This window comes from Eublepharis macularius, chromosome 9 (genome assembly GCF_028583425.1).
Source record: "Eublepharis macularius isolate TG4126 chromosome 9, MPM_Emac_v1.0, whole genome shotgun sequence".
Lineage (NCBI taxonomy): Eukaryota > Metazoa > Chordata > Lepidosauria > Squamata > Eublepharidae > Eublepharis > Eublepharis macularius.
This window is the reverse complement of record NC_072798.1, coordinates 75,756,643-75,828,731: the sequence shown is the minus strand read 5'-3', so window position 1 is coordinate 75,828,731 and position 72,089 is coordinate 75,756,643. Positions and strand designations below refer to the sequence as shown.

General features: G+C 41.4%; 1 protein-coding gene across 1 annotated transcript; it reads left to right on the top strand.

Moving 5' to 3' along the window:
- Positions 1–26,997: 26,997 nt before the first annotated feature.
- Positions 26,998–58,240, top strand: PPP1R3A (protein phosphatase 1 regulatory subunit 3A). Its single transcript, XM_054989374.1, has 4 exons — positions 26,998–27,804; positions 49,584–49,642; positions 49,759–49,895; positions 53,220–58,240. The coding sequence occupies exons 1-4, from the start codon at positions 27,014–27,016 to the stop codon at positions 56,061–56,063; spliced, it is 3,831 nt and encodes a 1,276-aa protein (XP_054845349.1). The 5' UTR covers positions 26,998–27,013; the 3' UTR covers positions 56,064–58,240.
- Positions 58,241–72,089: the final 13,849 nt, after the last annotated feature.

Sequence of the window (72,089 nt, the reverse complement as noted above, 5' to 3'; positions counted from 1 at the left end):
CTCCATAGCTGCCAGTGGATGCAGCTGAGCCAGATCACTGCTCCGGCTGAGGCTTGAGAAGGCCGTCTTGCTGGTTCAACCAGTCCTCTAGGCGCAAGCCCTGTGTTCCAAAAGGCCGGCCCCAGCATAGGCTGCTGCTGCTGCTCTGAGCTCCTGAACCTAGCCAACTAAACTGGTGGCTCTACTTCAGAGAAGTCTAGACCCAGCCAGACTGCAGAGCGCAGGACAGCAACAGTCATCCTGTTGGCAGGACTACAGTTCCCAGGCAACAGTGCAAGAATGCATAATATTTATGATCCATTTTGGAACACTCAGTAAATACACTTGGTTTTGGGAACGAGGCAGGCAAAATGGACAATGTTTGAACAGCAGAGAAACAAGACTCATAGCTTAACCCCTCAGCACCATCAGGACTACAATAACAAAGGAAAGCACCTCTGTCCTAAATCAGTATTTGTTTACTATCAAGTTGTTTGCCCTTACCTGGCGCAAACTCAGTAGATCTCAGAAGCTAAGCAGGGTCAGCTCTGGTCAGTATTTAGATGGGAGACACCAAAGAAGGCCAGGGTTGCTACATGGAGGCAAGCCATGGCAAACCACCTCTTCAAGGCGCTTACCTTAAAAATCTGAAGGGGCTGCCATAAGTCAGCTGTGACTTGACAGCCCCCCCCCCCCAAATAATCAAGTTGATTGGGCAGATGAAGAAGGAGATCAGGGGAAATAGTGTAAGAATGCACATAGGCAAAATATTTCCAGAGCTGTGACATCTGCTGCTGGTATTCTAGAATTTACTGAAAACATTTTTAGACTGCCTTTCCTTCCGACTTAGGTTCCCTAAGTCTGCAAACAGTTACAATATTAAAATAATTGAAAAACATACATTTATACAAAACACATAAACACATGAATGGCAAGGAGGGCCAATGAGAAACCATGAGGGAATGTCACACAAAACAGCAAAGCCTTCACCCATTGGCAGAAGACAATGATAGAAGGGTACAGTCAAATCTCCCTGGGGAGGGTATTCCATAATTAGAACTCTAAACTTGGTCCTTGATCTTTAAAAAAACAGCTCCAGGGCAGCCCAGTATGGCTCAGGGTTGCACCACTGGGGAAGGGGGATTAACTATTTCCCTCCCCTGCACCTTTCCCCAAGTATTTAGATGGGAGACATCAAGTGGAAAAGGTCCCTGAGGCTACTTTTGTTCCTCCACCCCTTAATCCCCAGAGTCGTTTTGCACATTTTAGTCCCAATTTGGGTTCTACCTGAATCAGTAACTCAGCATCTTTCTCTCTCAAACACACACCCCTCCTAAGAAAGAATAGGAAGAGGACCTTCAGGAGAGAGCCATTTACCTACAGCACCCAAGAAGCCATTTTCTCTGATGACTGAAACGTGACCAAGAATCAGTTGTCAAACTGCTTGCAAACCTTTTATCACTGACTGTCTCTGTATTATCCTAACAATAACTGAGTAGTAGGTTAGACTGAGAGTGTACTGAGAGTGTTCGACGAGATCAAAGTCTCCTAGTAAACTTCCATAGCAGAGTGGTGGTTCAAAGCTGGGTCTCCCATGTCCTACTCTGAAAGTCTAACCACTCCACTACATGGGCTTTGGGGGTGGGGGGGCTGCTGTTCAACAGTTCCAAGCAACCAGGCCTGGGTGTGTTAGGCAAGTCTTGTGACATCAAGTCACCCGGTGGTTGCTGCTGGGCCTGGTCCCAATGTGTGTCAAATCACATCACAACTGACTTATGGCGACCCCTGCTGGGGCTTTAAAGGCAAGCGAGAAGCAGAGGTGGTTTGCCAGTGCCTTCCTCTGCAGAGTCTGCCTTGGGGGTCTCCCACCCAAGTACTGACCCTACTTAGCTTCAGAGAGCTGACAAAATTGGGCTATACCATGCCACCTTCCCTTCCTGGTCCCGGTGAGTTCTCCTCAAAGGACCAAACAGCCCTAGAAATGCCCTTGCCCCTTCCTTCTACCTCCTACTGTCAGAAACGAAGCCAGAAATATTGGCTAAACTGTGATGGTTGCCTAGCAACAGTCACTGAGGGCATCTGGTGAAAGCTACAGGTATTCATTTGTCATTGTGGTTTTTTTTTTTAAAGATTTCAGATTTTTAAAGATTTCAGATTTTTCTGCAAACAGGTGGCATTTTTCAGGTATGTAGGAAGATCTGTCTTGTCCGTTCATGTCTCAAGATTTAAGTATCCTCAGATTAGGGCCACTTGGCTATTAGTATATAAGATCACCATTACGGCCAATTTTTTTGGTACTCTTCTGGTGTTCTGTGCCATTATACAGGTATACTTCTTTCATCTGAGAAACTTTTTTTCTAAACATCCTTCTGTGCTGGGGCACTATCATGGACACAATTTTGAACTGTATAAAAGTCAAAAATTGGTGATAGAAAGATGTGGTCTGGCAAAGTTCTAATAGAACATTTAATATTATTTTGGGTGGACTTGGGACCTATATTTCAATGAAAGAGCAAAGATTGGAGGACATGGACTGAGTACAGTTTCCCAGAGAACAGGCTGTAAATCAACACACCAGCAATAAAGTTAGCTCATTGCCTGCTTGTGTTTTACAGAGGATGTGTGCAGGATCAGACCCTAACACCACAGCCTGAAAAATCTGCCCTCTACCCTTCTGTCTTTTCAGATTTTGTAACATCTAGCCTGATGAAGAGTTCCAATGAGCTCAAAAGCTTGCACAATGTTTTGTCTTTGGTCCTTATAAAAGGTATTACATGGATTTAATTCTACTAGTGTTCACCTATTGTTCTAAAACAATCAATTGCATGAAATATCTTTAGTGCTGTAAGTAATCTTAAAGATTGTTTAACTTAATTAAACAAGACGGTCCAGGGATATTCATATACGGAGGAAATTTGGAAGGTCAGGCATATTTGCGGGGAGGGGGGGTTGCAACAAAAACATCAAAGCACATTTTTAGAGACTGACTAATTTGCTGTGGCATGAGTTTAGTTTGAAAGTATACTATTGACAGACAGTGTACAGAATTTTGATAGACAATACTACATAGGCGCCACTTCTGAGATGGTGTTTAGTTGCTTACATGTTGTGTTAAGCAGAGTTTGATGTTACAGCACTCCTTCACCACTTTTCAATGAGCTTTTCAGGGGTGTGAGATATTCATCCAGCCCAACAATAATGAATGCAGATGGGCACACTCAGTATATATTAAGAAGCACCAGTCTATCCCTACATTAACATGATCATTTCTAAGAGCCACTGGAACTTCAAAAGAAGATAGCAAAAGATGAACAAGGGCAAATAGCTTCTCTGAGGTGGCTCAGCTGTACAGCATCTGCTTTTTGCCTGCAGAAGATCTTGGATATCTCCAGTTAGAAGGACTAGATAGTAGTTTAGTAGATTAGAGAGCCAGTTTGGTGTAGTGGTTAAGAGCAGTGGAACTCTAATCTGGAGAACCGGGTTTGATTCCCCACTCCTCCACTTAAAGCCAGCTGGGTGACCTTGGGTAAGTCACAGCTTCTAGGAGCTCTCTCAGCCCCACCCACATCACGGGGTGATTGTCATGAGGATAATAATAACACATTTTGTAAATTGCTTTGAGTGGGCATTAAGTTGTCCTGAAGGGCAGTATATAAATCAAATATTATTATTATATTATTATAGTTGATACAAGAGACTTCTACCTGAGACCCCAGAAAGCTGCTGCCGGTCAAAGTAGACAGCAGTGACCTGGATGGACCAATCGTCTGATTCAGAATAAGGCAGTGTTATGAATATGTCTTCTCTATCTGAAGGGGGGAAAGGCCCTGTTTCTTCATGAGACAAATGTGTTCTGCCCTCTTGTTGGGGTAACCTCTCTTGAAAGCGAAATTTACCCCTTCTGTTGCTGGATAAGCCCAGTTGTGTGGTGGGAAATCACTTGGATTTCCTTTCTCTATGCTTTTTGTGAACATCCAGGAAAACTCATAATTAGCCCTGCCCAGGGCTTTTTTTCTGGGAAAAGAGGTGGTGGAACTCAGGACTGCACAATGACATCACTTTGGGTCAGCTGGAACAAGGGGGGAGTTTTTTAAAGTTTAAATCGCCCTCAGCGAAAATGGTCACATGGCCAGTGGCCCGCCCCCTGCTCTCCAGACAGAGGGCGGAGCCACTGGCCATGTGACCATTTTCAAGAGGTGCTGGAACTCCATTCCACCGCGTTCCCGCTGAAAAAAATCCCTGGCCTTGTCACATCTTCTGGATATCTCGAATGAGTAACATCCTGGAGTTTGATAGGTTCAAACTGGACACAGAATCACTAAAATGCTTTGGAGTGAAAATGATATGCAAACGGAGAGTATCACAATTAAGAGCTGATCAAAGGAAAAACAACAATCATGAAAGCTTACTAAGATGTCTAAATCAATGCCACTAATTCAATAAATATTGAATTATTTATTGATATATTTATGAATTGTATTTATGAAATGCATTTATTGTATATCAAGCACTAACACTTTATTGTTACGGAGGGATGCATTGTAAAGTGAGTTGCACACTGATTTGGAGGTTGGCTTACAGTGTATTTTCACAAATGTGTATTTTGGACATATGACTTGTACCCATAAAATAGACACACTTCTGTAGTAATTATGTTCTTGAAGGTTAAGTGGCATTGATTTAGACATCTCAGTAAGCTTTCACAATTGTTTTTCCTTTGGGGTGAAAATGAGGCAAGGTTTGTGTGAGGAAGGTAGGAATGTACACCTGAAAAAATATATGTTTTTTTTTAATGAATTTCAGGAAGGGCATAAATACTGGCATTCGATAGTATCCAGGTCTCCAAGTATTGTTTGAGGATCTGAGTTTGGTCTTTTCTAGGAATTTGGAATTATTCAGGTTCCATTATTCCTGAGGGGGGGGGGGTAGAGTGGCTGTTTTTTAACCAAATGACACCAAAATTACAGGGGAGCTAGTACTGTCCACTAAAGACCACCCACGTTTCAAGTGAATTGGCCCAAGGGCTCCAATTCTATGGGCCCCTGACAAAGAAGCCCCCCTGCCTTTCTACTTGCAGGAGTGCATAGTGGGAGGGGGGAAAACAGCCCTGGAAAACGGCTCTGCCCCTACGAAGGAGGGAGGGGAGAAGGAGAAGAAGTTCTGCTGGGCCCTGCCTCTGGCTTGCAGTGGCTGCAAGTCCCCTTCCCTGGGTTGGGTGAAACTTGCACCAGCTGGGAGCCACAAGCCTGAGATCCTTAAAATGCTGGCCCTGGATATTCCCAAATATTGCCAGAAATATGCAGGACCTGGATACCTGTCCTGCTGAGGATCCTGAATATTGCCCCAAATGCCTGAATATACACAGAAATACCAATATGGTATTTGGGGCGGGGGTATCTTCAGACCAGAGGAAGATCCATGAGTAGCTGGAGACGTGCGTTGAATAACTGGGTTGGGTTTTCTTTTCATCTTGCTGATTTTTGGAGACTCTGAGTAAGTTGCTGTAACAGAAACTGAAAAAGAATCAGACAAATGTTAAGCGTCAAACACCTTCCATTTCTGCACCCTTTCTCAGCAGTTTCTACCCTCTTCTACTCTACATGCTTTGGGGCAGTAAGAACCCTCTCTTTGTCCCAACCCAGGCAGAATAAGGCAGACCATCCCACCCAGCCATGAGCTTGCTGACACCGGTACCTTGCTGCAGTGTAAAACTTATCTTTCCATGTAAGCTATCAGCCAGAGCTTCCTCCTCTCTCAGATATAGTGCCCATTTATACGGGAGATTACTTGGTGTTCATAAATTGTGTGTGTGTGTGTGTAAAAACATGCAATACAATAATCATGCTTAATTTGGTTAAAGCCTGTTTTATAATTGTGGGAGATACAATTGCACAGTAAAATAAAATATTAATTTAAAGGGCTGGGGTTACCAGATTTAATATACTTTTACAGCATATGTTTTATTTATTCTATATAACCCCTTAAATCCAAACATCAGAATACTGTAATTACAAGAAGTCATATGTCGAAAGCAACTTCTGCCTGTACAGTACATTCTTTATTAAATGGAAGGTTTAAAATACCACACTTAAGTATTTTCATAGGATTTTGCCTGCAGTGTGTGCCTACAATGTACTATTTATTTGCAATCCATCAACACTTGATGTGATTAAATCAGTCCTTGGCAGCTTGATATATGCATTTCTTAAAAAATAGTAGGCTTTGACTGCAGGTGAAATATGAATGTAAATTAACCCCCCAGTAATGGCACATGTATGTATGTGTAATGTATACTTTAAGCTTTTAAAGGATGTTCTATGAATAATAGCTATTTGGTGCCACCTAGTGGCTAATAAGCAATTGGTTTAATGGTACCAGTTTTAGATCGCTCTCAATCTTTAATTATGACTCTAAAAACGAACAATGCGCTTTCATATGTGTGTAGTTCGACTGTGAGTTTTTCTGGATGTCCTAGAATAAGGGTTGCTTCACACATTACATGACGTCTGGTGTGTGTTTAGTACATGAACATAAAGGAGACCCCTTGGTCAATACCACAGAGAGTCAGCAGTGTGGTTAATATGATTTAGATTAGGATCTGGGAGTCCCAGGTTCAAATCCCCACTCTGCCTTGGAATATCACTGATATAACTTGGGCCAGTCGCACACACTCAGCCATATATACTTCACAAGGCTGCTGGGAAGATAAGATGAAGAAGAGAAGAGAAACCGCTTTGGGTCCCCATTGGGAGAAAGGCAGGGCACAAATGAAGTGAAAAAAGAAATAATGCCGTCTTCCAAGTGCATACATGTAACACATGTGCTTGCAGAAATGTATTTGTTGAAAGTGTGACATCCTCTTTTCATGTGCACATGTAAAAAGTGTATAGGCTATAAAATATGATGTAGTGTTTAGACCCTGCTGTTTCCTGTGGCTAAAGCCAGCCTACAAATATCTATTTAAAACATACAAAATACAACCCCCCCCAATAACCTTCCCTCCATTTCAACTGCTTTAGAATAATCTTTGCATGTGCTGACGCTAGGCTCACAAGATCACAGCCAGACGGTGGCTCCTGACCCTTCTCTCCTTTCCAGCATCTTCTTCCTTTGGACCTCCCTCCTGGCTTTTCGTCTCTGAAAATACAGGATTCACTTGTTTGATACAGTGCTTAAGAGAGTGATGTGTTCACGCATGTGGCTGGGTCATTTTTGGAATCCTTCCTCTTTCCTTTGCGTTCTCAAGGACTATGGCTGATTCTGCACATGTTGGATAATGCACTTTCAATGCACTTTATCAATCGTTTGAGGTGGATTTTTTGTTCCACACACAAAAAAATCCATTCCAAATGATCTATAGAGAGGATTGGAAGCGCATTATCCAGCGTGTGTGGAATCACTCAACGCCTCATCACATTTTCCCCATAGAATGTGGCTATAGGAAGGACGGAGTCAGCCCTAGTCTGTGGGCCTCATTGATGGGATTCAGTGGGTTGGAGTCTTTCCAGGATCAGCTCTGGAAAGATGTCCAGCCAGCAGCAGATCTCCCAGAAAAACTAGAGGCATCCAGATACTGATACTCAGGAACCGAGTCACACTTAAGGAAACACTAGCAATAAAGCAGGTAAATGGTTATCCCAGAGCCAAAGAGCTGCATTTTTGCATATCAAAGCTGGTATCAGAACTAGAGGTAATCGTTACCTCTGATGTACTGTGATGAAATTTGCACAGTGTAGATATACATTTGCCATCGAGAGAACCTCCCCTCTCCATTTACTTTCCTTTTCAAATTTGCCTAAGTTCCTTCATTTTGGATAACTAGAGGAAGTTCATATGGCATTCATCACTGGATGAAGGCAACAAAGAAGTGATGAATTGCATGTTGCAAACCACGACTTGCTCTGCTTCTGAGCACCACAAGGAAAAGGCAAGAAAAGACAGTGGGTTGGATCCAGACTAATTTGGCAATTTCCACGAATCCGCCTTCATCTTCCAGACCCCCCCCCTTTGTGTTGTTCTTTGGGGTCCCCCCATGCCCCAGGAGTAGCAGTTCATGGAGATCAGTGGACTGTGGTGGGAGCAGGGAGGCAGGACAGTTCCATCCTGCCATTGGGAAATGTAATCAGGATCCAACCCCACCGAGTGCTGAAGCCCCTTCTTCTCATCAGTGACAGCTCTCTTGCTCTAGTTTCTGAGATTTTTTGGAGCAATCCTAAGCGGGTATATGCAGAAGTAAATCCCATTGAGCTCAAGAAGCCCTACTCTCAGCTGAGACTGGCCTTTTCTAGACACCATATTTTGAAGAACCAGAAGGCAATATTCACTGGTCTTTTAACAATTTCCCTTTGCATCTCTGGCACCTAAAATATGCCCCCCAAATACTCACCCCATTCCTGATCCTCCAGTGTACTCAGTCACAAACACCCTGCGAAGGGATGCAAGCATAGAACTCCCCCCCCCTCCAGTGAAATATTGAAAGGGGAACACTTGGCAGGTGGGGAGATCTATGCGGGCATGAGAGCTTCAGGCAGCAAATCACTGAAACTGAGTTATTTTGCAGAAGTTGATCAACAGAAATCCACAGGAGTCGTATCAAGATAACATCTTAAGGACTGTGCTTTATAGGCTATAATCAGAGTTATTCAAATCTGCTGTGGGTGCCCCCATCTCCTGAGCTTAGACAGGGCCTTCTCTCTTGTGGCACCAATATTGTGGAATGTCAACTGCAGGAATATTCATCTGTCTCCTTCTATCACTGTCTTCAACCAGCAGAGGAAGAGTTTTTGTTCATTTGTCTTGTTTGGCATTCCCTCAATGACCACTCCTTTTAACCCTGTGTTTTAATCACAAAGCCTTCTGACCTGGATATAAGGGCTGATGGAACTTTGTTCTTATTTGTATCTAATTAAATATGCTTTCATTCTCAAAATAATATAACCTAGAAAATTTTATTGGTCTTTATGGCATTACCGGACTCAAATTTTGTTCTTATTTATTTATTTAAACATTTATATTCCGCTTTTCCACATGATTCAAGGTGGCTTACAGTAATGGTTAAAAACGTTTCCAAATTAAAACCAAGATAAAATAACAGATACCAATTCTCTCCCTCCTCTAGTATTACTGACTAATGCGGCTACTCGCCTGAATGTATTTAAACCTGTTGATCTCAGTGGACTTAAAATGGAGTAACTGCCTAGGATTGCACTGTAAGCTACTCAATTCTATTCAGTGAGTGCCTGTTCCCAGAGAAGGTGTATTTTAAAAAATCACTAGAGAAATCAATACATCTTACCCAGGTTATCACAAGTGCTCAAGATGCTTAAGTTACTAAATAGCATTCATTTCAAATAAGGTGTCTTTCACATCTTTTGTTTTCAAACTGAAAGGCAGTTGAGGGTTTTTTTTTCTTACAAAAATGATTGATTAGCAATTTGTTCTGAGGCACCAGTTTATTTCATTTTCCCTCAAGCTTTAATTGATTTGCTTTTATTATTTTTTAAAAAACCTAATCAATGACCCCCAACTCCACAATCATGGGAAATCGAGCCATCGAGAACCACTTTTTAGTTTTATTTCTGAACTAAAGTGGCATAAAAACTCCAGCATAATGAAGGGCTCTGTGAGAGAAGCTCTTTGAAAAGGCAGAAGTCAACCGACTGGAAAAACGAGGGAACAAAGACAGAATTTCACAATAAACTGTTTCCATTGGATTTCATCTCTCAGCCGTACATTGATATTGCATGTGCATACAAATTATATTTTGTAGAAAATCCAAGGGGAAAATCATCAGCTTATTTCATTGACAGACATTCAAATTAACGATACCATCCTAAGCAAAGCTGCACCCTTCTAAGTCCATTGAAGTCCATGAGCTTAGAAGGGAACTACTTCCTTAGGAAAGCAGTGTAAGGCAGCTATAATCTTTTGCAGGTCTTGAATTTTCAACAGAAATGCATGTTTCTGTACATACACCCATATTCAGGTATGCATTTTCAACTCACATTTACAAACGTTGCATTAGATTCACTGAATTTGTTTCAGTTCTGGTCAAGGAGGGTTATTATTCTGAGAAGTAACAAGCACAAACAGTCTGCAAATACTCTGGAATAATCTGGAACAGAAGCAGAGAACATGCCATCTGAGGCACCAAGACATCTTTTTACATTATCAGTGTGGGTGAGAATGAAAATGGGACAGAAGGGTTGCAGTAGCAAGGTGTGTCAGAATGCACTTTAAAGAAGGTTTCCTAAGTATAGCGATCGGTGAGCTGGAAGGGAAGGAGTTAAAAATTGCCTAGAATCAGAGCTTGATTGACAGGCTGATCCCTCCTCTCTGTTTGGCCATTCAGAACCAGCCTTCAGGATGATAGTTGGTTGCTGAATCTGATAGGATTCTGAGAAGAGTTTGTGAGTGACTCTAACAGGTAAGGTTCCCCTCTGGAGTGAGGGAAATGAAATCTTTTGCCCTAACTGTAACATCATTGTCTTGAAGGAGAATTCTACTATTCCAAGTATATAAGCCAGCACAAGCTGAAACCTGTTTTCACAGGCACGATAGAATGGGGGGGTGTTTTTGTCAAGAGTGAATGGGTAGTAAGTAGGTGCTCCTATTCAAGCCAAGTGAAAAAGGGTTAATTCTTTTTAGGTGAAGATTAATTCTTGCCAGTATCTAAAGGGGGTTTGGTTCTGAGGAGGAACCTGGGTCTGTTGCAAAGGAAAAACAGTTGTGAATTAATATCAAGAAACCTGAGTTGTAAAAGGCGACTGTGAAGAAACATTGTTGCTGTAATCAAAGTCTTAAAGAAAACACCTCTCACTATTAAGGATTAAGAACATAGAAACTAAGCTTCAAGAAAACTATTTTGCCTATGACTTAAAGAGTATTCTGTTCTACCAACAAATTTGATCTCAGCTCTTCCATTCCCTGACTGCCCTTATTCCATCTATGTCTGTCCAATAAAGTTGTTGTTGCCTTTGAACATTATACAGTCTCCAGTGCCATTTCCAACACAAAGGAAGAGGGCTCCTACTTTCCCCCCATCATGTTTCTGGGCTAGGCTAAAAAGCCAAAATTATAACTGCTTATCAGGTTTGGACAAAAGAATTTTAAAGCCACAAATAGAGGCACGCTATTTGGGGCTGCTCTGCTAAAGCAGGCAAACTTGGATTTTGGCGGGAAAATCTGCCTCAGATTGGAGGAATAAATGAGGGTGGGGGGTCTATCATACAAGGTTCATCCTTGAACTATACATGTTCATTGGAGCGTATATATAGAGCTTATGCAAGTGCACTTGTGGATGTGTAGGATTCTTTCTGTATAATGAAGAACTCTGGGGGGAAACTCCTGGGTTCCCAATCACATGGACAGAGCATAAGCAGGTGTACACTCAGAGCGGGACCACAAGTGACGCCTGACACAGGTTGGACACTTGCCAGCTTCTGTCAAGTTTTGATGGGAAATGTAGGCAACTTGGCGGAATGTTGGACAAGTGACAGTTGAAAAGTCCATTGGACAGCAGTCAGAGAGTCAAGCTGCAAGACCAGGATGCCTACACTTCCCATCAAAACTTGAGGGAAGCTGACTAGTGTCCAACCTGTGTCAGGCGTCACTTGTGGTCCCGCTCTCACATAATGCATTCCAATGAACAGGCACAGGCCAGGAGTGGAGATTGCTGCTGTCATCCCTTCCCCTTTTCTTGTGCCAGGAATGTCTGAATGTTCTCTACGTTTTTTATATATATTGGCTTTCCTAGCAGTTTAGGTTCCCCACATTCCACTACTAGTTTTTTGCACTGTGTATGTATGTTGTAGTGTTTTTAATGTTCTGTTTGGCAAAGGCTAGATGGCCATCTCTCAACAATGGTGATTCTGTGACTCAGTATGAATTTTGAAAGATCTTTGATTCTGTGATTTATTTACTTTATTTATAGTCCACCTTTCTGATTGAGACGAGACTGATTATGTAGTGGAAGTCAACATAATCCATAGGAAGAGATATCTAATAAATAATATAATAGGGCTAGGATTATAGAAATCTGGGACAAAGTATTAGGCGTGATAAGTTATACAATGCAAAAAACAGTGTTACATAAGTATAGAACAGTCAGTGTACATCATTTATACATATAGTATACATGGACTGTATAAGGTTAATCTATTGCTGCACAGGTAATGTTGCAAATGTGCATACTATGTGGGAAATAGTCTGTGTGAAGAAAGAGAAAATTGTGCCAAAATGAAGAATCACAGGTTCAATTCACACAAAGGAGAAATTCAGTAAGTCGAGTCTCAATGGGAAAGGCCAATATAATTAGTTGAGGGCAGAAAAAGTGTGTTTTTTTTAAATTTTATTTGAGGTTTTAGATTTGTGGAGGACATCCACTGGAGGATTAACCCAACAGAGGCTGCATTCTAAAAATACTTTTCTGAGAGCAAGTCCTGCTGAAAAAAATGGGTCTTACTTACAAGTAGAGCTGCTTAGGACTGTTCCCCAAGTTGCTCCATTTACAGGAAAATAAAATGCAAATATCTGAATCAATGTCTTCATGGTATTGATTTTTGGTTAAATGAAAAAGATTCTGGACAACAGATATATAACTGAAGAGGTAGTTTTATATGTCGTTGCAGTAGAAAGCAAATACCAAAATAGGTACCGTATCGGTGGCTGTTTTAATGATTAATGAGTGTATAAAATGTTCATATTTTGTACATCTTATATCACATCGTGGTTTCTGTTCAAGCCTAATAATACACTACACTGTTTAATCTATCAGCTATCTAAATCAACTCCTATAGGACAACCATCGGATAGCCTCAAGAAACAAGCTCCCATTGTATTAAAAAAGTCTAAAATCTAAAGTCTAAAAAACCTTTAGAGCCACTTTTTCTTGTAACCCATGACTAGGGGCATGACCAAGAAAATTTCCGTTTCCATTTTGATTCCGGCGGTTCTGTACTAATTCATTTCCATTATTGGTTTGTTCTGAGTGGGCTGGTGCTGGCTTAAATCTGATCCCATTTGGGTTTTTTTTTCTTTTTTCATTTTCAAGCGTTTCAGCCCATCATGTGAGAGCGAGGCAGGCATTAGCAGCGCATGTGCAGATGCACGCTGTTCTTTTCAAAGAAAACGAGGGCTGGGACAGATGTTTTTGCTCTTAGCATCAAAATTGCTTGGAATGCACTCCTCCCTCCAAATCATTGATTGACCAACTGAGTTTGAGCACACACATGGCAACAATGGGGTTCAGCGACAGACCCCTGAAGAACGCTCAGGGACGGGAAAGGCACACCAGTCTTTTAAAGTGGGGGTTGGAAAAGTGAGGCTTTATTCATGTTTGTAAAAGTTCTTGGCAAGCCTTCCTGGATCCCCGGGGGGTCGCCAGTCATCTAAGAGGGTGTCAAAAGGCAAAATACCAAAAAAACTGGCATGAGGAGCCTCCCTAGCCAGGTTAGTGAGCTGCCACCAGCCTCTCTTAACCCACAGCTTGAGACTGAGAGGCAAGCCTCAAACCTTCTTGGTGCTAACAGGAAAACCCCTGCAGGGTAGCCAGGTTGCAAGCTTGCTTCAAAGAACAAACAATTAGGTAGCTTACAGCAAATTGGCCAAGGCACTGGATTCAGATTGAACCTGCAACATTTAATAACTCCCCACCAATATAGGTAAAGGAAATGTATTAAAGAAAATGCAAAAGGCAAATGAAGAAGCATAAATTTTGTGTAGGAGAAGTAAAACAACAGGCTATGTAAGTAGGAAAACATACACTTGCAAACCTATTCTATGTTATCTTTCAGCAAGTTCAGACTACTGTAACGCGCTTTATGAAGGGTTACCCTTGAGCCTGCCTCGGAAATTGCAACTGGTCCAGAATGCAGTGGCGCATGTCCTTACGTGGCCCCTGTTTAGGAACCGTATACAACCAATGTTGCGCCAGCTGCACCGGCTTCCGATTGAATTCTGGATCAGATTCAAGGTCTTGGTTTAAACCTTGAAAGCCCTTAACAGACTGGGGCCTACATATCTGCAGGACCACCTCTCCCCTTCTGTCCCTTGATGGGCATTACTCTCAGCTGACCAACATCTGCGGGTGATTCCCGGCCCCAAGTTGGGGCTGGGAATCACCAGGCCTGGCCTCAACCAGGGATAGAGCCTTTTCGGCTCTAGCCCTAGCCTGGTAAAATTCCCTTTTAGTGGAGACTTGGTTCCTGTTGGACTTGTTACAGTTCCTCTGGGCCTGTAAAACAGAGATGTTCCACCAGGCCTATGGTTAGGGTTGAGGAGCTGGCCAATCTCTTTGCTTGGATGTTTTGGTGTGCTGTGCCTTGTCCTCATCTTGGCGGATCTGCCATGCCTGACCTCACAATTATCTAGGTGATTGCTGTTTTCTGAAAGCCACAACTCGGAACTGCTGTTTTTATATTTATTATTTTATATTGTATTTTATATCTGATTTAAGGTTGTTATGTATTAGTTTTGTTTTCACCAGGACTCATTTTGAGGGGGAACGCACAGGAACGCAGTTCTAGCAGTTCCCCAAAGAGGTCACATGTCAGGTAGCCCCGCCCACCTGACTCTTGGCCATTTTGGGCCCGTTTTGGCCTGGTTTGGGGCTGAAACGGCCCAGATCGGGCTTCTGATGGGTGGTGAATCACTCTCCTGCTCATCAGCAGCCTGATCTTGACGATTTTGGGGCCCTTTTCAGCCATTTTCAGCCCCTTTTTGCCATTTTGGCCTCAATTTTGGCTCTGAATGGCCAGGATTGGGTCCAAAACAGCCAGAATAGGTGATATCAGGGGTGTGTGGCATATCCAAATCAGCTATACTAATGACACACTTCCGGTGATGGCAAGAGGCATGGCATATGCTAATGAGGTATGCTAATGAGTTATGCTAATGAGTTCCTCCAGCTCTTTTTCTACGAAATGACCCCTGGTTTTTACTAATGTTTAGATGTTCTGACCCACCGTGAGCCTGCTTGCAGGGAAGGCGAGATACAATAAACAAACAAACAAATAAAATAAAGTTTCAGAATCCAAATGGAAGCTGTAGCTCTTAGTTCCAGAAGTCCAGAGAACAAAAGCACAAAGGTTGCTAGCAACAGGAATCCACCAGTGACATAGCATACAGAAGCAGGAGCAAAAGGTTCTATTAGCAGTTAGAACCCTCTTCTGGGTGAACGGCAGTTTATGGATATGAAATCATAAACTCCCTTCCTCATAGAGAATAAGTGCAAGGCACTGCCAGGCCTGACGTAAAACAAAATGGATGCTAGCAGGGCAAGAGCCTGGAAATTTTTTGTAGAAGGGAGTCAAAGCAGCTGACTGATTAATGGCCTTCTCCAGAGAGATGCATAACTTAGGGCAATGAGGCACCCAGGAAAACACACACATAACAACGGACCCCCAAAGAGCATACGCAATGGTGGGAAACTGGCTGGAAAAGCAGGGGCCACAGTTTGGCGCCTAAGCAGGAGAGTGCTCCATTGCCAACTAATGCAGCCAAATGTTTAAAAATCTTGCTTTATGATAGTGGCAATAATATACCTTTGCATCCTGCTGTTGCTTGTTGATGCAATGTTTCCCTGCATTTTGTAGTTGCATTCTCATGGTAAGGGACACCCCCCCCCCAAAGATGCACAGCAGCTCCCCCTTCCCCTCCAATGGAGTTAAATTAAACAGACATGTCCAAAGCCTACGGGCGATGAGAAGGGATCAGTACTCCTCCCCTTTCAATGACCCAATTGGCAGGAAGACTGCCCAGGAAAAATGCACTCATGTACCACACACATTCCCCTTTTCGCCAACAGCATTAATGCTAAGGGTGGCTCAATCTCTTCTCTTGGGATGGTTGCATGCAGACTTACCGTTAAGGAAAACAAGATGCTGTGTGCAGCTGCCCACAATGGCTGACTGCCTTGTCTGCCTGCACCACTGCTATGCAGGTATGAACCGAACTGAAACACATGCACTTTTTGGCGGGGGGGGGGGGGCGGAGAATCATCACAGACACATTTCCTAATTTTGTTCTGCCATTCCAGAAGCCACTTTAATGGACCAAACCAGTGATTTCTCAGTGTATTTTTGGCTCGTTTATTTTGTTATGTGCACCCCTACCCATGACTTCTCTTCTACTAAAAAGAGAGCAGATTATAGTTCCTTTGAAAGAGGACAATTCTGCATTAGATTAAAACATCAGTCACATCAGCCAAACATTAAAACACATTAAAGGCACGCTTCCAAGGCTTCCCAGGCAACAGGAGAAGTAAATATTTACCACACAATCCTGTTAAGTATCTTATATACTAATAGCTGATGACCCTGAAATGAAAATACTTAAATCTAGTGACTGGAGCCATGAATGGACAAGACATCTTCTTACACACATGAAGAATGCTCTAGAAAAAAACAAAAAAGGAGCACTTGTGGCTTTTACCTGATACCCTCAGTAGCTATTGCTAGGCAACTATAATAGTTTAGCTGGTATTCCAACCTTGGTTTCTGCCAGTAAAAGGTAGGGGAAGGGGCCTTTCCAGGACTGTTTTGGACTTTGAGGGAGCACTCACTGGTGGTAGTCCCAGAAGCAACCACTAGACAACTTGATACCACATGACTTGCATGATTCATCCAGGCATAGCTGCCTGCTGCTGTTCAGCAGCAGCTCCCCCTTCCCCCCAAGCCCCTGTGGTGTAGACATTAAAGTTTCAGAGTATGATCTGGGAGACCCATGATCAAATCACCACTCTTCTGTGGAAGCTCACTCGGTGACCAGGCCAGTCACACACTTCCAGCCTAGCCTACCTCTCGTGGGTGTTGTGAGGATAATATAGAGGCAAGGAGCATGATGAAAGCAGCTTTGAGTCCCCATTGCACTACATTAATTAAGTAAATTAAGAAATATATGTGAAGATGGGGGGGGGCAGATAAAAGATAAGGCAAGGCAACAACAAAGTTTATTAGCCAGAGGCCATCACATTCTTGAAATCAATTCAAAATTACATGATTGCACATCAGCGAGACACACACCATTTTAAAATAAATATTAAAAAGGCACATATTTCAACAAATTACTACCTTTAGAAATTTACTTAATAAACCAATCTTTAAATAAAATGAAATAAAATTGATCAGTCCTAAAGGCATAATTATTTGATAAAAGATAAGTTGTTTAGTGTATATGAAGGAGACGAGTTAGGGAAAGGAGAACGTATGGAGCCTGCCAGGAAAGAGAAAATCATGTGAGGGAAGGGAATACAGGGGAAAGTGAAGTTCTCCCAGTTCTTGCTGGTCCCTCACCATGCAACTGGACCTGGCTCAGTTGGCACCATACAACTTGTCCATAGCAGAGAGCCTGCTGGAGGAGGAATGGAGAAAGGTGAAGACGGGGGGCAGGCAAAGGTAGGTGGGAAAGAGAAGGAATCAGGAAAAGGGGAACAGGCTATGGGGGGCAGAGAAAGGAAAGAGGGCATGGTGGGAAAGGAGGAACAGAGATGTCCTCCACAAGTCCTTGTGGGTCCCCACTTGTATTTTTTTCTTACATGGAAAAGTTAAGATCAGACATAACATATATTCTTATTCTCTCTGTATGTAGACAAGAGAAAACAGACAAGATGACAAAATGAGTTGTGACATACTCTGAAATGTTTTATATTGCAATAAAAGACTTGCACTGTATAGTTCAAATTTCACATTATTTAATTATGTAAAGAAAAAAAATGCAGTGAATGATACAGATTTTCAGTTTAGAACTTTGCTATGAAATTTGTAGTTCTAAAATTTCTGCAGTTATTTTGGGAACTGTTTATGAATATGAATGTAACATTTCCAGCTTCAGTGCTCAATTTCATAAATAAAGAAAAGGGTCTTTGAATCAGAATTTGCCATTAGATCCATTAGATTTGTTGGCAACTATGTTTGCTTCTCAGTCATCGTAAAATGTCTTCTTTAGAATTCTTAATTTTTTGTAGTAATCATGGTATTTAACACATAGCTGCAAAACTGTTTCCTGATACAATCATTTAACTAAAAAATCTGATACTATATCACTTACATATTCTGATGATATTCAGAAGGGAATTGTCACTTCCAGGCAAGTAAAATCTATCATTCTTCTATCTATATTTGGCTTGTAGGCTTAGGGAAGTAAGATGGCAGTTATTAGCTTAGCTGCTCAAAGACAATCCAGTAGTAAAATGGATTGATTAATGGAAGAGATTATTCACATATTAATTCCACTTTTGTTTAATTTCACAAACTTGATGGCTAATATTCTTGTTCCATCCACCCTTAAAATTACTATGACTACTGTAATTGTTAAAAAGCTATTATTTGATTATAATTTATGGATAGAGTGATTATCAGCCAATAGAACATCTGCTGTCTCTTACTACATTTTGGAATGTACAGTTGCATCTCAATTAAAAAAAAAATCTTCAAGTGAAGCACAGCCGAGTGAATCATATGCTTTCGAGCATAACCACATTTTGGTCTTGATTGATTGTGATTTGTGAAGCGTGCCATATAATTTATTGGGTTGCACTTCAGAATTGCTCTATGAATCAGAATTTGAGGGTCTTATGCCTTGTGCAATGTTTTCCCTAGTATGCAACAGTGAGAGTCGCATTAGCGTTTATTAGGGCTTGCACATTGTTCCCAATATTATATCTTGACGCTTTGGGAAGAATTATAGTCATGATCAATTCTGACTCTTCATTTTTGTCAAAACACCTACATTGATGTAATCTTCAAGAGGATACTGCTCAGTTACTGGGCGCACATACAACCTCATACTTCCACGATCAAGTGAAGAAATGAAAAAGTGGAACACCATAGCAATTAATACTAGGGGCATTTCCCCCCCCCCCCGCACCCCCATCGAGCAGTGTTCTTTTACTACATCACTACCAAATATAGGACCCTATTATTAACCTTGCAATTGAAGCCCAAAATATTAAATACAGCACGACTTCTGAAGCTTGTTGATGGTCACAATGCCATGCTCTTATATGCATCATTTTTGACTGTTTAAAATATTTAATCTGCAAAGCTATGTTCCAAAATCATTGCTGAATGTGAAGCTGTGCGTGCTTTCTTGCCAAAGAGGATGTTGGATTTCTTAAACAGATTAGATGATGACCAAAGTGGTGCTTAACTAACTTCTAGTGCAATCCTATGAAAAGTTACCCCAGTCTAAGCCTATTGAAATCAATGGGATTAAACTGGAGTAAGTCCGCATAAGAGTTCCCTTTTTGACACACATGTTTTTTCCTGAGTGTATAGGTCAGCCCTTAGTTCCAAATAACATGCTTAGGATTAGACTGCCAGTGTAAGAAGAACTGAGCCTCTGGATGGGCTTATTTATAGGAGTCATCATGACCTCAGTGCTCGCTATTTATGTCAGACACTTGGCATTTCATCTGGGCAGTGCAAAAGTAGCTCTGCAGGAGGAAAAAAAAGAATGACCTCCTGTCTTGTTTACGAGCAAGAAGAAGAGAGACATCATGTGTTCATGCCAGCAAAATAATAAGGCCTTCTAATACAGGATTTCAGCAGATTTCATAAGCCAAACGCAGTGGGGCTTTGGATTTACTGCTCCATTCTGAGGCATTCTGCTTGTAAAATCTGTAAGATCTGTTTGTATGGAGGTGTTTTTGTTAACCACTGAGCCATTGGAGTGAAATTTGGTACCCATATTTAGGGTGCAATTCTAAATTTTAAAGCTAAATATAATCTGAACCATTGGTCTTCCTTTTAAGATGGAAGATACAAATGCAAAATACAACAAAGGTTAGCAGATACTTTGAGTTAGAGGAATGGATTGATTAAACATTTCTCCATGCAGAACCTGTAAAAGGCAAACTTTCTTTCTTTCTTTCTTTCTTTCTTTCTTTCTTTCTTTCTTTCTTTCTTTCTTTCTTTCTTTCTTTCTTTCTTTTTCTTTCTTTCTTTCTTTCTTTCTTTCTTTCTTTCTTTCTTTCTTTCTTTCTTTCTTTCTCTTCAATCAAAGCAATTTAAAGTTCAAAAGACGTGTCCATAATATCATGCAATACAAAGGGGAAAGGAGACAGAAGGGAAGGAGGAAAGAGGTATAAACTCTTGGGTCATTTATAAAACCATTTCATGATGACCTGATAAAATGGACACTGCAGGAGAAAGTTCTGGGTGGGGAGAAGCAAATGAAGGCAATCATGATGCTTAAGGGGGCTGGACCACCTTTCCTTTGAGGAAAGGCTGGGAGTTTTCATTCTGGAAAAGAGATAACTAAGGGGGGATATGATAGAGGTTTAAAAACGGTGCCCTTTCCCTCCCTTTCCCCAAATACTAGAGCATCTAATGAAGTTGATGGGCAGTAGATTCAGGATATCCGAAAGGAAATAATTCTTTACACAAAGTGTGATTAAAAGTGGAATTTGCAGCCACAGGGTGTAGTGGCGGCTGCAGGTATAGACAACTTTAAAGGGGATTTGACAGATTTATGGAGGTCTATCAGTGGTTACTAGTCATGGTGACTAAAGGGAGCCTCCATATTCAGAGGCAGTAAACATCTGAATACTGATGTCAGGAGGCAGCATCAGGGAAAGGCCTTGGTCTCCATGTCCTGTTGTTGGTCCTTCAGAGTAACTGGTTGGCCAATATGTGAGACAGAATGGCAGACTAGATGGACAACTAGTCTGACCTAGCAGGAACTCTTCTCAAGTTCTTATGTAATGATGGTTGGTTCCAGGCAGGCTGGTGGAAGGGGAACTCATGAATAGAGATGGGCACGAACAGAAAAAAAAAACCAAACATGATGTTCGTTGTTCGTTGCCATCCATGAACAGAGACTCACGAACAACCATGAACATGGCCCTGTTCACGAACATGTTCGTGGTTGGCTGTTTGTGGGGGCCAGCCGACTCTCCTCCAGCCATTATCCAAGTCAAGATCCCTACTGCACCACTCCCAGAAACCTGACCTGAGCAGGCACTAGGAAAGTTCCAATAATAAATAATAGCTTGGCCCAGAGCCTGGCAGAAGCCCTGGAACTTGAAGGGATAGATCCCTATCCCACCACACACAAAGAAAATTCAAGCTCCAATGCACTCTCTCTATTAAAATGCCAACAGCAACTGTCTCTCCACTGCCTGCAAAGTCAGAGCTAGGAACCCCCCTCCCCCCTGGTCTTCGCTCCCTTGTAACAAATTTGGAGCTCCACACTTGGAAGGAAGACCTGCATATCAAGCTAAAGTGGGCTTAGATTGGGGTTTCCAGGGCAACAGCAGGAGTTCAGACAGAGTTCAGTCCCTCCCTGCCTCCATTTGCCAAGGGGATTGATTACAGCAGGTGGCAGACAGTATGGCTTGACAAACAGCAACAAACAGCAATGAACGAGGCTTGCAACGTCCACCTGTTCACTTAGAATGGGGCCTCACGAACAGCTTGTTCACGAACAGCAGATTGGGCTGTTTGTAGCTTTTTTTTGTTCGTATTGCTGTTCGTGCCCATCTCTACTCATGAATACATGAAGCTGTCTTCACACCACTGTTTGTTGAAATCTGTACTGTCTATTCTGATTGGCAGTGCTCTCCAGGGCCTCAGGTAAAAAGGTCTTGCATGTCATCTACTTCTTGATGCTGAGATCTTCTGTATCCAAAGCTGAATATGCACCTAAGTTTCATTGCTGTGTGGTCCAATGTGTGTTCATTGAGAAGTCCTGTGGGACTTACTTCCTAGTGAGTATGCTTAGGACTGCAGCTGTAAATATTTGAAGGCACAGCAATGATGAAACGGATGATACTTTTACCAATGACTCAGCATGACAGCCCATATTGTTACTAAGGATTTATGTCAATAAGGACTTATATAACTGGTTTAATGTGCTTAGAACTGAAATTTCAGAAGTACATCAACTATATCGTATGATAGACAAAGCTTGTGTCCCCAACCCCTGTCAAAACAACAGAGATGAGATCAATCTACTTCCATTATAGCTATTAGTTGGTTGTTAATAAATGCAAACAATGTAACATATTGAAGTGCGGATTATAGAAAACGTTGACTGTCATGGCATCCATCTAGATTATACCAGCATTAATCATTATTATTATTATTTTTTACTGACACCTGATTTATTCGTATGCAATGCAGACTCGGCTGCATTAGCAATCTAAAGCTTTTTCAAGAGTTGCTTTTTATCGTTATTATTAAAGATAATGCTCTTAAGTTTGCTAAACAATTCCTGACAGTCACTTAGATGAAATGATAAATGCTTACAGTGGAAATATATTAAAATATATTGTCTGAACGTCATTTGGAATGAGAGACTAATATGCATCAGTGAAACTCATCACTGGGATACTCTGACAAGCAACCATAAAGTTCTTACTTTACAGATTTACAGTACATTCTCAAGGCTGACCCTAAACACCTATAACTTGAAAGTCATTTTCACTAAAATCAATGAGACTCACTTCCAACCAAGTCCCAGCAGTACGCACTTGTCTTTGCTACTACCTGCTTCTATCACATCTTCTCCGTTGCTATCTGCATTGATCCCCAGGAATGCAATGTCCAGCTGAGTTGATCCAGTTCAGGCACAAGTGGCATCCTTTCAGGTTTTCACAGAAACAGCTGACTGTTTCTCTGTTCTGAAGGCTGAAAGAGGAGAAACAAAGGGAAGCAGGGATGGTCTGCTGAACATTCAGAAAAGCATTCTGCTGGACAGTTGAAGAAGGGCATAAGCCATAAAACCCGTCCACAGGGTTCCACTTTGTTTTTTCAGATGGTATCAGAGAAGAAAAGTCTCTGTGAGGAAAACCTGAGGTGTCCCCCAACCATTGCCAGTCATTTGCTAAATATTGACCCTGAGCACAAAGCATTTTTTGCATCTGATCTGAAAAGTAAGAATGTATTCGATAAAGTGAACTGAGCATTAAACAAGAGCAGTTTCCCCACCGTGAAGTCATGCTGAGATACGGCTGGTATTCCTTTTGGTGCCCTCGTTTGTGCACTCTCTGGCATCGTTTGAAGTCCCCGTGCACAAAATTGTTTACATTCGTTGGGTGGATACTCCAATAATTTCCTTTGCCATCTTCACATCTCCCCACTTTGATAAAACAATCATTTAGTGAAAGATTATGCCTGACGCTGTTCTTCCAACCTTGACGTTTCTTTGTATAAAAAGGAAAACTTTTTTCAATGTATTTGTATATCTCTGCTAACTTTAGCTTCTTGGTAGGTGAAGAAAGAATTGCCTTTGCGATCAAGGCTATGTAAGATAGTGGTGGCTTTTCCAGGGTATCTTCAGGCATGTTTTTCGATAGACAGCTGTCAGAGTAGTCTTCAGAATTGGTTGGAGTGGAGGAAATTCCATTGGACAGTTCTAACTTTTCCTCATTTACTTCATAGCTGTTCTGAATTTCTTCACTGTTCTTAGGAATACCCATTACTATACCGGTATAGAGCTGCAGGTTTACTACTAGAACTCCACAGTATTTTACCAGAGGCTTCTTGGAGAAAGGATTAGTTCGTTATAGGTGAAGTGAACGAGTTGCATTTAACCTGAGTAAATATGCTGCTGTAACTGGCTTGGATCTATATTTTCTGCTGCAGTAACTGGCGTAGATCTGTATTTTATCCTCAAAATCAACTGCCTGTATTTACAAGTAATGAAGGTACAAATCCTTGTTGAATGGGAAAAAATGGAAATCACTATAGTATGTAAAGTATGAAGATAAGCAGACTATGGTATTAGCCTTTCACTTCAGTATAATCTTAGGAAACACCCGTCAGTGTTCCTCATTGAAAGCTAATGACTAATGAACAGAAGATTATAGTAAGATAACATTGTGGAAAGGATTAGACCATTCACTGATATGAAGAACAAACTGAAATCACAGCTTTGGTTTCTGTGTTCTACACCTAGTCAAATATGTTTATTTGATAAAATACATTTGCTTTATGGAAAGTACACAACTAAAGGAAATCTGTTGCGGGTTTCAGTGCAATTATCTCCAGTGTATTATAATGAAGTAAAACAGAAGCTTTCATCACTACAGCATTTTACTAGAAATAGCCTAAGCCGTTAGCATCAAACCTTGCTTCATGATAGTCATTATCTTGACCTGACTGTGGTGCAACTTTTGTGAAAGAACAGCTGCCACAGAATTTCACTTAAAGTGAAATGCAAAGGGAAGAAGTACTTTTCTGCCCAGGAAGGCCAGGGGAGGTGAAAGATTTTTGATAAGATGATCAATATTTCTCAGATTTTGTGCATCCTTATAGACAACCTTAATGGTTTAGGGTTGGATATTAGCCATTTCAGAGTAGGATTATGCACAAGTTTGCTGACTGGCCTGGAGAAAAATGTCTAGTCTCCAGTTAAAGAGCCAGATTGTTGTGAGACCTTGGAGAGCTACCATCAGTAAGAATAGACAATACTAACCTTGATAAACCAGTGATCTGACCCGATATAAGGCAGCTTTATGTGTACAAGTGAGGTAAATGTTTAAAGCTTCTCTGAGTCCAAGTATTTTTTTTAATATGTTCTAAATCAGTTTTTGTAGCAAACAGTTTACTTTGTTCAGTTTATTACGAGATGTCTATTTGGGGGGATTATTATAATGATATCGAAGGATAAGATCTAATAAGTTTTAGATAAGCTATGTCTCTTCTGGAAGTTCTTAATAAAATGGCAATAGCTTTCCCCATCCCTACTGTTTCAATATTTTCAGATAAGGACTATTATGATTTCTCTTCTTGATAAATATACCTCTGTTTGGGAAAGGACAGAATTTGAAATGTTACCTGAATTTGTTAACTTTAAAAGTCTAGTGGAGAAGTTATATTTTTGGTTGTTAAAGTTATATCTGAAAATGACAAAGAGGCACAGAGACTATTGTTCTATAAGAATGATTAGCCTGGAATAATACTGCCAAGTTCTTGACCCATGTTAGTTGAGGGAAAACTTTTAGAATATATTATTTCAATGGCGCCCAAACTAATGCTGATCAACAAGAGTCTCTTCATTTTGATTTCTTTTTACTTATTTTTTTCGCTGTCTGTTACAGAACTGTTTTGGAAACAAGCATTGAGAGATGGCAGAATATGCTATTAGGCATAACCCCAAAATTATACTGAAAGTATTCTGTTGCAAAAGAGGGTCTTAAGCTGTTGACATGCTTGTTCACTGCTACAAAAGTCTGTACTATCTGTAAACTCGGTGAACGGCCTAGTTGTTGATTATATTGCATTTTAACTTGCACTGTGTAATCCACCTTGTATTTCAGTGAGAAAGGTGGACTATAGCCAAATGTGGGCTATCATTTCAGAGAATTCTTTGACTTCGTAGCATATACCTCTTTGAAAACTCTGCTTGGATTTGTACCACTGAGGCAGTGAAGAATGTCCAAGAGTATGCTTTAAACAACCACCACAAAATCAGAATGGATACATTTAATTTAACACACATGGAATCTCTTAATATGCAATCTCTGTCATTTACAGTGCGATCCTAAACAGAATTATGCCACTCAGTCAGTGGGCTTAGATGGGCTTAATTCTGCTTAGGACTGCATTGTGAGATTCAGATCCAGTGAGGAGTATGTGGAAATGCAAGCTACTTGACTGAATACAGTTCTATTTATGCAAGCAACAGCACTTGATATAGTGCAACAGAGATCAATAGCGAATAATACAGTTTGGAAATACAGTTGGGAATACAAGAAGATTAACTGAGCACAAGCGAAAAGTGTGGTCCTTTTAGTACATTTTTGCTTTTGCAAGGGCTCTGCTATGTGCGGACTCTTCTGCAGGATCCACCCACTGGTGTTCTGTGAATGACTATATGCAGGACTGGGTGCAAGGGCGTTGTGCAGGCAGTCTCTCACAGCTAGTGGCAATACATCCGTATTGTGTGAAGCCAACTCCAGGGTAGTCTGTGCAGAGAAGTTTGAATCTATTGCATAACCAAAAGCTATCCTGTCACATGGCGCACACTCCATTGTCTGCCACGGAAGCAGATGGAGAAACAATGTTGTGGAAGCTGGCCTGAACATGACTCATGCAATGCTCAGAGCAACCTGATATCTTGTAGCATACATTTATAATGGGGTTGTTGCACAGCAGAATGGATTTGCCAAAGTTGGGGCATATCTTTGTTACATCTAATCATAAATCTGTATTAAAATCCTGCAACCTTTCTCTCTCTCTCTCTCTCTCTCTCTCTCTCTCTCTCTCTCTTTCTCTCATTCTTACCCACTTTTCCCCATATACCCTTTCATTCCTTTTGGTCCAAGACATTTTCATCATCTTTGTACCAACCACAGGGCTTCAACTGAGAATTGGGACATGTATTATTTGAAAAATTCATATTATTAAATAGGGGTAACTCATGGATATTGGTTCTCTGTTCCACATACAAATATATATATTGATCATAGGTGGATCAGATTGCCACAGAAACTTATGGATCTGCATTGTGCTGTTAGACAACCGGCTTATCAAGGTCAGTATTGTATACTCTGACTGGCAGCAGCTCACCAGGATCTTTCACATCATTGGCACTGAAGACTGAAACTGGGACCTTTTGCATGCAAAACAGATTTTCTTCCACTAAGTCAGGATTCCAGTGCACAAAGCTTATTTTGTGTTCATTGCATTTTGAAGCAGAAATCTCTCATTAACAAGATAGTGTCCCAATTTACAAATCTGTGGTTTTATGTTTGTGATGAGTTTTCTGTTTATCAAATGCAGGCTTTTTACATTATGAATGTCAACAGTTTCGTTTGTCCTGTAATGGTAACCAAGGTTCAGAGTATTACATGATGGGAATGTTCGGGTAGATATTGCCTCCAAACTGGACATTTTCACAGTCATGCTGTCAGATTGGAGGCCTTTGTAGAACAGGCTAACATATCTAACAAGCCATCGCTCCTATTAATAGAACAGAGTCTCTTCTGCAATGTCAACTGTAACATTAATCTCTGTTCCAAGTTGCAGGGTCTCAAATATCAGCTGCCACTAGTCAGACGGGTCTCTTTCAGTTTATATCAGAGAACCCAATGGAGTCTTTTGAAGAACCTGGTCAGATCAGTAGAGAGAACTTATTAGAAGTTCCTACTTTAAATGATTCTCTTTCTGAAGATGAAGATGTTAAAAGTGCATTTCAGCCTCGTTTCTCACCCAGCCCCCGAAGACGGAATTCAGATTCTTCTGAAGAAGCGGAGCCAGAAGCCCCCTCTACCATTGCAAGAAAAGTTTCATTTGCTGATGCATTTGGTTATGACCTTGTATCTGTTAAGGAGTTTGATACCTGGGAAGTCCCAACTACATTACCAAATGATGACTTAGAAGATGAAGTTGTGCCTGTGGAGGAATTCTATTTAACTCCACTGTTTACGCTACCCACCACACAAGAAGAGCTTTTGCAAAAAGTGCGTGCACAGAAAGTATGGCTAGAGTCCATAGAGTTTCTACCAGGGATAACCTGTATGAAGGGCATTATTCGTGTTCTAAATATCTCCTTTGAAAAGCTGGTCTATGTTAGGATGTCCTTGGACAATTGGCTGACTTATTATGACATCTTAGCGGAATATGTACCTAATTCTTGTGATGGTGAGACCGACCAGTTCTTCTTCAAGATTTCATTGGTTCCTCCTTATCAGAGAGATGGCGCTAAAGTTGAATTTTGTGTACGTTACGAGACATCTGCAGGGATATTTTGGGCAAACTACAACCACCATAATTATACTTTGATCTGTCATAAAAAGGAAACAGCACCGGTAGAGGATACTAAACTCCAGGAAGATACCGATAAATACATCAAAGGCTGTTTAAAGTCAGTGCTGAACAGGTAAGGCTGTATCTTTCCTTTGCTTATTAATGATTTAAACACTCTTTTCATTCATTCCTTTAAGAGAGACGCTATTACTTCATCAGATAAGAAGATTTTAAAAATACCTTCTGATATCTGTTGTGGTTATTCCCCTCCCCCCATCATGCTCTCATCTGTGGTACTGCCATTAATAGGACATGTCAGTTTGCACAACTGTTTTTTTAAAAATATATATATTACAGTGTATTTTTTTCCAGAGTTCACTTTGAGGAAATTTAAGTAGTCTGGGGTAGAGTATTACCAAGCTGAACATTACTAAAATGGCATGACAGCTATTCAGGTGAATCAGCTTTTTAAGGAATGTTTAAAAATTGGGATGGTTTTGATCTCAGTAAGATGTGATGCTGTTCCTTTCTAGGAGTTTTTTATAATCCTAAATTGGTGTTGTTATGGAGTTCAAATAAGATTTAGTGATGGATCAAAACATGTAATTTTCAAAACATTACAGCAGTCTTTAAAGTTATTTATATTATATTTGTCAAAATAAAGCCCTCAGAAGCAATTCATTTGCCTGAATGTTACCCTGAAAGCCAAACTAGATGGTATGCTGAAAAATCTGCAAAAGATTCTTCCCAGCATTTAAAAAAAATGGAAATAGCAGCTGTGCAAGGCTTCAGTGGGGATTGTGCCCCAGGAATCAGGTGTTGCCTATAGAAAGTGACCTAACGTCCCTTCCCCATGCTGCTGTTAGCCCTAGCTGGGAAGTGAACCAAGCCAAGAGAAGGGGCCTGTGGTCAATTCCTTAATAGTAATGGATGTGGTTGGTCTTGATTGGTGAAAGCATGTGGTCAGGAAGAGTTAAACCCCCTCTCACCACAACAGTATGAATCTCTGCACAACTATTTCCATTTTTTCAAACACTGGGAAAATCCATGAACAGGTCCCCCATGATCTCATGTTGTTTGGTGCTGAGATAGGAATGAGAAGAAGTGATGGGCCAGTGTCCAACTGTGCTACCTGTTAGAATGGCCTGCTGGCAAGTTTTGTTTCTCTAAAGAACACTTTGACCATATCCATCTTGTTACCTTGGAAAGCAAGCAATATTTCTTTACGTGCCTGGGATGGGCTCTGTGCCTGCAGTTAAGGATCTTTGCTACAAAGAAACTCTGTGAACACATTTAAGAAATTACTGTGTTACATTATTGTAAAATTATTGGCTGCATTGGTAGATAAACCTGAAGGTATTTTAGGGTTTTGTACTTTGAGATTTTACTTATGAGCCAAAGTATATATCATTGGAGATGTTGTATATGGATACACTATTGGAAGGACTGCTTCTTTGGAGCAGCCTTCTTCCTGTTAAGTCTCCCTGTTAAGTCTCCATTCAGAATTACATGGTTATGTTCCACACCCCACCATCTGCAAGGTTTAGGATGCATCTTCTTAACCCACACCATACTATTGAAGATAAAGCAGCTCTTTGGCTAGGCTGCTTAATACAAATTACCAATTTTTAGAAAAAAGTTTCTGAAAAACATGTTGCCTATTTATCCGGACATATCATTGGATCTCAACCCACAAAAAAATGTAAATATGATTCTTAAATTGCCTTTCTCCATATCCTGTGCTCTGGCAAGACCGTTAAAGTTATCCTGATCTAATAGTTTTGCAGGCATTCTTGCACTGGTCTCATGCACACATGCTATGACCTACCACACTGAATCTACAATGGTTCACCAGGTCTTTATATGTTTTTATTGCATTGCTGGGATTGCAGAACTATGAGAGTGTCCACAACTTTTGCAGGACTGGAAGAAAATTGGATGGGGAGGCTGGTGGTGAACAGTCCCACTATTTGGGCACAGGGGTGTGTGGCTGCTGCTACAAACTACTTTCCCACCCACCCCTACACCCAGGGTGTTTTTTGACATGTACATTACAAAGTCCTTGTGTCCCCTGTATGCCCCTCCATCCTGTTCACCAGATATGCTCTGGGAATTCCATGCTTAGAACTCAGTTCCAAGGTAATCACAGGAACAGGTCAATTCCATCAGTATGCGAATGTTTTCCCAGTAGAGAAAGCAGCAACTCCTGGGGTGGTTTCAGGATGGAGAAAGAACCCGGGGATAAGTTTAATCACTCTTTCCTCAATCCATAGCCCTGATCTATACTGTGGTCCCACACATCTCTTAGGGCCAAGCTACACATGATGAATGACACTTGAACAGCAAGTGTATTTCTCCCTGTTCACTTGCCCTCCACTCAATCCACTTGCCTTTCAAGTGTCATTCGTCATGTGTAGCTTGGCCCTTACTTAACAACAACACTCCTCCACTTGAAGCCAGCTGGGTGACCTTGGGCAAGACACAGTTCTCTGGAGCTCTCACAGAGCCAAGCTACAAGTGACGCCTGACATAGGTTGGACACTTGTCAGCTTCCCTCGAGTTTTGATGGGAAATGTAGGTGTCCTGGTCTTGCAGCTTGGCTCTCCATTTAATTGAAGTTTACAGAGCGGCAGTCTATGGGAGGGAGAATATGCGGTTGGGAGGGGATTGCAGGTGTCGGGCTGTCACCAGGCGCCCCCCCCCGTCCCCTCCACTCGGTGTGTGTGTGGGTTTCTGTAAACTTCAATTAAATGGAGAGCCAAGCTGTAAGACCAGGATGCCTACATTTCCCATAAAAACGTGAGGGAAGCTGACAAGTGTCCAACCTGGGTCAGGCGTCACTTGTAGCTTGGCTCTCAGCCCCACCCACCTCACAGGGTGTTTTGTTGTGGGGATAATAATAACATATGGTTGTTGTGGGTTTTCCGGGCTGTATTGCCGTGGTCTTGGCATTGTAGTTCCTGACGTTTCGCCAGCAGCTGTGGCTGGCATCTTCAGAGGTGTAGCACCAAAAGACAGAGATCTCTCTGAGAGATCTCTGTCTTTTGGTGCTACACCTCTGAAGATGCCAGCCACAGCTGCTGGCGAAATGTCAGGAACTACAATGCCAAGACCATGGCAATACAGCCTGGAAAACCCACAACAACCATCGTTCTCCGGCTGTGAAAGCCTTCGACAATACAATAATAACATACTTTGTAAACCGCTCTGAGTGGGCATTACGTTGTCCTGAAGAGCGGTATATAAATCAAATGTTGTTGTTGTTGTTACTATAACAACAACAAATATTGGGATCTCCATTCATGGAACTTCCAATGTCATCTCTGGCTTGGTCCATAAGAGCTGAAGTTAAGGAGGAAGGGAGCCTCCATATACAGAGGCAGCAAACCTCTGAATGCCAGTGCAGGGAGGCAGTAGCAGGAGAGGGCCTTGGCCTCTATGCCATGTTGGTTTGGCCTTCTAGAGCCATTAGTTGGCCTCTTTGTGAAAAAGGAGGCTGGACTAGACAGACCATTCATTTGATCCAGCAAGCTTTTCTTATGTTTTTATGTTCTTAATATTTGGAATAAAAACTACAGAGGGTAAGAAATGTGCTACCAGGAGCTGAAAGGTAACCTGTCCAGAACTGCTTCCATGGGAGACACTGAACACTTTTAGCATTGTTAGATATAGACAGAAAGGAGGGGAAATCATGTAGTAAAAACTACTTACTGCTTAGAAACAAAAATAACTTAGCCCAGCCTAAAGTTTTCTGCATGTTGTAATAACGCTGGCTTCTCTTCATTCTTCTAATTGCATGTGTTTTAAGCTGGGAGCATCCACAATCTTATGCTTACTAGAATTGTTCATCAGAAAGAGCCACCTGAACCATGAAAGCTTGCACTATTCTATGCCAATTGAACCAGATTAGTCCCAACACATGAAGCTACCTTACACTCGCTCAGACTATTGGTCTGTCAAGGTTGGCAGCGCACTGTCCATGCTAACTGGCAGCAGCTCTTCAAGGTGTCAGGTAGAGGTCTTTCACATCATCTACTGCCTAATCCTTAGTAGACATGCGAGAGATTGAATCTGGGACCTTCTGCATACCAAACAGACACTGTACCACTGAGCCATGTTAAAGCCACAAATATGCCTTTAATTGCATTTTAAATGGGGATAATTTCTCTGCTCTGTTTGGAATTTGTCAGGGAGGATCCCTCAGTAGGCAGAGTACAATTTATGACAATTTAGTCCAAATTGGGGGTGGGTGGGTGGGAGCGGTGTTACGGCCAGAAACATGTTTCCCAGCAAAGCCGATCAAAATGAACAAGCCATGAAAAACGGCATTTGAACAGGTATAATTAGAATGAATAAAGTGATTATTTAACATAATGAACCAAAAAGGCATCAGATGTTTTTGTTTTGTTTATAAAATAATAAAAGGCTTCAAAGTGACTTGCTCCAACAAGGTGTCATCCAGAAACCTTTGCTGATGCTCTAGCAAGAACAGGTTTGACAAAAGACAATTCACTGACAATGACATCCTAAAGTTTCTGTAGTTATGTTTAACAATCAGATATTTTGTTCTAGACTCTGTGACATTACTGTGGCCAAGCCAATAGCAGGCAGAGGGGCTGTATGCCACCCCACCCTGATATGTGCATCTCTTGATCCTAATCTCTCCATCCAGGATACTATAATATTAAGGGTTCACACGTTTTATTTTCCCTTGTCCCTCCTCTCCCCATCCTCCACCAAAAACACTCAGAGCCAAGCTACAAGTGACGCCTTACACAAGTTGGACACTTGTCAGTTTACCTCAAGTTTTGATGGGAAATGTAGGCGTCCTGGTTTTACAGCTTGGCTCTCCATTACAGCTGCAAGACCAGGATGCCTACATTTCCCATCAAAACTTGAGGGAAGCTGACAGGTGTCCAACCTGTGTCAGGCATCACTTGTAGCTTGGCTCTCAGTCTTCTACTGCTCCTCAAGAGCAATACAGAGGTACATTGACTGTCAAGACACTGGATGAATTCTTTTTGTTATTCTAAATTAACAAGCCAATATTTTCTTGCATATCTGGGAATCGCCTAACTATGCAGATACCATTATGGCTGGCTGCATTTTGCTTCCCAACTGCTTAGCATGGGGCCATCAAGTTTATTATTGCAAATGACGATCTTATTGTGATTGCGAGCTCATGGTGTGCCTCGACCAGAGCCAGGGCCTTTTCGGTCCTGGCACCGACCTGGTGGAACTCTCTGTCTGAGGAAACCAGGGCCCAGCGGGATTTATTATTTTTCCGCCGGGCCTGTAGGACAGAGATGTTCTGCCAGACATATGGTGGAGGCTAGGTTGGGCCCCCACTGGCCACACTAAAGATCTGTCCACCACCCCACATATGAGCCAGGGCTTGAAAAGCAGTATTTTATCATCGCCATCGGAAGAGAAGCTGTATTATATAAAGTTGTTTTAATGTTATTTGTATACTGTTTTATCTGTTTTTAACTGTATTTATGTAATTTGAAATGTTGTACTCTGCCCTGAGCCTGCCTGGCAGGGAGGGCGGACTAAAAATCGAATATAATAATAATAATAATAATAATAATAATAATAATAATAATAATAATCCCATATCTTGACTCTATAATGCTGCATCTGTGCTGATGGCATCTGGGAATGACATCAGCTGAAGATGCTAGTGAGCTGTGGGCTAATCTGTCAGATTGTGGACCAAGTATGCAAACTGAGTGAGACGGTGCAACATAGGAGAAAGTTTTTTTTTTTTAATGGGAAAAATATGTCAGAAATGCAGACTTTTCGTGGAATTAGAGGCGACTCCTCTGTCTCCTATTGTGAAATGGGGATGTTCATTGTTATGTTATGGTTTTCCAGCGACGAATGATGTCTCTAGATAAAAGTTAAGCGTAGGTGGGAAAGGTGTACTTTGCGTAGTTCAAGTTTGTTGCAGCAGGGCCTGAATGGCAAGAGCACGCTGTAGCCACCTTGTGGATCTGGCTACAGCCTTTTGCTATTCTTAGGAGGTGATGATGTGGACAGAGGTCTTTACTGGCAGAGCAGCTGTTCCTTGGCACTGTGAGGGAGGGCCTTGCATTTGCAGGGTGACAGCTGAGACAGCAACACTCCTGTTGTAGTCCCATCATCTCCCTCCTAGGTCAGTCGCAGCACCGGCTGCCGCTCAAAGTCCAGGGCTTCTGAGATTCCCGGTGCCCTGTGGCAGCCATGAAATCTTGAACGTTTGCATACGTTTACCTGTGTAAGCAGTCTAGAATTTCATATTTTCTTTTTTCCTTCTATCCTCTACAGCTAAAACACAATGATACCTTATTAGGGAGCAATCCGAAGCAGACCTGCTCAGAAATGTCTCGTGTTATTCCCAGAAAAGTGTCTTAAAGATTGCTGCCTAAAACATCAATCACCAAAGATCTGGCTAGTCAAGACCATATTCAGCCACCTATTTTATGGTCTACAAGCCATCCCTTGTGTGTTTGCTTAATTTTTATGCATCAATTTATGAAATTTTAAAAATCATACACAAACTGACCTTTTACTATATTCAGACAGGGTCTGTACTATTGGTCAATTGTTGCCAGTAGATGACTGAGGAAGGCAATGGCAAACCACCCCATAACAAAAAGTCTGCCAAGAGAACGTCGTGATGTGATGTCCCCCCATGGGTCAATAATGAGTGACTCGGTGCTTGCACAGGGGACTACCTTTACCTGTACCTTTACCCAATGTGCAGTTAGAAGGCTCGTGAATATTTTCTTGCCATCACAGCATCTCAACCAACAATGGGAAGGTGTGGGAAGGTAACAGCCAACCTATTAAATATGTAAGGCACTCGATCTAAAATTGTAAATAATATTATAGAAAATAATTATATGATCATCTTCAGCACTTCACCAGTTAAATCTCTTTCTTACAGTTACAAATATTCCTGCGCTCCTTCAGTGTTGTCCCTCATGACAACTCTAATCTGAAGCAAATTTACTCTGAGTGAAAATCCACTGAGTTTAGAGGGGCTTATTTCCTAGTGGGTACTGTATGTTCTGCATAGCCAAAACTGAATAGTGTTTTCTTCCAAGTAAGTGGCTCGAAGCTCTGTAACTGAGCAAAGAATTATACTAGAGAATATTTTTCTCCCTATCACAATTTTATTCCACCCTTCTTCCAATGAGGTGAGGGCAGTATTCATGGTTAACCCTCCCTCATTTTATCCTCACAACTACCCCATTAGGCAGGCTGGCCCAAAGCCACCTAGTCACCTTCATGGCTGAACCTTAAGTCACCCATTGAGCTACACAGTTGAGAAAGAGTGTGAGTCCAGCCCCCTCCCCCAGTCCTAACCCACTTCTCCACACTGGCTTGAGAGTGGTAGGCCGAGCAGAGCAAAAGGAGGAGCTGGATGAATCTTGCTTGGCAGCATATCTGTCCAAGCTAGGTGGGCTGGGTATGTCAGTGGAATGCACTATTTTCTCTATTCCATGCTCAGGTGGGGAAGAAAAAGGCAAAGCTTGCTCTGAGGTAATGAGATTTGGGCAGAGTATGCATTTTTTCAGGGCATAGTTCCTCAATAAGCCACTGAACCAATTGGTGTGTTTAACATTTCTTATTGCAATTGGATGAGATGTTCCTATAAATATCATACCAATGTCCAAGTTGTATCTGAGGGCCAGAAATGCAGGAAACCCTGAAGCATGATCAATACGTATGAGAGGGACAATAACCCACATCGTCCTAGGGTCCACCTCTCCTCCTTGAATCTAATTCCCTTTTAAACTACCATTGCTTGTGGCCACCTCTACCTCCAATGACAGGAGACAGCTCAATCTAATAAAGAGATATTTCCTTTTGTCTGTCCCGAATCTATTGTTCATCAACTTCATTGGATGCTCATGCATTCTAGTGTCCTAGGAAATGGGGAAAAGGCCCACCCCATGCATAATTTTATAAACCTCTATTAAGATCCCCCTTAGTCAGCTTATTTCTAAACTGAAAGATGTGAGAAAATGTTATAAGTAGGATTGCCAACTCTGGAATGGAGAATTCTAGAGGATTGAAGGATGGTGCCTGGGAAGGATAGAGTTTTGGGAGGGGAGGGAGCTTAATGGAGATGGAATGATTTAAAGTCTACCCTGAAAGTCAGTTGGAGAACTAGTCAGAAGAACCCAAGCATTATTTCTTCAGGCCTAGTACAAACTTGTAAAGCACCCCTCCCCCACACCACAATCCTTCAACCCATACATACAATCTCATGAACCCTGAATAAAAATTGTTCTAGTCAAGAAATTGCTGCTACATAGTATACATTTCAGAAAAATGCCTGCTTTTGTAACTGTTGTCTAATAACATCCAGCCTGAGAGTCCTTCAACTATTTAGTAACTTTTTGATCACTAAAAAGGAATTATCTTGTAGAAGACTTTTTAAAGAACAATTCTAATGAACCAATATGGCTGCAAAGATTAGGTCAATTAACTGCAAGCTTTATTTTACTAACCCTTTTCATTGCAAAATCATGAACTACCTACCCAAGTCAATTTCTTTTGCAAGTTCATACTCAGTTGACAAGTTGACTAGGTAGCTTAATTGTTCTTTGTCTATTGTAGAACGCAGTTTTTGATGCGTGTTAGCTAGGGTTTTCAGATCCACCCAGCAGCCAGCAGGAGGCAGAGGACAACCATGGGGGCTAGGGGATGCTTCTTATTGGCTGCAGGGCATGCTCGCCAGCAACATCACCGGTGACACACTAGTGTCCCTCCTGGAAGTGACGTCATCATGTTGCTGGCCTGCCAGAACCACTTTAGTATTTAGGCAACAACTCTTACGTTTTTTGCCCAAATACCAGGGCTTCACCAGGCAATGTGATGATGTCACTTTGCGGCATACAGGAAGTGATACCAGCACGTCACCAGCAACATCATTATATCACCACTGAGAATGTCCTGCAACTGGTAAGTCTCCCCATTTCTTCTCCTGCTGGCCAGCTGATTGGTGGGGGGCACAGACTAGGAGGAGGGGTAGCTTGCTGAAACTTCTTTCAGCATCTTCCACTGTCACTGGCATTGTGAAAGAATTTGTAGGACTATGCACACTTCACTAAAACTTTGTTGCCACCTTCTCTATATTTAAATTATTTTCATGTTAATTTTATTCATTTGCTTCCCTAATTACTGTATTGTTGCCTGACTGGAGAAAGGCCTTGTCTGATTTGAAAAACTGAAGGGTAGATTGATATCCTTTAGCTTCTTTTTGTTCCCTTTTTTTACCTCCTTACATTTCTGGCTGCCTGATTTGTGTTTATAGACACCACCAGTCATGGTAGCATGGAGTGTGTGACTGCGAGTGAATTAGACACTACCAGAAGCAGCAGCAGCATGTGCTCCCAAGATGTTAAGGTGTTTTGCCCTTCCCTCCAGGTGTGCCTCCCTCCTGCCAATGCAAAAGGTCCTCTGGGAGTGGTAGTTCTTTATATGATAGTCCCAGGAGGCCCTGCAGTTTAGAACGTTGCTTGAGATTGCTGCTCTAACACTGGGCCAAGCTAGAAGTGACGAGTTACACTTGAATGGCAAGTGAACAGACTCACATGTATTCCTCCGTATAGTCCACTCAATTGAGTGGAGTGCAAGTGGAGCACAAGTGAACAGGGATGAATACATGTGAGTCTATAAACTTGCCATTCAAGTGTAACTTGTCACTTGTAGCTTGGCCCAGAATTTCTGATTTGGCTCCAGCAAATCTCACAAAATCTGGAGCATAGATACATTTTATTGTCAAAATTTATTGACAAAAATCTGCTGGAGGAATCAGCATTATGTGAAAATATACAAGTAATATACATAACAGCTCACTAACCACTAAAAACCAGTATGGCCCCTCTATAGACATTGTTTCGAATTTAAGCAAACATGGTTATTTAATTTCAAGCTGTTTCTGCAAAACATGAGGGCTCGAGTGCTGTTCTTTTTTTAAAAAACTGAGCTTGTGAGGATTTTGGTGAAGACACTTGTTACCACGCTTGAAAAGTCAGATCCCTCACAGCATGAGTGCTTATTTCTTATTTCAGTCTGTGACTGTAACAGCTAATTGGTGCATATCTAGAACAGTAGCAAAGAATATCAAGAAACTAATGATACTCAGCACTGTGTGAAGGATTACTCCAAACACCTTCTGACGTGGGCATAAAAATAGTTAGTACCCACATTCCCCTTTGAAATGTCAGGAACACTGGCTGGATTTGGCCTTTAACTAATAGCTGTCTTCTGGTGTACTTCATGACAATGCTGAATTCAATGTGCCACACAGTTTTTCTTTATTAATATTAGAATAGCTCAGAAATCTGTATTTACGGAGTGCACAGCAACAGGCCTAACATGTCTAATGGGAAGTTCCCCTGCAGTTTTTCCACATGTGTATCCACAAGCATCACTGTTCCACAGCACACACAGACTACTCATGGTCCAAAAGATGGAGCAGGAAGAAAGGAAGAAATAACCATGCACAGAGTTTTGTGTATAGGAAGGGATGAATTAGGCACTTTGTAGTTTGACTTTTGATAAAAATAACCTAGCATGCAGAAATTTTTGAGTTGATCTCAGAGATTGTAAACCAGGAGCCCCTAATCTTCTTGAACCAGTAAGCATTTCTGGAAGATTAAGAACAGGTAATAGGATAAAATGGCTGCCATGAGTTGGGACCAATCAGATAATTGCTGATTTGAGGGCTGAGGCAAATCACAAAAAGTTAGGGTGGGGTAAAGTTAGGTTTGCCAGGTCCCCTGAAGCTCACCCTGGGGGACAGGGGGGTTATGGGGGGGCACAGGGGAGATTACCAGGTCCCCTTACCTTCCTGGCAGGAGGGGGGGACCCAGTACTCACTGGTAGAAGGCTCTCCAAATGTGCACAAAGTGTGCACGTGCTCCCTGTGTCGATGTGATAACATCACTTCTGAGAATGATGTCATTGTGCCAGCTGCAGGAGTGCTCCTGTTCTTTGCACAGGGATGATTCTTTGAGGATCAGTCCATTTGGGGCCAAAATCACCCCAAGCAAAGTGTGGGAGCACTCCCACGGCCAGTGCGATGGTGTCACTTCCGGAAGTGATGTTGTTGCATTTGCTGGGAGCACATGCACTACACTTGTGCCCAGAGTGCTTGCTGGTGGCAGGTGATTACTGGGTGTCTTGCAATTTCCTGCCAGTCACTGGTAACCAGCAAGAAAGTGGGCAAGCAACTGAGAGGTTGCACCTGGTTCCCCACAACTAACTGAAATCTTTTTGTTTTCAATATGACCCAGTCATGATGACTAACTTTAGCTGACCTTAGTGTATAGCATACTGGCCTTACAGAGCCGCGCCGTCCTAAACAGTGTTAGAAGCCCTTTGACTTCAGTGGAATTAAAAGGGTCCAGCTCTGTTTAGGATTTCACTGTTGAAAAACTTATGGGACATGCTCCAAGATCCAAAGGTAGGAGAGGAGAAAGTGAAATAAGTAATTTAAAAAAAATAATTCTATTCAGCCTAAAGAGTCTTCTAAAGTTTGCATTTCCTTCAGGCTTCCTTGAAAACTGTTCATAATCTCAGTTAAGGATGGCTAGGTAAGATCATTGTCTGTTCTCTATACACTTCCAAAAACAATCTATAATGCTTCTTCACATGACCAGCATATATCTTTGATTTTTCACCTGCCATCTCTTTAAATAAGTGGTATTCTTTAGCAGCCAGGCCACACCATGCCTGGTAAAACAAGAACTCTGTTTTCATGTGAGGCTTGTTCTCCTGATGTCATGAAAGCTGGACTCATCAGCAAACACCCTTTTAGTGGAAGTCCAACCACTGCTCCTTTTGCTGCTATGGAAAATTTGTTGTGGTTTTAGTGCTAGTTACTTCCAAAGGAAGCCCATGTTCTTTCCTGAGCCTATGGAAGAGAAACCCCATGTCATTGCCGAAAGGACAAAGTAGTGTGGCTGACTTTAGATCCTTCAGTTCTTCTGATATGCCAGTTTGCTCATCACATTCACTCACATCTTCATAGACTGACTAATGTTGTGGATAACTTGAACAGCATCATATATTTTCGGTGTGCTCCCTATCTGAGAAAATGGTCCATCTTTGCTGGGTCCTTACTCAAAGGGGGTTTCTACTGGGAATTATTCTAAATTTCCTAGACATGCTGTATTAATCCAAAAGTCCTATTTTGAGCTTGCATCAATAGAACCTATGATTCTTTATTTTTTGTGACAGTTTCTAAATATACACATTTTAAGTGTTGATTGTATATTATTAAATAATCATACCTTATGCATATATGTGTGTGAATGATCCATTCTCGGTATAGATACCATATAATTTGTATATTATAAAGTACATGTGTCAATAGTATAAATGAATTTATGAAACCAACAGGGAAAAGCAGAAAAGAGAAACTATTAACAAAAAAATGTAAACCAATATAAAAAGAAGCTTGTCCCTAGAACTGATATAAAATGCTTCAAGTCACCCATGGTCCCTTAAAACCACAAGGTTCTTTTAGTCTGATTAGTAAATGAAATAATAAATGCCTAATAAAGTGGTAATCCATGGCTGTCCAACAAGCAGTTACTTCCTTTTCTATTTTCTTTTCATAATTAACATTCAGATTAAGCACAGCCAGCTTCAGAGCGAACATCTCGATTGGAATCACCCAAATTAGTAAATCTGTTAAGTATGGATCTCCGGGGTTTAATTGGTTAACACTAGAATCCTAAAAATAATTACAGCTTTCTAAGGGCCAAGCTACAAGTGACGAATGACACTTGAACGGCAAGTGGATTGAGTGGAGGGCAAGTGAACAGGGAGAAATACACTTGCCGTTCAAGTGCCATTCGTCACTTGTAGCTTGGCCCATAGTCCATTGAAATCAGTAGGCTTAGAAGGGTGTAATTGTTTAGGACTGCAATGTAAATCTACCAGAGAAAGCTGCACCTCCCAAAGTTTTTTTTAAAAAGATAATTTTCTTGCGGTAGTTCTGAAAGAGCATTAGGAGACAATGATCTGGTGGTAAAACACATGTTTTACATACAGTTCATCCCATGTACTTTCATTAATTTCTCCAGTTAAAAGAGCTCAAGTTGGCGTCTATGGCCTTAGAATGGTGGAACTCTGCTTAAATGGACTGATGTCCTGTCTCAGTGAAAGGCACCTTCAGAGGTTAAAATCACCCATCTAAAGAAATCCAGACCCTTGTGACTTCAGTTAAGCTGTGCATGTTTATGAATTAGTAATATTCTAAACCTTAGACATTAGTAGAGTTATGGTTATTTTTTACAGTGTAATCCTAAAAGGAGTAACTCCAGTCTAAGACATTGAAATCAATGAGCTTAGACTAAAATCAATGGGCTTAGACTGGAGTAACTCTTCTTAGGATTGCGCTCTTAGTTATCTTGTGAAGATGTTTGCATTTGTTAATGTATTTTCTCTTGGTGTTTGATCTATAACACAACTTTTTTGGTTAAAATTTCTAGACTAATATAATTTTGAAAGCTCAACAATTCCCCACGTGTCTTGCCGGTTGAGTAGCATTACTGGCCTCAAGAGGAACGAGGAAAGTCCACCCCCTCCATGCACACCGTAAAGGAAGGGTCATAGACCTGCATTTAGGGTATACCTTTTCAAAGCTGACCCCTAATTTGAGACACAGTGACCTGTAAGTTTCTGAAGTTCTGAAGTTACTCTTCTCTTTGTGGTAAACCCAGAGGAAGACTTTTCAATCAGAACCCTTGACCTTATATGAAAAGGTGACTCCCCTTTGTTCATTGTTCTTGCTTGCCTGCTGTGTGGCAAAATTAGATTCCTTCTGGAAATTGTAGTTATAGGGCTGATGGAGGAATAGGACAGGAGGTATTGTACCTCTGACCAGTCTTAGATCACTCGAAGGTATGTCAGATTAAGTAATGCCAATTTTCTTCTGTATTTAGATATTCATGGGCTGGCTCCTGAGTAATCCTCCTCACTTGTTTCTTCTTCATGTAAGGTCATCTTCACATTCTGTATGTGCATGATTCTATTTTGTTAAAAGCTCCTGATCCAAGAGTTTATTCAATGCCTTGAATTCTATTGAAAGAGGAATCATAACTCACATTAAAACCTAGCAGAACGTACCCAGGTTAATCTTTAGTGTCTCCATTTAAAAAATATCTCAGGTAGAAGGGCTGTGTCTTTGTTCAACAGCTGCAGCTAGTCAATGAAGATAGGTCTGGGCAAGATGGTATGACTCAATATAAAACAGCTTCATATGTTCATATTCACACTGGCATTTTTTCAGGCTTCTCATTAGCAGTGTAGGAAAGAAATGTGCAGAGAATTTTCAGTTTTTAAATGGCATGTGGAAAGGCCATAATAGAACATTTAGAAACTTCTGAGGATTCATCCATGGATGTGATAATGTGATTGGAAATTACAAATAAGGAAGTATGTTAAGACAAGTGTATAAGAAAGGGAAAGTCATATGCAGGGCTTTTTTTCAGGGGGAACACGGAACGAAGTTCTGGAACCTCTTGAAAATGGTCACATGGCTGGTGGCCCCACCCCCTGATCTCCAGACAGAGGGGAGTTTAGATTGACCTGAGTGGCACAGAGGGCAATCTAAACTCCCCTCTGTCTGGAGATCAGGGGGCGTGGCCACCAGCCATGTGACCATTTTCTCTGAGGGCAACCCACTGAGTTCTACCACCTCTTTTCCCAGAAAAAAAGCCCTGGTCATATGCACATTGTAACATCAGAACAGGGTGCCATGGAAGATAGGGAAGGACTTGTAGTACAGGAATGTCCATTAGTATGGAACACACAGACTCCAGCCCAGAAAATAGAGTCAGCTGTTCTTATAAGCAATTGGGTCTCTCAGATTTATCATTATATTGCATCATTCATTTATGGTTCCCCAATTTATTAATCTCCTTTCCAAACATTCCAGTTTTTCATTGTATGCAAGTTACTTCCTTCCTACAAAATCTCTAATCTATCATCTTTTGACTCTCCCTCTCTCTCTGTGTGTTCTTAGCTGAGGAAACCAAGCTTTGGTCATATGAGGTTGATATATCAGGCTCAAAGCATGTTACAATTTGCTTTTTCTTACAGTGCTGTTTGAGTAATATGCCAATGGGTGGGTGGATTTGTGTGTGTATAAATGCAATGCTTGAGAAAGAAACAGATTTGAGACATTCTCTACTGAGAGGGTATGACATAAGCCCCACTCACTCCCCCACTGTGAGGCAGCTTTCCCCTCCAAAATAGACAAGGTTGCTTGCTGTGGTTGGGAAGCCTCTGGTATTGTGTCTCTAGGTATAATTTGAAGTTCATTTTGTCCCACACTTTAAAATATATATATATATATATATATATATATATAGAGAGAGAGAGAGAGAGAGAGAGAGAGAGAGAGAGAGAGAGAGAGAGAGAGAGAGAGAGAGAGAGAGAGAGAGGCAGGGAAAGAAAAGTTGAGGTAAATTTTGATTGTAGAACAGAATACTTCACAATAATCTTCTTAAAGCTTAGTTTCAGTAGTTAAAGATCTTAAAAGTGAGAGGTTGGTAGTTTTAGATTCAGGTTGCATTAACAAAGTTCATTCATAGATTTCACTTTACACCTTAAGTGTTCTGACTTCACCACAGCACTCTTTTCCCTTTACACCTGACCCAGGGTCTTCCTCAGAGCCAACCTTGCCCCCCTTTTTAGACACTGGGGAGGAATTATTCTTCTCCAAAAGACATAACCCTGTTCACTTGGCTGAAGGGGAGTCTCCTTCCACTACTACTTCCTCTGCCCCAGTTCTCACCGCCAGCACCAGGGTTTCTGGTGCCTGCGGCCACCCTTTCATGCATGTGTGCACAGCGTGCGCGCGCCCCCCAGACTGCATGATGACATCATCACGCGAGGACATCATCATGCAGTAAAGCCGGGGGCCATTGGCTGGTGGGTGGGTGGGACGGCACGAGGAGGCTGCCCGTGCTCCGCATGCTGCCTCGGCTCCCTGCCATCCCTGGCCCGTGGCTGCTGTGCCCACCCGGGGGCGTGTGGCAGCGGCAGCAGCGGTGTGGGGCTGGCCAGTGGCGGCGGCGCGGGCCAGGCACGCCAGCTCCATGGTGCGCGCCTCTGCCCCTGGCACCCCCTCCAGCACCCCCTCTGGCCCCATGGCACCCACGCCCCCCGCCTCATGGCCTCAATGGTGGTGCCGGGCCTGCCAGTTCTGTCTTGTCTGTGTAAGTTAGTGCTGGCTTTCACAATTTAGTTCTACTCTTTAGATTTCCATAAACCTAAAGCTGTCCCAGTTAAGGCAAATTTTTCCCTTATTTCTCACATTGAGGGTTACTAGTCAATACCAATGCTTACCTTCTCACTGGCCAATCATAGAGAGGAGAGAGCAGCTTATCAATCTTTCTCCCTTCAAGCAGTTTTTTAACCTTTCCCCTTCCACTCTCTGGGTGCAGCACTTAGTAAACCTTTGATTTAAATTCTGTCACAGGAGGCCTAGGTAAAGTGCTGAGGCTTTCTAATAGAAGTGTCTTTGCATAGTGAACGAACAGTTCCCAGGAGAGAGTGATAGATTATTCTGATACTTTGATAGACCAGGTCCAAAACAGCCAGAATAGGGGCTGTGGCAGGGGTGTTTGGCATATGCAAATCAGCTATACTAATGACACACTTCTGGCAATGGCAAGAGGCGTGGCATATGCTAATGAGTTATGCTAATGAGTTCCTCCAGCTCTTTTTCTACGAAATGACTCCTGCTTAACATACGAACATAAAGTAAGTCCTGCTGGATGAGACCCGTGGTCCGTCTACTCCAGCATTCCGTTTCACACAGCAGCCAATCACTTGTTTGGGAGGGCCAGCAAATGCCAAGGCCTCCCCATAATGCTGCTTTTTAGCATTGGTATTCAAAGGTTTGTTGCCCCTGAACGTGGAGGATCAGCGGGCTCACAGGAGCAGGCTGTTTGTGTGAGCTGAACACATGGTGAGAATTAGCTTTCATGTACGGTTTCTGCCATTCATATCACAGATAGGCTTTATGAATCTGGATCATATGCTATGATAGTGAAGAAGAGAGAATAATGGGTGTACGTTATATATATTTAGTCCATGAATGAATATCTTTTGCCCTATTTGTTTCACACGCATTTTAATGTTTTAAACATTCTTTAAAAGAAAAACAAAAAAAGAAAGTTTAGCGTTTAGGTGACTTTTTAGACACTGTGTGGAAATTTAATTTGTTCAAGGATTTAATCCAATGAATTTTATGTTAGAGTTTGACTTTGGACAACTGGTTTCAAATTTTAGCTCAGGTTTCAGACTGTCTGTTTGGCAGAATGCCATTTGAGCAATTTGCGGGCATGTTTCCCCTAACAGTAGCAATGGGACTAATATTTATATGGTTACTGTGAGGATGCCTTGCATGACCAATTTCTAACGTTACAGGAATGAGCAACTGTGGACTCTTATGGCACAATGCTCTGAAGAATCCATCACCTCCTGCCATGCTAAGCTATCTCTTTGGACTTCGACCAAAATCTCATTCAATCTAAAGACATAATCTACTGGGAAGTTCTGTTGCCCTGTTGAAATTGAATGGAACCATGCGAGAACATAGCAGCAATGCCCTTTCATAGATAAGGTTTTCATTCTGTTCAGTAGGCAATAGTTAAACTCACTGTTTTTTTCGTGGAAGACCAATCAATTGACAGGATCAGCACTGGTGCAGCTGAGTGTTATGTTTGGAAGACTTCACTGAGGAACTGTCTGGTCAATGTCCTGTGTTGGCATTACAGTAGCTAGAGAAGTTGATCTCTGGAAATGCCATTGAATGTCCTGCGGTTCCAACTGTATGAAGACAATTGGTAGTATGGTCATGGACATGCTGAATGATGATAGCTTGAGTTTTTCAGTATTCGTATTTCACAGTCCAACCATTCATATTTGTATTTCACATACAACATTTTGCTGTATTCAAAGAAAGTCCCATACTGGACTTCACTGGAGTCTTTCACAAAGCTCTGAATAGGTTTTTACATTTTTCATCCTTCCTTAGTGCTTACGTCTCTCCCTGTGGCTGCAATTTTATGCACACTTACTTGGGAGTAAGTTCCATTGAACATGGTGGGACTTACTTCTGAGTAGACATGCACAGGATTGTGCTAAAGTTTTGTATGTCTTATTTATAGTGCTGATTTGGGAGCAAGGTTTAATAATATAGCTACCACAATTTAAATGGACTGTTATTGTTACAGGGAATCTAACCCAACACCTTCATTGTGTTTCATTTTACCTGTGTCCCATTACTGATCTCCATCTGTTCCTGGTACATATCATTCTGGAATCCAGGTCTGGGGCTTTTACTATCCTCCCTTTATATTATTACAGTTTATATTGATTTTATAGAAAGATGTGTGGTCATGTTGCTAAGAAAGTCTGAAGTATAAAACGGACAACGTGATGGAGTGGATCCAGCTGTCCTCCAAGAAACTTCCAAAGAAACTTCCTCCGACTGAAATGGTTCTTCTCCCAGTAGAAGAACCATTTAATTTGGAGGACATCTCTTTTGTTTAAAGGAAAGCTTCAAATGTGAGACAGAAGGAAAGGTGGCGTATACATATTTTTAATAAACAAACACATAAACTTTGCTCAGTTTATGTATTTAAAGATTTAGAATAAAAAACAAATTCTACCCAATGAAAAATTCAGGATAATTTAAAAATATGCATGAGTATTTCACCAGTGGAAGCTGAAAATAGGAGATATTCTTACCTTGCCTGTGCATTGTATATCCATAGTTTTATCAATTATGTATTGCATCTATAGCAAATGATTACCGTTTAAAGTCTGCTCTGATTTGATTATGTTCACTTACTATGGATGCAATGAGACTTCTCTGAAATGAAGGGTGTGAGGACGAAATACAACATTTGCTAGTAAAAACTGGAAACAGGATCCTGACCTTCAGTGGAAGAGGGAACTGGTGACCTGATACTTGCATCCTGTGGTACAGCTATGAGCTCTTGCTCAGCATTTAACGGCTATGTTTACAGTATCACTAATGGATGAAGTATGACGCAGCATAGCATCGTAATGATTCGGAAAGGTTTCTCTGCTTATTTTTTCTGTGGCTTTTTCAGAACTAAGCTCAGATGACTAGATGAATGTAGAGGAGTATTCTGAAATTTTGGCAGCATGTTTCTGGTGACTCGAAGTACCTTGCAAAATATATAAACACATTGCAAATATATTTGCAAACCTTGCAAATATATAAACACAATCAAATAAATACATTTAAATACTTTATCCAATCTGCCCCACCCCTTCTTATAAGAGCCTTTATTGGTGACTGGGGGGCAATCTTTCAGATTTTTATACCTTCCTAGCTATGTACATAAATAACATTAGAAAGGTCAATGAAATTCATGAAAATGGATAGAATATTATGATTCCGGCTATTCTTAATGACCATACCAAATCACTTATTTACTCTGGACTAGGAACATTTGTTGCCATGTTTTCACCAATGAGTATTATGCATTCTTATATTTTTTCACTATGTATGCATTTTCATATGTTATCCCTTGTGCACTAAACCTTCTTTTGTAATCCATTCTGCAATGTCATATGTCACCTACAGAAAATACACAAGTGAGATATACAGACAGTTTATGTATCCAGTGAAGCTGTAAGCTTATGAGGTATTGAATGAGGCCGACTGGAAAGTGTGGAGTGGGTTGTATCATGTATACAATTTCCAGATGGATCAGTCTAGGTAAAGGTGGATGAGGCTGGGAAAGTCCTGGGGCAATGCCGGGTATAAGGCTGCAGGAGCCATGGAAGTTGCTTCGACAAAATTCCTCTGAGCATATACACTGTGAACCATCATCCATATTGAGTGCCCAAATGTCAATCCTAATTGTAAGGTTTAACAAAAATACAGAAAGGCAGCTCCCTAACTTGAGAACTATATCTTTAAATGCCAAAATGGGAGGACAGTAGAAAAATATACTTGTTTTTCCATAAGCAGAAATGCTGTTAGACAACATGGACACTTTCTAAATAGTAAAGATCTTTGTTGAAAGTGACTGTTCCACTGCAAATAAGATATTAGTGGGTTGAGGGAAGAAGTAGAAGCCAGATTATAAATAAAAAAGTGGTGACAGGTCATATGCAGATAGTTGTAGCCAAGTATAAATTTAGCAACCTGCTGCTGAATATTTTTGGAGAATTATATCGGTTTGCCTGCAAGACGTTTGAATAAAATGGAATGGGAAAGAGTTATAATTTATTATAACATCATAATCTTTCATGATGGTGACACAGAAATATTTCTCTAAAAGAGGACAAACATAAAGGAGGAAATAGAATGCTTTAATTATATGGGGTCATCTACCAAATAATTCTCCTTCTGCACATGATTAGTTGAAATGAATGTAGTTCTGGTTCATTGCTAGGGCCTTTTAGAGGACCCATTCCCACTGGGGTGGACCTGTAATTGGGAGAAGAATAGAACTGGCAAACTGTAGGGATGGAATGGGACTGGAGGTCACCTAGTCCACGTTCCATCATTAAACAAATCCAAGTATTTCTGAAAGGTCTGACCCTCCTGGACCAGACTTAGATCCTGGAGTGGATGCTTCAGCTGAGGATAAAGAGTCAAGTCATGGACTGGATGCAGCCCAGGAAGAGTCCTGACAAATTACAGTGGTCAAAAAGCAGGTAGACGAACAATGTACATGCAATGAGTAGCTGCCAACAGACATTTTGAAAAGGATTGCCATGTATGCTGCTGATTCTCATTGCTATGTGATGGTGTTAGTAGTAGATAGACTACTAACTATATAGACTAGATTACTACTAGTAGTAGATTACTAGTAGTAGATAGACTACTAACTAGATAGACTAGGAATAACACATAAAACCTCCATATTTAGATTACACCCAACAATTTCTAGCAAAGTAAGCACTTGGTATTAAAAAAAAGCCCAGTCTGCTTTTTATTCATTTGGCTTTCTAGTCTATATTAGCTCAAGGGTGTCCAGAATGAAGAAGGGTGTACATTACAGGGCATAAAATAATATGAGTTCACCTGAGAAGGATTTCCTCAAATGACATAGTTTTCAAGTTCCGCAAAACTTTTGTTACTGCCTGAAAAAGTTACATGTGGTTAGTAAGCTGCAGGACTCCCCAGCTTGCAAATCCAACATTAGACTCATTCAGAGACCCATACTTTACTTTTTTGGAGCCAGGATATCATACATTCTCTGTATATTCTAGAATTATTATTATTATTTGCATCTTTTAAAAGGAAGGACAAATACGTCACTTCAAATGAGGGTTCTTAAGATGTAGCATAGCAGACCATACCAAGACATGAAATCAAGTGCTTGAGTGTCTCAATAATAAAAAGAAATAAAATATAGGTTTTATCTGTTAAGTTCCCAGCCTCAGGACATATATATCAACAGAGGAAGTGTACAGTTGGTTACAGTGGCTCCTATGGTATATGTGAAATGACCTACAAAATGGGACCCAAGGAAATCAAAATCGTGATAAAGAGACACTTGTCTCATAGATTGCTTACATTTAAAAAACAACACAAGGGATGGGGGTAGCTAATGATTTGATCTGATTATTTTAGTCCTCTGCCTTCAAACCCTATTAAGGTATGTTTTGGGAGAAGATATGGAGAAGGTTAGGATATCCCAACAACTTCCAGCATCTTCTTTGGGTGACATTTTGAGACATTCACCCACATGACAATTTAAATTTAATGTTACATTTATGCAAAATTTCTGATCGCTTATTTGCATCATTAACTTTGATGTTATTAGGCTTAGAGCTACAAGGATTTCAAACTATGTTTTTGGAAAATATCACCAAATTCCCTTTCTCCTTTAACAGTAAAGAAGAAATATTGGCAACGGCTGATGAAGACATATGGAATAATTCCAAGGCTTCAGGTATAAAACTCTATTCAATTAGTTCTTCTTTATTGCACATGTTAATTAAAAAAGAGAGAATGTAACAAAACACCCTGATGGGTAGTATTCAAGTGCATTTTTGTTAACCCCTTCAGAGTCAAACATCCCCAAAATTCGTTGTTTGGATGTGGATGACAATGAAATTAAACAAAGCAAAGAACAAGTAAAAGATCAAAAAGAGGAACATATTGAAGATGATAATGAAGATAATGAAAAAGAATTAGAATTGCTGGTAAGTGTTATGCTGTTATATGTATATTGTTAGGCAATATGAATTGATTCCTCAAAAGGAATGAAATCCTTCCCAACCACAAAAGTCTGTATAGGTATACTAAATAATCAGTGGTTATTGATACCCATGTGTCAGAGCTTCAATTGAATCTGTAACTTGAGCAACAGCATAAGGTGCTTTGATGTGATCTATTTCATTACATTTGAGTGGACTTAAATTAATAACATCTCTCTTCTTTTTTTATCACAGGCTATAAGTGACAATTTGAAAACACTAGAAGAACAATATTTCAGAGTCCTCTCTTTCTAGCCTCTGTAATCAGTATACACGTAAAACACACATTTTCTGTTCAGTAAGACATCTACATATAGACAGCTTTCCACAGACCATGGTGGGATAACTGTCTGGCCCAAAGTGACTGCTTATGAACTCACCATGTAGCAACTTGCAACCCTGAGAGGAGCCAATTGCTTGTAGCATCTGCCCACTGGGTGAGGTGAATGTTATTGTTCCTCGCTACTCTACACTTTGTTTTTGGAGTGTCCCGTTTCTTCCCTGCTCAACAAATTCTGAACCAGGGAAGGAGGCGATACTGGTAGGAAGAGTCTTACAATCCCATTGACGTCTCTATTCCCCCAAGCATTGTGGACATGATTAGTAGCAGCCAGTTGCAAAACAGATAATTTCCACTGGTAATTTCCACTGGTTCCACCTTCCCACTTCAGAACACCCTTATGTTGATCCTCAGGGTCTTCTGTCTCCCAGGAACAGCATTTCACGAAGATCAGTGGGCTGCAGTGTGTGTGTAGATCCAGAGGAGTTAGCCGTGTTAGTCTGTAGTAGCAAAATCAAAAAGAGTCCAGTAGCACCTTTAAGACTAACCAATTTTATTGTAGCATAAGCTTTCGAGAATCAAGTTCTCTTCGTCAGATGCATGGTACAGAAACTGTGCATGTGTGCGTGCATGCATGCAGGGCCGGTGCCAGGTTTTCTGGCACATGAGGCCAGATACCTGCACCCGGGGGGCAGCTTCTGTGTTGTTGTTGCCCCCATGTGTGCATGCGCATGTGCATGCACACGAAGTATGGGGCAACTGAGTGGGAAGGCTGGGAGGCTGCCTGCTCAGTTGCCCTGTGCTGCCACCACCAGCACATGCTCCTGACCAGGCACCTGCGGGTCAGGCGCAGCAGGTGGCCCGGGCGGCACACAGGAGCAGCTTCCCAGCCCTCCCATTCAGTCGCCAGTGCTGCTGCTGCCAGCCCCACAGAGTGCGCCTCCGCCCCCAGTCAGCACTCGAGGCAGCTGCCTGCACCGCCTCAATGGGCGCACTGGCCCTCTGTGTGTGTGTGTGTGTGTGTGTGTGTGTGAGGGAGGGAGGGGTTAGGTAGGAGAGGTCCATTCCACTGATGGAAAATTTACAGTGCAATCCTAAGAAGAGTTACTCCAATCTAAGCCCATTGATTTCAATGGGCCTAGATTGGGGTAACTCTTCTTGGAATTGCATTGTTAGTCTGAATTCAAACCTACACATTGCTATAATTGACTAGTGTACATAAATCACCATATTAATGTTAAATATTAATGCTATCCTAAACTTCATCTGTGGTCTGCACCACTTTTACAAAATAAGGTTGGCTTCAACTTGTCAGCACTAGACACACAGCTGGTGGTTTGGAGCAGGCAACCATTGTATGCATAGAATCAATAATTATGAAGATTCATAATTATGAAGAATAAAGAATCCATGAAAGTTGAAATACAAGGGAATAAGAGCACTGCCCAGGCCATGTGGATAATGTGGAGAACAGATTCTTTACTCATAATAATAAAACCTTCCTAACACTAACTTTAGGAAAGTTCAAAGTTGTCATTCAGCATGGGTTCCTTCACTGCCTAAAAATCAACATCTCCATTCAATTTTTTTAAAAAAAGATAGAGCAATAAAAAGCTATACATGTGTGTGTATTTTAAAAATGGCAATGCACTCTACAGTGCACTTATACAATGAATAGCCTCACATTTAATAGTTTGCTTTAAACAACAACAAAAAAACCAAATCACAGTGATCATCCGTACAATAAATGAGGAGTGGATGTGCATGCCGTTCTGATTGTAATTTACCTTATATGCCACGTAATGAATTAAACAATGGAGGTCTATAATAAATGGAAATGCAACCAAATCTTGGAGACCCATAGGCTTCAGCTCACAAGACAGCTCAGCAGTTGACAAGTAACATGAGCCTTATGTGAGAAGAAGGGGAAATCGTAAGATTTGCATATAATTATTGAGATCATGCAAATGTCAGTTATGAGGAGGAAGAGAGAGGGGGGAAAACCGAGCATCTCACTATTAAATCCTGACAGTTGGCATCACTGAAGAGCTCAGATACATTTGAGCACCAGTTGGCAGAGGGTCATTAAAACAGAATTTGCAGAAACATTAGTTCCTTCCCTTTTCTTTGAGTGACGTTTTGCTATTAATAGTTTGCAGAGGCTTTGCAGAAAACATATTAATAAGAGATACTGTAATGGGGGTATCTGCCGTGTGTGTAAATGGAATAAGGGGTGCCCAGGAAACTCTCCTCTAATTGATTGGTATGGAACCATCAGTCTGACGATTGGAAAGCGAGGCAAGAATGGCCTGACAAGCAAAGGCAGTTGAATAATATAATGTGAGTTTTGGAAAAGGGGAAAGAAACTTCTTCATTTCTGGCCTTTGCTTTGCTAAGTCGTTTTGCGCTTTCTCGAGGACTCTAAAACAGACTCTGGTCTGAAGCCTGTAAAAGGGTCCTGAGAGGAATGAAGCAGAGATAATCCTCATCATATTTGTCAGTGTGTAAAAGTGTCTTTATTTTACTGGACAATACCACACATTCTCCAGCTTTGATACACTGTGTCAACGTGCTCACTTTAAAATAAAACATACCCATAAATGAATTAGTTGAGCTTTCCTTGTACAGAATATATTCACTTCAGGATTCATCTGTATGAAATAGACGTGCAGCTTTCTGAGTTCATGAATAAAGAGAAAGAAAGAGAGGGGGAGAGACTTTGAGAAAGAGAGCCAGGGAGTATTGCATGTTATTTTATTTTTTGCTCTTTTCTCAGCCATCTAAACCCCTTTATTTATCTTTTGAATACATGCTATCAACATTTTGTAACTAATTCAAAATGTATTTTCCTGAAAGCTTTCCCCCCTGAAAATAATTTTTTCTGTAAATACTTCCACCTTCAGACATGTAGATGGATGGATGGACAAACATAAATGTTCCCTATACACACACACATTTTCTGACCATTCTTTTTTATTTTGTTGTTCCAGCTCAGACATCACTTCACAAGAAATAGAGATTCTTCCCGGGATGAAAGCAATGTGCACATATCCGAGCCAGTTAAATTTCCAAACGACCCACAAGATTTGGGGGACAAAGTTGACTCTGGCTTGGTTAGGCAACCCCTGCCTATCACCTCTCTGCAAGAACATGTTTTACAAGAACAAGAATTGCAAAATACTCCAAAGTATTCAATAGGATATGATTATAGCCAGTTATCCCATGAAAAATATTCTGCAGTAGAGTTGGTAAACAGTAGTGCACAGTCTTCAGAATGTTTTAATACAAGCAAAACCCTTTTATCACAGGAGCATTGGCCCAGAAAAAAAGAAAACCAGGCTGCCTATATTACAGACGTTATCTCAAGCAAACAAGAAATGAACCATACAGATCTTAAAAAAGATGAAACTGATAGCACCTCTGCAAGTAAAACAATAGAGAAGTTGTTCATCAGTGAAGATGATTATGATAAACACCAAGAAGTTTGGGAAAGAAGACCAGAAACAGTTCCTTTAAATCCTGATGAACCAATTCAGTTAAAAGAAATATTGAAAGGACTGGGTGACAGTGTGAAGCCAGATCATAAACAATGTGTGCCAAAAACAGATCTCCAAATTGAGTCATCTTTGGAAAATGTTGTCAAACATGAACCTAAAAAGGAGATGATTGAAAACAAAAATCAGTTCTATTTAAGAGGAACAATACATGACAATACCTTTCCTGATGTTGATACTGCAGTAACTTCCTTAGGAAGTTTACATACTGAAGGTGATGCTGTAGAAGAAAAATATAAGACAGAGTATAATATTGACATGGGAAAAGAAATCAAATTGAGCATTTTAGAACATCCTCCAGAAGAGGAACAAGCTCACCCTTTAACAACAAAGGCTACTGATACAAAAGATCTTACTGAAATACAAAGCCAGTCATGGTTGTCCAGCACAGATAGTTATGAATTTGGCCCAGCAGCTGAGTTAAGCCAAGGAGAGATCCAGAGGCCTTCTAGTGAGCTAAGTGAAGTACAAGATGAGGCAATTCATGAATCAACAAAGATTCCATGGTTAAACGATAAAGAAAGCTCAGTCAGAAGAAACAAAGAAGAAGAAAGTTCCATTGTAAGTAAAGATTTTAAAAAACTGGACAACCGACATTCAGAAGACACTAATCCAATTCAATTTTGTACAAGTAACCCCGAATGTGTAACATCAACAGATGAAGGAATCGCTACACACTCTGCATCAATAAATCAAGAGGATGTGTTTGATGCTGGGGGGAATTTAGAAAGAGGAAAGTACAGTCAGAGCTACAACCCAGAAAACAGAAATATTTTGGAGGCAGAGCCCTGCCAAAATGAACCCGACAGGGCTATTACAGATGATCACAGCAATGAGGTTGGGCTGGGGAATCAAAGTTGGAGTGCTTTAGAAAGTCAGTCGGCAGAAAGGGAAAGTGAAGCCAATAAAAGAGCACAAATGAAAGAGCGAACAGGTGGCGAAGCCATGTGGGGAATTAGAGATAATATAAGATGTTTGAATGTAACTCCCACAGATGAATTGTTTACCTGCCAAGACCCAGTGAGATATGAAGAATATTCTGTAGCTGAATATGATAGTACAAGGGAAGCCGAGGCAGGTACAGCAGCTTATATAATTAAAATGACATCAGAAAGTACTCCAGAAAAAATGTCTGCTGGTGAAAAAGCAGTAATTGTTAAGCTACCTCAAGAGACTGCACTAAGTGACAGGCCCACAGAGGAAAAGGAAACGGTGTTTGATATACATGAAGGGAGAAATGATGGTTCCCATTATCCTCTTTGTCAATGCAATACAGTGGGTGTATTATATGACACCAAATTTGAAAAGGAATCAATTTCAGATATTTATAATGCACATACACATGAAACAGTGCAAGGAGAAATGATGTCAGTACCCAGTGCAAGTGAAAAACTTGCCGGAGCAGAACATAATACTGAAAACGATTCACCATTAGTTGAAATATTATGGACTTCTGCTGCAGAAGGAAAAACAATCTTGGAGCAGGATTTATCATCGGAAGCATCTCTGAATGTTTCACAATGTCCTCAGCCAGACCTGTACAATGAACAGGCTGAAGAGAAAAGCATTTGGGGAACATTTCCCCCTGTAGGTACTATAACTGAACATATAATTTCTCCTCCTGATATTAATGTTGTGGCTAGCTCTTATGAAAGTGCCTCGATACCCTCTTCTGAACAGCACGCTGAACTTGACACCGATGAAAGAGGCAACACATCACATCTGTATATGGAATCTTCAGTCGATATTTCAGCCAGGTTAGGAGGTGTCTTCAGCCCAAAGAGTGAAATGACTGACTTTATTCCAAATATTTCCTCAGAGGCTGAACCTGAACATCCTCAGAGTTCAGCAATGTTGCCTACAGGTGTAGAAGGAGAAAGGAGTGTAGGTGAGTTTGTCCACCAACCAGAACTCAAGCTGGGGAAGTTTTTAGGGCCAACCATTTTAATCAGTGAGCCCACCGAAGAAAGAGAAGAGACAAGCTCTGAAGGTATAACTGAAGAGAAAATACTGAACTTGAATACTGGAGGGTATGACAACCAGCCTAGGTTTGACCATGCAGAAATTTCCGGTCAGCAAAATGAAGCTAGTAGTTTAGCTGGTGAATGCCTGATTTTAAAGCAAATTGGTTATGAAATACTTTATTTCCTCATTTTTGTTGTGTTTTGTGTTGCTCTGTACCACTATGATTTAATTGTTTGCTTTGCCCTGTACTTATTTTCATTGTACTGGCTATACTGTGAGGGCAGGGGAAGTAAGGAATCTGTCAAAAAGAAGTAAAGACTCTGCTGTCTATATGAAGTACTTAACATTTAATCTCAGTATGTCCCAAAGGACAGCAACGTCCACTCTTAGAACCAATGCAAGACTCCCCCCCTCCCGAAGCATTGCTTAAGAGCACATGAAGTTTTCTCCTTCATAATAAGTAATTATTCTGCATAGGACCATTATGTTTGGATCATTAAATACCAATACGAATATGAGTTCTGAAGCACATCAAGGTAAAATTAAGTACAGCTGCTGTTCCTTATCAGGTTATGGAGACGTGAAGCTTCAGGCTTTTCAGATTTTATTGCATTCATTTGTTTTGTAGTGAAGCTTCGTTCTTTTCCCCGGAGTTTTTTTTTTAAAAAAGGGTTTTATATAGCAAGTAAATAAAGAGGGAATGGCATTATGACTAATTCAGTAATAAGGCATGTCCTCTACACAGGAGTTTCCTGTGCTAGCACATTATCACTAAAGTGGAGAGAATGGAGGCAGACCACCACGCACATGCACACACGCACGCGCACACACGCACACACTCGCACACAAAGAGAGAGAAAGAGAAAGAACACTCAAGGCACCATGTTGTCTGGGACTTTTGCACACCATTCCCCCACATGAGCTCGTCCCATGATGTTCCTAGTTTGTCAAGCGAACAAATAGGAATCAGAACCAACATTGGTTTGTAGAGCTTTGACATGCTGGATCTGTGCCCCAGAGCCTGCCTTGCCCTCCCAGTCATGCCATCTGGACATGCCTTTGCTATCAATATTGACCACGGGCACAACCTCTTGGAAAGTTCCCCTGCGCATGCACCGTTGAGATGTTATCAGAGCGACACAGGAGCACATAGACTCTGCTGCTTATATCCAATGGGCTACTAGTATTATTAACCAGCACATTTTGCTAGAACTCATTTCATGGGTTAAATAAGGAGGGGTTGCTATAATGAGCTATATGAGGACTATTTATGTCTGCACAGAGTCACATCTAGACTCCAGAGTTGGTACGACGTGTGTGTTTCAAAAAAAGCAGGCCCTTGCTGACACCACAGAGCTGAGAGGGACTGTTATAGGATGAAGATTACAAGCTAGAGCCTGATTGTCTTCAGATTCATGTTTATATATTTTTTTTGTAAATGAAGGCTGAGTAACCAATAGGAGAACTTCACATAATGTAGCGTTATTCCAATTGGACTTTCTGAATGTTGTTGTTTTGACCATATTGCTTAAGAGAGAGAATCCCAATGAGCATTACGTGATAGTAATAAACAAAATTTGAATGGTTTGATTGTGTGTGGACTACTTGGGAATGAAAAAAGAAACAGAAGTGTCTTAATAATTTTGCTGTATACAGCATGGATGATGTAGTGTGGCTCCGAATCCACTTGCACGGGATGTTCAGATCAGACTCCGATGAGCAGAATGGAAGTCTATGGTGTGCTTGTATGTGTCTGATTTAGCATTTGGCAGAATTGGACAACAGATGTAGAATCCTGAAATCCCTAGCTCTCCTCCCTCCCCCAAAAGCAAGCTTCTTCCAGTGGCCTACACCCAACTGTTCTGTTCCAAAGACCTAACGGTATTTACATCTATGGAAGAGGAGGTAGCAATTTCTGCCTTCCCTGTCCTCTCTGCTGAGCCCCACTTTGCCCCCAGTGCTCTTCCAGAGAGTCTGCTGGACAAAATTTCCAGGGGGCTCAGTGGACTGTAGCAGGCAGGGAGCCAGTGGCAAAGTCCCACTCTGCAAAGTCCATGGATAGCTATCTAGATCCCACCTGGTTGTGAATGGGCAGACTGCCACTCAAGTCTCTAAATCCATGCACACTCACTTGGGCACATAGATTTGCTGTCTAAGCAGTCATTCCCAGTCATTTAACTGGAAGGTCCCTATCTGCGCACACAAAGAAAAGCATGCCCAGATTGTCTCGGTAGCGGCCAAGACGCTTATCAAGTGAAATCCCTGGGTGCATGCTTGTGTATCAGTCAGCATCACATGACAATGAAGCTTTAGTGTGTTTTCAAAAGGAAAAGGGGACAAAGAGTCTTTTGACCCTTCATTTCTAGTAGCCATAGTGATGGGCAATTCCAGCCTTCACCTGCATGTATTATTCTGTAAACTGATCTTGCATTTGATGAAGTGAACTATGACTCATGTAAGCTTATACTGGAATAAATTTTATTAGTCTTGAAGTTGCCACTGGACTTTATTTTGCAGCAATGGACAAACATGGCTAGCCCTCTAGATTTATCCTTCTCTATTGCATTGTGAATTGTTGAGCCCTATTAAGCATGAGAAACTATTCTAGCCGATGCTGCATACAAGAGAATAATCCATGAAGGTGTATTGTCGAAGGCTTTCACGGCCGGAGAACGATGGTTGTTGGGGGTTTTCCGGGCTGTATTGCCGTGGTCTTGGCATTGTAGTTCCTGACGTTTCGCCAGCAGCTGTGGCTGGCATCTTCAGAGGTGTAGCACCAGAGGTGTAGCACCACTTTTTGGTGCTACACCTCTGAAGATGTCAGCCACAGCTGCTGGCGCAACGTCAGGAACTACAATGTCAAGACCACGGCAATACAGCCCGGAAAACCCCCAACAACCATAATCCATGAAGGATTGAAAAAAATGTTATTATTTGTTTATTTGGAAGGAGAGATAATATCCGAGAGATTGGCTGGCAGTTTGCACCAGAAATATTCCAGAAATACAATTTTGTTCAAAAATATAATTCATGAGCTGGCTCAGCTTCTCTCTATATGCTCATGTGTAGGGGGCGTGTGATCCAGGTCCGGAATGCCAGGAAAAAGCCAGGCTTTTTTGCTGATCTGGCTAAATCCAGCTTTCCCAAATCAAATCAGAGAATCCTGGATCCAATCTGGAAACCAAGATCCAGACTCCGAATAAATCTGGATCTCAGGCTGGCTCCTTCCTGGGCTTCTCCTGTTTTTTTAAAAAAAGAGGGGAGGGGGAGAAAGAGAGGGGAGTCAGGCAGAGGCAGAAAGGAGGGAGAGTGAGGCAGCAAAGGGGTGTGGAGTCACCAATCTGGGCAGGAGCTTTCCTTGTCTGCCTGGCTTCTGTGAATGAAATGGATTCAGTTGGGCTAAGTTGCAACAGTTGCTTCAAAATGATTTGGCTGGGATTGGCTGCTTTGACATGATTCTCTGGTTTGATGTTGGTCCCCTTGCTTCATTTTGGTCCCGTTGGGCTTCTTCTTGTATTTGGGAGTATGTCTTTGGCCATTTGCAGCCTTGCCCCTGTGTGTTTTCTGCCTAAAAGACTTCTTGGGAATGTTTCCTCCATAGGAAACAATGGAGAGTGGCTGGGCAGCTTGTCCAGGGGGCAGTTGGGTTTGGTCGAGACTTCAGTTGGTTCTGTTGGGCTTTCTCTAAATTGAGGTTGCATCTAGGACTGTGCCTTGGGCCACTGGCAGCCTTGCCCCTGTGTGTTTCTGCCTGAGAGCATGCTTGGAAATGTTTCCCCCATAGAAAAAACAGACAGTGACTGGGGGCACCTTCTTCAGAGGCCCATAGAATTGGATCCTGGGCGGTATTTAGAGAATATTCAGGAGTATGTTCCCTGAAAATGTGCTTGAAAAATTCCTCCCAGCTCCTGGATAGCACCCAGATAGTTTTCCCCATAGGGAACAATGGCCGAATAAACCCGGGATTCTCTAATCTTGCTGAGCCAGATCAGAGAATCTTTCTCAAATTTTTTTGGGGTGCACACCCTTATTCATGTGCATGGATCAGTGCACATGCCTGGGGATTCCCAAACTTATGTCCCCCTCCTGCATGTACAGGGCAGACAATGGATCATACCATGAATATTTCTATAGTGCTTCCTCTAAAGCTCAAAATGCTTCATATATATTTTCCAGGAATCATTTCAGCAAACTTGTAGCTTAGCCAATACTGAAATTCCCCAGTTAAAAATGTCTGGCTGAGGCTGAGGCCACCCAAAGTAGTTCATGGCAGTTATTTACTTCCTGGCTCATGGCTTAAAAGTCTCCATGGGGACTTACATGGGGACACTCAAGTGTAGGGAGATGCAATGTTGGCCAGGAAGCGTAGTTTTAAAAGACAGCCAGCAGAGATTGCTTCTCAGACAGTTGGTTAATTTCATCTTCACCTTCCCAAAGGCTCTGTCAATTTCACCTCTGTACAGAGGATAGTTCAAAAAGATAGAGCTGGTGGAGATCTTGTGTAGAGAGACTTGTATATCCATTCTCTTAACCTTGGAAAGAAAACCCTTGTCTCAAAATGCAAGTCAAAGATATTTTTATTAAATTCTTGGGCATTTATTTGGCTTTTGGTGTAAGGGTGTAAAATGTGAGGGGACCCACAGATAAGAAAGCTGGATACTGAAATGAGTATTTTTCAATTGTCTAAGGGAAGCCAAAAGAGGGGAAAACCTACAAAAAACAAAACGAGTTAACTAAATATGTCATTTCATCTCACACAAATTATATTTTTATGAAAAGGACAAAAATATTAATTCAACGTACTTCAGACATGTGTTCTCTTTATTCCTTCCAGAAAGTATTTGCCTTTATTGTGGTCAGTGTGAGATTATTTTAGTAATATCTTTGTTTATTATTTAAGTGCATTTGATCATTTCAAATTATTTCTGCAGTGCTCATCCTTGAGCATAAAGGGATTAATAGCACTTTTTTAAAAAAATATAAAATAAAAAAAAAATCCTTGTGCGTCTTTGGCTGTTTCCACATGTCCTTAATGGGATGGCCTGCTAACGGAACTTTGGAGGGGTCATCTCACTCATTACACACGTCACCATTTCCCATGCACGAGCAGGTCATGATGATCCTGTTTTTAAAGGTTTTTTTGTGAAACCTGTTTCGTTCCGTCTTTATTTTTGATGCCAGTTTTTCCACATTATCTACCATGAGGAGGCTTTTTTCGCTTTAGAAGATCCCTCCCACAAATCTCCAACCCCTCCTCTAGGCATTATCCCTTGCATGTGAAATTGTATAATACCGCCCCCCCCCATTTTTTCACTTTTTAAAATGGTCCTTGTGCTATTATGATATCTACATATACAAAGGGAATCATACTGCAGTGCTTGCTACATTGGATCACTTAGCAATTGGACTGTCAATCACAATGGGCTCTAGCAGTACTCCCCATCACACCTCCCCCAGCAGCATCAGTTAAGGGGGGATTGAGTAAGAGATATGGGGCTCCCTCTTCCTCTGGCCCCTCAGCCTCTGCTCAGCTTGTGCGCAGGCCTCCCAAGGCCCTGCAGAGGTGCCGGGGAGCCCTGCCACTGGCTGCTGCAGGGACTTGGGAGGTCCTTGCTGCTGTGCTGAGCCTTTCCGTGTCTCTGGAAGCCCTGGGGAGGCAGCGGGGAGGCAAACTGTTTTGCCCCCAACTCACTTCTTATCCCTGCATCATACGCCTGCATGGGGATAAGGAGTGAGTGGTCAGAAAAACAGTTTGCCTTTTATGCAGTAGGATATGGAATTGTGCAATTGTGCTACTCTACTGTTCACCAATTTATGAAACACTTTTGCATTTAAAACTTTGAGCAGGAAAACAAGAATAGAGAACAGTGTACTGTGCATGCCCAGTTTCTACTGAAGCTGAAAGACAAGACAATGGTATAGCGCAATCCCACATGCGCTCAAAAAAAAAAAAGGATAGGTGGGCGGGAATGTGCCAACGTCATTTGTGATGAGGTGCAAATAAAGAACGTGTTTTCTGTTTTGGGACCTTTTATTTTCCTGCTACAAACACCCGCAAAATACGCATGAGGATAACGCATTGGAAGGTGAATGAATGAATGAATTTATTTGCGGTCAGAGACCATAACGATGGCAATACATCCTTAGCAATCAATAGAATAATTAAATCCAGCATAAAAATGTAAAGGACATTGAAAAATACATTTAGCATTTAAAATCTTATCTTAAAATGTATATAGTTCTCTGGGAACCACAGTAATTCTAATATTTAAAACACTGACATTAAAATAGTTAAAATCGTAAAAAGAGCAGGACAGACTATGTATGGCTATTCTTTTTATTATGGAATTTAACCAACTAGAGACAGAATTTGGCTATTTGCCTGGAAATAGTTGGATTTTCACCCACAAAACATGCATGAGGATAATGCATTGAAAGGTGAGTTCTCGAAGCAGATTGGGACGATGCAGGTTTGGGGGACAGGGAAAACCTGAAAAAATTGAATCATGTGGAAGCAGCCTTTGTCTCAAAACCTCCTATTGAATATTTGGCAGCAAAAATACAGTTAGAGTGTAGAACAACGGTTAGGTTTCAGTGAAATCAAGCTGAATACTGTTCGTGTTTCTCAGGTCTGAAATAATCGTTGTGCATTAAAATATAACTTGTGATGGCAGGGTATAATTCTGGATGATTTTGCAAACACAAGTGCTTGAACTGGTACTTGAGTGTTGAAATGACATGGTAGCCAATCTTTTATTTAATACTCGATAACTTTAAACAAAAATCCTCTTACTTCTATACTGAGGGGGAAAATTCTATATTGGTAAGGCTGAAGAAAAGACTTTGTTTCCAACACTGAAGAACGGGAGTCATGTACAGCCACCTTCTTGCTTAAAACAGTGATACATAATAACACATATTGTATTGTGTTCCTGTATGTTTTCAATTTCCTGCTCATGGTTGCTGGTCTACACAAAAGTGAAGGGAATGGATTGCTAAGCAGCTATTAGGTTGCTGTCATTGATCTCCAGCACAGATTTTTAGGAAGGGAATGACAGGTGCATTTTGTATTACATTGAGCATATGAAGCAGGGAATATCCCAATAGGTTCCCTCTGAATTATGATATGGATAATAATTAGCCTCTAATTTCTTTGCATTCCCTAATGTCTCAAACATATCTACTCAGTTGACTCTGGCTTGGACAGAATTCTGAAAAAAAATATCCAAGAATGGAGCATACTGCAGGATATCTAATTTTCTAGGAAACCTAAGACTGGTAGACATTGTACCCAAACAAAGTCAAAGTTGGGGTGTAAGGATGGGCTCATCATATTGAACACAGAGAACCACATCAGACAGGGAACAATCAAGCTGTTAACCCACCATAAGGAATTGTATGGCATGTCTGGAATAAATGAGAAATGGCCATCCTCACCCAACCCAAAGCTTCTTTGTTAGACGTCTCAGAAGCCGAAGCAGACAAATTTCCTCGTCTCCTTCAATATTTTTTCTCTTTTGCTGACTTTCTGCTGTTCTTGACATTCTGGGCTGTCTGGCACATGCTCAGTCTTTATTATCCCATTTTGGATTTCCCTCCTTTCATATGAAGTTACAAAATCCTGTTTTATGAGAAAATCTCCTAGTAGGCAGAAGTTCGTCTGTTGCATGTGGATGATCTGGTTCTGCTGCTGCAATTGGCATGAACCACAAACTTTACAATGAGATACAGTATGAATGCTGACAGAAAGGGGCAGTATGTGTCTTTTCCCACAGGGAGCGAGGAGCAGGTGCCCCAACTGACTACCCATATGAGTATGTGCTAAAAGCCAGATTTAGGGAAGGCTACTGCCTGCCATCTCATGTGATAGCTCGTAAGTGCCTTGCCATTTCTGTCCTGTGGCTCTGACCTTTGCTTAAATCACATGTTGAAATGCACCGTAAACTCCGAGAACAGCAGTACACCATTACGCTAATTTGATAATGTGCAAGTTGTCTGGGAAAACAGTGTTTAGACAAAATGGTTCATTAGTTTGGAATTGTCAACCATCATAAGGCTCGGAGTGCAAGAAATTCAACACGAGCAAATGTCTCTATGACCTTTTAGACTAGCTGATGTGGTCAAACATCCACCTGTAGCTGTATGTTAAATTTTAGTGTAGGCATATGGTTTTCAAAGCCCAAGAGGCAGGAACTGACTGATTTCTTAGAGGTTGCAGCTTAGGTGATGCAGCATACGTTTGCAGGACATGCATTCGAGAAGCAGAACAGGAAGTGCTCTGTGATCTTGCTGTTTATTTTGCATTACATGCTGCCATGGTGTTCACAGCAGAAAAATATTAAAATGTTGTCTTGTAATTGTCAGCTATGCCCCCTCCAAGGAGAACAACTATAGCTGCAGCCTGTTTTCTCACAAATAATTAACAAAGCTGCCACACCGTCTCCCTGTGTGGAGAACAATAGAAGAATAAGAAGAGTGGGTGTGTTCAAAGAGAAAAGCTTACATAGAAAAAATCATTCAAAAGCCGAAGCTGACCTCTTTACATCTTTTTTTTCTTTACATCTTTTCATGGCCAGCTCTTTTGGGGGCAGTATATCTTCAGACATAATCCAGCCAGGCATATTTACCTAGTGTTATCTTTATCAGTGAAAGGCTACCATTTCTCTGCTCCATTCTATACAAATTTTACCCATTTCCATTAAGACGTCTCTGAACTGAGAGCAACATTCATGTCTCCCAGCTACCATCCTGGATATTTGTTTTATGAATGGCATGTCCAAATGTCTGCTTATGTTTCTTTCCACATCAATGGTGTGGGCAATTTTGAATGGAACAAGAGATTAATTTTCATCTCTTGATTGCAAAAGAAAAGACCATATGCCATATGTTAAACGAAGGCGTTGCCTATTGTAAGTTTATGCTTTTTTAAAAAACTTTTGGAGCATTGAAAAGTAAGGCGTTGCCTATTGTAAGTTTATTTTGCTTACTTTAAAAATTTTTTGGAGCTTTGAAAGTTGTAGACTTTATTGATATTGATATTTATTGATATTGGTTCAAGAGCTTGAGGTTCATTCCATGTGAGTTAATTTCATAAGCTTCGTTGTCTTGGAGCATTGCTCGTTTCAACCCCTCGCGGGATTCCCTCCCCCCCCTTTATTGTATTGACTTTTGGCGAGGGTAGCCCTTTCTTTTCTGCTTAATATGTTAAACGAAGACAAGGAATCAATCCCATACTTGTTTGTAGTTTCCTTTTACCAATATATTAACTAATATTTCATTTTAAGATGGTAGCGAGCATATCGTCAATATCTAAAATGGAGGTGTGTCTTTAGAGTCAAATCCTAAAAAAAAAAATTATATGCAAAGAAAGATGGCACTCTATGATGCTCTGTGTAATGCTCTATTCATGTCATTCATACTCTTAGTCACATTAGTTTCAATTCATTTTAACCAGCCATACTGAAGGTGTGAGCCAGATATGAAGAGGGCAGCAACTATCCATCATTCATTTCTTTATCCTGTCATGAAGATCAATAAATAGTTATTCGGAAGAACCAACACACAAAAAGACTGTTACAGTGCATTCTAAGTCCATTCAAGTGTAAAGTTGCTTAGGACTGCAGTATTATTGTTCTCATTTGCAATATATCTGAAATATAGAAAGTTTCCAAAATATGAACAAAGGCACCTGAGGTCATTTGACACAAGGAAGAACAGTCTGTCTGAAGGATCTCTATCATATGTGGTTTCTCACATGGATATCATATCACGCACTCATCAAATAATATTAGAGCATAAAGACTGAAGGGATGCAATAGACCTCCCTCTCTAATCCACTTCCCTTACACTGAAAATGTTATACTGGAAGAATCCTCAACAGGTGGCTGTCCAACAGTTTATTCCATTGCAGCTGCTCTTAGGAAGTTTCCCCTAATGTTTAACAGTGGCATATTTTCCTATTCTTTAAGTGCAGTTGTTCCTAGCCTTTTAGCAGTGGACAGAATGAACAATGTTTTAATTATTTTATTTACTGCATTTTTACACCACCTTTCTCCCTATTGGGACTCAAAGCGTTCTCTTCCCCTCTATTTTATCCTAATGATAATGATGACGATGACGATAACAACAAATGGGCTCAGAGCAGAATACAACATACAGAAAGTAACAAACATATTAGTTTAAAAACCAGACAAAACATCAATAAATACAGCAATATGATTTTCAAAAGACAGCGGCATGCATATTGCACAACCCAACAATAACAGCAATCTGTGGGGCCGGATGACCAACTGCTAGAATTTAAAAGAAGGGGGGGGGTAGACCCCAATCCAGTGGCAGGAGGCCCGATGAGGTAGGTTAGGCTGAGAGTGTGTGACTGGCCCAAGGTCACCCAGCCAGCTTCCAGGGCAGAGTGGTGATTCCAACCTGGGTCTTCCAGATCCTAATCTGACACTCTAACCATTACATCACACTGATTCGAGGAAAATCTTTGACAAATCCCTCTTCACTTCTATAGTCTGAAGGCTAAACATACCCTTTTCTCCATCATTTCCTAATATTTTATTTACATTGTTTATACTGTTGATACTGTTGTTCTTGATTCGGTTTCATTTTCCCGGCCATGTCGGACGTTCCTCTCCGCAGGTCCGGGGGGAACTGTCTGAGCAGCCTGACTGGGCGGTTGACCCGCGAGGGTTAACCTCCAGGACTCCCAGTGAGGGAGCCTGGATCTGGGGTGCCGCGGGAAGAACCCTCTGGAAGTAATGCAGGGGGTAAATTGCCCGCTTGCTCCAACGGAGGCCAGCAGACTTGCGCAGCACCGCGTGTGCTGCCGGGCCATGGAGAACGGCAATAAGCAGATTTAAGGTGAAAGCCTGTAAGTAAGTGAATCCCTTCTGATTCTTAAGCGTATGTGAAGGATTGGTGGGAGCTGAAGCTAAGAAGGCGCGGATTTCTTCCCCCTTTACCGAGTTTCGGAACTCAGTTGGCATCCCCCCCCCAAGATGGCGATGAAAAAGCAGAGCCCAGCAATGAGTAAATCGGTGATGGCGATGCTACAGGGGAAGGGGGAAACTTTGGAAGAGTTGGTGAGATGAGCAGTTTTCGATGCTGTGCAGCCCTATGTAGCGAAACTGAATGAAATGGGGCAAAAGGTTGATTCAGTGGAGAGCGAGGTGAAAGCCATTAAAGAAACAGCGACCGGAGCAGAGCAGTCTGCGCACGATAACGCAGTACTCATGAAAGCAACAAGTAAGGAAGTGAAGCTTTTGGAGAATCAATTAATGGGATTGCAAGTGGACTATGCCCAAACGGTACTGCGTCTTCAGAATGTAAAAGAGGAGGAAAATGAAAATTTAAAAGATGTGGTGTCTGGACTTTTGGCGACATTCGCAGAGGCAACTAAAGAAGAGTTAAAAAGCGACATCTTGGAGGTCCGGTGGACATCTTCAAAGTATGTAATGAAGCGGCAGCTGCCTCGCAAGATTATTATTGACTTTTCATCTAGGAAGACTCGGGACACCATCTTATATAATTCGTACAATGTGGACTTGGATTATTTGGGCAACAAGGTTAAAATTTTGAAGGATGTTCCATTTTTGGTTCGTAAAAGAAGATTCAAGTATAAAGGATTTGCGGCTTTCTTGAGGAAATGTGATGTGAAATATAAATGGTTGTTTCCAGAAGGTGTTTTGTTTAGTTATAAGGATCAAATTTATAAGATTACATCGGAAGCCCAGCTGACAGACTTTTTGTTCAATCATCAGGAGTTCCATCAAGACGAACGTCCAAAGTCTGAAGGGGAAGGTGGGGGGGAGGAGAGAGCGGGCACAGCTGCTCCAGCTGCACAGAGAGAATTGAGACCGAGACGCAAGGGGGGGGGGGAGAAGATCTGATCCTGAATATGGCTTGTACTGTATAAGATCTACTAATCTGATCGCATGTTAGAAAGTTAACTTTTAAGAAAAATTGCAGCATGAAGGGAATACAAGAGATGTAGTGTAGTGTTTATTGTTTGTATGTTGCTCTTCCCCCTTTCCCAGCCCCCTTCCCCTTTTCCCCCCTTTTTCTTTCCCTTGTATTTTTGTAGTTTTCTATGTTAGATATATATATTAAAAAAAAGATACTGTTGTTCTCTAGCAGCTCTATTTTCCTTTTAGGGCAAATGAGACATGATCATTTTTAAAATATCAATGACACCTTTGGAGAAGTCTAATTTGAATCAGGACCTTTGTGCATAGGGTATGTGTGTTAAGCCATTACTGTTGCACAATTTCCTGCTGAATCTCCCTGCTTCTTGTTTGCCATTTAAATGAAATATATACACATTGGGTACCTATGTTTTCTTCCACAATGCAAACAACTCTGGGACTGAGGATGGAAAAACAGTTCCAGAAGAAACTGTTAAACTCGTTCCCAATCCACCTATCCTTCCATAAAAAGAGCCAGTCATGGATCTCCATCTGTCACCACAGTGTTGTTCTTGAAGCCTTCCAAACTCATTTACATCTTTTTCTAAAATGCATGACCGAGGTGTTCCAGAAGTGGTGTTATAAATGCTGAATACATCATAATATTGTCTGTATTTTCCCACCCCACTGAGGAACAGTATACCAAAGGTACAGATTCATCCGAAGGGACACTTCAGTGAGAATCTGGCTCCTACCGCCTCACCCCTTGCATGCATAACATGTAATATCCTGTCAATATTCTGCAAGGTTTAATTTTATATAATTAAAGCTCAATAAATAAGCACAGATGTACAAATTAAATAGTAATATACATGAAAAGAGCAGGCACAAAACTTTTCAGTGAATGTCATTAACCCTGTTGCACGGAAAGCCCTGATTTAATGAGTTACAGGGGTTTCCAGATGAATGCAATAATAATTTACGGGCCCCTCTCACTGCATACCCTATTTATTCCTAGTGCACCTTTTCAAGAGCTGCTATTAATGATGTAGGGAAAGCCAGCAAATCTGAAAGGAAATAATATCCCCCAATCCCTCACCTCAATTATAATGTAAGCTCTCTTCATCAAACTGAAAGTTTACAATTGTCCTTGAAAATAAAGCTAAAAGTACTTACTGTTGGGCAGCATTGAAATGTAACTCCTTTGGGGCCGTTTTTAAAGTAAATAATTCAAATATGTTCACCAATTCAAGGAAAATGCTACCTTTTCTTTAAATAGTCTTCATTTGCTTCAATTAAGTCCTAATGTATTCAAATCTTTTGGCTATATGATCTCTTTCCACTCATTACAGGAACCGTGATTGCCTGGGACTATTCTTATGCCTGTTCCAGGAAGCATTTCCCCCATTTTCAGTGGGTGACTACCCTCTCTCATTGACATTATCTTGTGGCTACTTACTGTTCTGATAGAATCCCAATTATGACATGATTCTTGATTGGCTGTGATCATACCCATGTGACTTATTCAGGAAGTCGATGCATTGTGACCACCAGGTGTTTGATGTCTCCAACCTTGTTTTTGCTGTTCCAAGTAGGCCAGCTAGCAAAAGCAGAAGACTTATTAAACCTCTGGCAGATCCACTCTACATGTTGGTAAGATGTGTTGGACTTGGTAGGTCACCAGTTACTCGCCCCACTGTATATAGATTTTTCCGCATCTGCAGTAAAACAGAATTCAAGGTAGGGGAATACCTACAGGATTGTTTGAGTTTGTTCCCTGCTGAGTGGTAAACATTGTTCCTAGGATGGCTGATATTAAGTATTGTGATTAACAGCTCATAAAAACAACTGGAAGCACACAGACTGAAACCAGGCTCAACAGGAGCCAATTTATACTTAAGAAAACCGCACCCCTTTTTAGCAACAACCAATACAAAGCAAGTAGTTAGAATCCTTCATTTGCATGAACTATATAAAAAGTAACTATTTACAGCACAGTGATTGGATTATAAGGCAACAGTTATGATTGGCCGTTACCAGTGCAAAAACACCCAATAGCCATGTAGGCCTCCAGGAGCCTTCATTCAGACTCAAGCTCCAGCAATACACAGCAGCTGACACCACTGCACAATTGGGAAAGGCAACAAGGGCATTCTTTGTAAGAATGTTTCCTTGTAGCCCTTTGACATTGGATGTATTGGCTTGGCTGCTTTTTGGCTTTCTGGTATCCACTGGCTTGTAGACTAAAGGACCACTGTGATTCAGCTCTTAGGAAGGCAGTCCTCACCACAGGAATCAGAAAGGTTCAGAAAAGCAAAAAGAAGACAACTAGAGTTTCATACTACAGGAATACTGCATGGGAAAGCAGAGAGAATTCAAGAGTTCAAACGATTCTTAACACACACACTCTTAATACACACACACATAAAACTATCAATGGGCATAAGGAGAAAGTTGAAGTCAGTAGTACACCAGAAAACTTCCTGCTGCGTTGTGTGACTCAAAAGCAACCAATCAAATTTGGGATGTGAGGCTCCTTAGAAGGAGGTGTTACTATCCATGCCCTCTGACTTGGGTTCTGCGCACCACCTTGGACGCCTGCCGTGCCTGGCCCACGGCTGCTGCGTCCGGCCGGGGACGTCTGTTGGTGGCGGTGGAGTGGGGCTGGCCGGCTGCAGCAGCTGTGGGCCAGGCATGCCAGCTCCGTGGTGCATGCCTCTGCCCCCAGCACCCCCTCCGGCACCCCCTTCGGCACCTCAGCGCTCATGGCACCCACCTCACTGCCTCAATAGTGGCGCTGGCCCTGGATATTAGTCTAGGCCATTTACCTTCATTAGATTGCATTCCAAGGCCATTTCAAGGGTGCAATGCCCCATGCTTTGCTCACTACAGGAGTTTAGTTCTCTCACCTATAATACATTAATTGGAAATACAGATCATGGAATATCAAGCAATCCATATGCTTACTAGTTCTTTAAAAAAAACTTTACTTGGGTATTTTTAACAAAAGTCTGATGTGTACTAATTGACAGTGCAATCCTAAGCAGAGATGGGCACGATCTCCATTACGATAAAAAAAACCCCACGATAATGGCAATCTCCCAACCGTGACCTGGTGGATCGTTGTCTTCCACAGCAAACGATCCAGCAGTTGGGGGAGGGGGCTGGACCGGGGCAATCGTGATAGGACTGGGAGGCTAGACATTCAGGAGCCAACAATCTATTCCCCTGGCAACGGAGGCAGGGGAATGCCTGAGCTCTGTTTGAAACTTGATAATATTTCCCCTAGCAAGGAAAAGCAAACAGTTGTGAGTGAAAAGGTGGCTTCCTGAGAAAAATATCAGCAAAGTGATTGGGAGAGGAATGGGTTAAGAGAGAAAACTTTGAGTGCGGCTATCAGAAGTTGTTTTGCGCTTCGTTCAGTGCATTGAAAGAGTTAAGAAGAGATCTCTTCTCAGTATTAACTCTTTCAAAAACCCCTTGCTTTGAGAGCAGCTATCAAGCTGTTTTGCGCTCCTCTCCTGACTTCCAGTGCGTTGAAAGAGTTAACTGAAAAGATATCTCTCTCTCCTCCTGGCTTCTCAGCCCAGTGACTGCTTTTTGCAAGAAGTTGGTATTTGATTTGATGTTTCATTTGTGTTTTTCCTATTTAAAAAACCATAGGATCTGCGAGGATCCGTGTGGATCCTGGTTTTACTTTCTTCCTGTTTAAAATATGCTTTTGGAAGACTGGCTGCTTGCTTTTAAAATCGGGTGGGATGGAGGATTCTATCCCTGCTTTTTTTAAAAAGCTGGCTGAAACTTGTTGATGGGGTGTCTCTCTCTAGCTCTATTTGGAGAGGCAGGGACGGGTTAAAAACTTTTCCCCCCTCTGCTCTAAGTGCGTGAGTGTGTGCGTGAGAGAAAACGTCCCCTCCCTGAGAGGAGGCAGCTCGTCACCTGGTTAAAAACTTTCCCCCCCATCTGCTCTAAGTGTTTGTGTGGGGGGGGGCGCCTCTCCGATCCCAGATCCCAGATCGGAAACGGGACTTGATCGGAGTGAATCGGTGATCTGGGGTCATCACCAGAGCAGATCCACGAACAGCTTCATCGGTATTTTTTTTTGGATCATGCCCATGTCTAATCCTAAGCCTTCCATTGAAGTCTTGGAAGGGTACACTGTGCTTAGGATCTCACTGTTCAGGTATCAGGTAGGTTTATTGTTTGTGTCCAACGGCCATTACAAATAAAACACATAAAGCACTGTTAGCATGGGAACAATTTCCTGGAATGGAGAGTCGGCTTTTTGAGTGGCCATGACTGCATGCCAACAGGCAGACAAGTCCAGTTTGATTGCTCACAATATCTTTGATTAGGTGTTACTCCTGTATTGAACAGTTCCTCTCCTGCGCATACCCCAGGCAATAGTGGCTCTTAGCCATGAAGTAAGTAT

Excerpts from the sequence above, each read along its gene's own strand:
- PPP1R3A (XM_054989374.1), top strand. The coding sequence starts at position 27,014 with ATGGAGTCTTTTGAAGAACCTGGTCAGATCAGTAGAGAGAACTTATTA. Across the intron at positions 49,643-49,758 it reads GAATAATTCCAAGGCTTCAG|AGTCAAACATCCCCAAAATT; the intron begins GTATAAAACTCT and ends TAACCCCTTCAG. Across the intron at positions 49,896-53,219 it reads AAAAAGAATTAGAATTGCTG|CTCAGACATCACTTCACAAG; the intron begins GTAAGTGTTATG and ends TTGTTGTTCCAG.